General features: G+C 40.7%; 3 protein-coding genes across 3 annotated transcripts in view; all 3 read left to right on the plus strand.

The window, feature by feature from the left end:
- The first annotated feature begins 5,093 nt into the window (after positions 1–5,093).
- Positions 5,094–40,153, plus strand: ipo9 (importin 9). Its single transcript, XM_061939414.2, has 25 exons — positions 5,094–5,227; positions 5,732–6,078; positions 14,537–14,598; positions 14,678–14,764; positions 14,839–15,040; positions 16,929–17,017; positions 17,125–17,211; positions 17,397–17,516; positions 19,828–19,928; positions 20,214–20,272; positions 20,344–20,495; positions 20,567–20,665; positions 20,740–20,846; positions 27,527–27,666; positions 27,737–27,899; positions 27,975–28,201; positions 28,337–28,485; positions 28,863–28,991; positions 29,099–29,374; positions 30,111–30,277; positions 30,365–30,498; positions 33,034–33,153; positions 33,226–33,336; positions 35,098–35,174; positions 39,223–40,153. The coding sequence occupies exons 2-25, from the start codon at positions 5,928–5,930 to the stop codon at positions 39,331–39,333; spliced, it is 3,120 nt and encodes a 1,039-aa protein (XP_061795398.1). The 5' UTR covers positions 5,094–5,227; positions 5,732–5,927; the 3' UTR covers positions 39,334–40,153.
- A 10,306-nt stretch (positions 40,154–50,459) lies between these two features.
- The window catches only part of shisa4 (shisa family member 4), a 23,354-nt gene continuing 1,724 nt past the window's right edge, over positions 50,460–72,089 (plus strand). The window contains exons 1-5 of the mRNA XM_061939435.2: positions 50,460–50,715; positions 57,675–57,852; positions 69,769–69,905; positions 69,981–70,172; positions 70,896–72,089. The exon at positions 70,896–72,089 is cut by the window's right edge and continues 1,724 nt beyond it. Of these exons, the coding sequence (XP_061795419.2) occupies positions 50,622–50,715; positions 57,675–57,852; positions 69,769–69,905; positions 69,981–70,172; positions 70,896–70,936 (642 nt within the window). The 5' untranslated portion in view covers positions 50,460–50,621 and the 3' untranslated portion in view covers positions 70,937–72,089. The remainder of the gene's footprint in view (positions 50,716–57,674; positions 57,853–69,768; positions 69,906–69,980; positions 70,173–70,895) is intronic.
- lmod1b (leiomodin 1b (smooth muscle)) overlaps positions 71,386–72,089 on the plus strand; it is a 19,215-nt gene continuing 18,511 nt past the window's right edge. The window contains exon 1 of the mRNA XM_061939424.2: positions 71,386–71,533. The gene's annotated coding sequence lies outside the window, so the exon portion shown is untranslated. The remainder of the gene's footprint in view (positions 71,534–72,089) is intronic.

A 72,089-nucleotide genomic window follows, 5' to 3' on the forward strand; every position in this document is an offset into this window, starting at 1 on the left:
TACTTGATTAGTACTGATTTTTAATTTTTGTAATCAGCTATATACATAATATTTGTGATTAACACATACTTTCATATCATTCGACAAGGTTGTAAACTGTAAGTAGGTTAGATAAATAATTGTTAAAAAATAAGACGACTAATTCAGTGTTAATATTTGATTGGGCCCCGGGCACATTTATAGTTGTGAAGTTGGGCCCCGAGGTCAAAAAGGGTAAGAACCCCCGTTCCATAGCATCTATTACAGGGTTGTCAAACGTACGACCCGTGAATAGGTTGTATCCGGCCCGCGGGATGAGTTTACTAAGTATAATAATGAGCCCAAACAAATTTAATGTAAAACAATTGCTGTTCTAAATGTGTCCACTAGATGTCGCAATAGCAATTATTTGTATCTTTGTAGATTATGCTACATATGTTATAAAAAAATAAACCACATGTTACTGCACCAGTCGAGGAAAACGAGCAGACTACATGACTCAGTGACCATGTGGTTAGAGTGTCCGCCATGAGATCGGTAGGTTGTGAGTTCAAATCCCGGCCGAGTCATACCAAAGACTATAAAAATGGGACCCATTACCTCCCTGCTTGGCACTCAGCATCAAGGGTTGGAATTGGGGGTTAAATCACCAAAAATTATTCCCGGGCGTGGCACTGCTCCTGCTCACTGCTCCCCTCACCTCCCAGGGGGTGATCAAGGGTGATGGGTCAAATGCAGAGAATAATTTTGCCACACCTAGTGTGTGTGTGTGACAATCAGTGGTACTTTAACTTTAACTTTAAATACCATCCTGTAATTTGATTTTGATATTATTTTTTTTATCTTGATAGATTGAACATTAACACCAATTAGCTGACTGATGAACATTACCACATCATTTATTCAGAAAGTATAAATAACGACAAATAAAGATAACTATAAGTGTAAAAAAAACAACATTATTAACTTTTAAACAAGGAAAACAATCTGAAGTTGTCTTTATTTTCAAGTTATTGTGCCGTGATTTTACCAGTCCGGCGGGATGAGTTTGCTAAGTATAATAATGAGCAAGCCGAAATTTTTGGAATGAAAAAAACTGCTGTTCTAAATGTGTCCACTAGATTTCGCAATAGCAATTATTGATGGCTGCTGGTTAGTGCCTTGCATGGCAGCTCCCACCATCAGTGTGTGAACGTGTGCGTGAATGGGTGAATGTGGTAATACTGTCAAAGCGCTTTGAGTACCTTGAAGGTAGAAAAGTGCTATACAAGTATAACCCATTTATCATTTATCATCATTATTTGTATCTTTGGAGATGATGCTACATATGTACAAAAAAATAAACCAATTGATGTTAGTGCACCAGTCGAGGAAAATGAGCAAACTACATAAATAACATCCTGTAATTTGATTTTGATATAATTGTTTTATCTTGATAGATTGAAAATTAACACCAATGAGTTGACTGATGAACATTATCACATAATTTATTCAGAAAGTATAAATAACGACAAATAAAGATAACCGTAACATGTAAGTGTAAAAAAAAAAACATTAATTTTTAAACAAGGAAAACAATCTGAAGTTGTCTTTATTTTTATGTTATCATGCCGTGATTTTACCAGTCCGGCGGGATGAGTTTGCTAAGTATAATAATGAGCGAGCCAAAATTTTTGGAATGAAAAAAAAATGCTGTTCTAAATGTGTCCACTGGATGTCACAATAGCAATTATTTGTGTCTTTGTAGCTGATGCTACATATGTACAAAAAATAAACCACTTAGTGTTAGTGCACCAGTCGAGGAAAATGAGCAAACTACATAAACAACATCCTGTAATTTGATTTTGATATTGTTTTATCTTGATAGATTGAAAATTAACACCAATGAGTTGACTGATGAACATTATCACATAATTTTTTCAGAAAGTATAAATAACGACAAATAAAGATAACCGTAACATGTAAGTGTAAAAAAAAAACATTAATTTTGAAACAAGGAAAACAATCTGAAGTTGTCTTTATTTTTAAGTTATCATGCCGTGATTTTACCAGTCCGGCGGGATGAGTTTGCTAAGTATAATAATGAGCGAGTCGAAATTTTTGGAATGAAAAAAACTTCTGTTCTAAATGTGTCCACTAGATGTCGCAATAGCAATTATTTGTATCTTTGTAGATGATGCTACATATGTACAAAAAATAAACCACTTGATGTTAGTGCACCAGTCAAGGAAAATGAGCAAACTACAAAAATAACATCCCATAATTTGATTTTGATATTTTTCTATCTTGATGGATTAAAAATTAACAGCAATGAGTTGACTAATGAACATTATCACATAATTTATTCAGAAAGTATAAATAACGACAAATAAAGATAACTGTAACCTGTAAGTGTGAAAACAACAACAACTTTAATTTTCAAACAAAGAAAACAATCTGAAGTTTTCTTCATTTTTAAGTAATCGTGCCGTGATTTTACCAGTCCGGCCCACTTGGGAGTGGATTTTTCTCCATGTGGCCCCTGATCTAAAATGAGTTTGACACCCCTGATCTATTACATTGGACAAGTATACAAATATAATAGTGGACAAAGTGCACAATAGTGCTTCCTGTCACACACATTAGCAATAAAGATAGTGTTTCCAAATTCTAGCATTCACAATGTAATTTTTTTTTCATTTTCAATTCACTACTGTGATACATTTGGGACTTATTTAAAATGGTCTATGTATATTATAATATGGAACCCTTCACTTTGCATATCTGTAATCTTAAAGAAGTGTTTGTAAAGAAAACATTTTGGAGTTGTTTAAAACAGTGGTCCCCAACCACCGGTCCGTGGACCGTTACCGGTCCGTGGACCGTTACCGGTCCGTGAAGCATTTGCTACCGGGCCGGAGAGAAACATTAAATAATTTATAAAAAGGACTGCATTTTCTCCGACTTAACTTTGGCCTGTCCCACTAGACCAGGGGTGTCAAACTTGTTTTCATTGAGGGCCACACCGCAGTCATGGCTGCCAATAGAGGGCCGCTTGTAACAGTAAATAATGAATGAATTTAAACATTTTCCTTTTTTTTTTTTTTAACGTAAAGAGTAAAAAAAAATCTGTGGATTTGACCACTGTTTTTACAGAAAAAAAGTGGCAGCTTAGTTGCCTGACTTTTACTGTAAAATATATGGTGTTATTTTATTATTATTATTTTCACAACATATTACTGTAAATAGAAATACAGTACCACTGTTTGATTTTATTTTGGCAACTCAGCTGCCGGTTTTTTACCATAATAAAAGGTGGTACCATAAAATCATCAACCGTGGATTTAAAAAAAAAATAAAAATCTTACAGCTCAGTCGACAGAATTTTTACTGTAAAAAAAACAATTACAATAAAATGCTGTAAAAAAAAAAAACTCCCTAATTTTTACAGTAAAATCTATTGGGCATTTTTATAGTGTACAATTTGATGGATAACTTACTTCGAAACCATAAGTTAAGCAGATATTTAAGTATTTATTTGGATTTTCACCAACAAAGTTAGATAACATAATATTTGTTGCAATATTGGACACTATTTTTTTTCCCCTGTCAAACTAGAAAAAGAACCTAATACCTTTAGTAAGAAAGTAAAGAAAGAAAATATAAGGTATTTTATCGACACATATTATTTCCAGGCTTTTGCAGGCCATATAAAACGACATGGAGGGCCAGATCTTTGACACCTGTGCGCTAGACCACTGTTTTTCAACCTTTTTTGAGCCGAGGCACATTTTTTTCCACTGAAAAAATTCTGAGGCACGCCACCAGTAGAAAAAAACATTAAAAAAATTAAACTCAGCAGCCGATATTGACAATAAAAAGTCGTTCTCGCAATTGTTTGATATGAATTCAAACCATAACCAAGCATGCATCACTATAGCTCGTCTCAAAGTAGGTGTACTGTCACATCACGTCGTGACTTATTGAGTTTTTTGGTGTTTTCCTGTGTGTAGTGTTTTAGTTCGTGTCTTGCGCTCCTATTTTATTGTTGATTGTCATGTCATGTACGTGTGTACTTTGTGGACGCCATCTGCTCCACACGCTGTAAGTCTTTGCTGTCGTCCAGCATTCTGTTTTTGTTTACTTTGCAGCCAGTTCAGTTTTAGTTTTGCATGGCCTTCCCTAAGCTTCAATGCCTTTTCTTAGCGGCACTCGCCTTTAGTTTATTTTTGGTTCAAGCATTTTTACCTGCAAACCATTGTCGTCGTTCCGACATCTACAAAGCAATTAGCTACCTGCTGCCACCTACTGATATGGAAGAATATTACATGGTTACTCTGTCGAGCTCTAGAACAGCACAGACACTCAACAACGGCACATTTACGGATTAATAATTACTGGTTTGCAAAAAACATTTTTAACCCAATTAGGTGAAATGACATAATCTCCCACGGCACACCAGACAATATCTCACGGTACACTAGTGTGCCGCGGCACAGTGGTTGAAAAACACACCAATGAGCTTGTTTATAGATGTACAATAAAACTCCTCATAGGAAGTTGCCATGTGTTATAACTTTGTGACATGACACAATGCACATTAATGAACATATCAAATATAAACGTGACAAGATTGTAGCCAAAGGGTGATTTCCATCAGCATTTCGTTGCAAAGAAACAAGCCCAGGGTTCCCACTAATTCAGCGTTATAGTGAGTTGTATTTTTTCACAAGTGGGAAGCCGGTCCCTGAAAATAACGCATACATTAAACCGGCCCGTGGTGCAAAAAAGGTTGGGGATCACTGGTTTTAAAATTTCATTTTGCATTATGACACAATTTAATAGGAGGTCTGTAGTTCAATGAAGAATTGTTTAGGACAGGGGTCGGCAACCCGCGGCTCTAGAGCCGCATGTGGCTCTTTAGCGCTGCCCTAGTGGCTCTCTGGAACTTTTTAAAAAATGTATGAAAAATAGAAAAAGATGAGGGGAAATTTTTTTTGTTTGTTTTAATATGGTTTCTGTAGGAGGACAACCATAACACAAACCTCCCTACTTGTTATAAAGCACACTGTTTATATTAAACATGCTTCACTGATTCGAGTATTTGGCAAGCACCGTTTTGTCCTACTAATTTTGGCGGTCCTTGAACTCACCCTAGTTTGTTTACATGTATAACTTTCTCCGACATTCTAGGACGTGTTTTATGCCACTTCTTTTTCTGTCTCATTTTGTCCACCAAACCTTAAACGTTGTGCATGAATGCACAAAGGTGAGTTTTGTTGATGTTATTGACTTGTGTGGAGTGCTAATCAGACATATTTGGTCACTGCATGACTACAAGCTAATCGATGCTAACATGCTATTTAGGCTAGCTATATGTACATATTGCATCATTATGCCTCATTTGTAGGTATATTTGAGCTCATTTGGTTTCCTTTAAGTCCTCTTAATTCAATTTATATCGCATGACACACTGTCTGTATGAAATATGGCTTTTAATTTTTTGCGGCTCCAGACAGATTTGTTTTTGTATTTTTGGTCCAATATGGCTCTTTCAATATTTTAGGTTGCCGACCCCTGGTTTAGGATGTTACTTGTTGTCACATTAAACAATAAAAGCAGCATTAATCGTCATGGATTTAAGTCAAAAAATATCAAAAACTGTTTAGTAACGTCATAATAAAAGCCGAACTATTACGTAAAAAAGATCAAAAGTTAAATTTGCTAAGCAATTACTAATAGCGTGTGATCTACCCGGCTGTTCGCTTTGCAGTCTACAGGTGGCAGTGTTGCACTGCAACATCCAAAGAAACCATAGAAGAAGACAAAGTCCCCACCTCCGGCGTTTCCATGCATTGGCGGGCTTAGCATTCTTCCGTGGCCGTGTCCTCGCTGCCTCTCCTCGGCTGCCGCGGGTGGACTGACTTCCGAGGAAGACGACAGCAACAACAACAACAACAAGGGCAGGCATGAGCGCGGTTCGGTCGGGTCCGGTGGCCGGCCCGGTCCAGCAGGGACTTAAAGAGGCTCTGATGGAGACTCTGACGGCCATCCTGTCCCCGGTTCAAGAAGTACGCGCCGCCGCCGAGGAGCAGATTAAAGTGCTGGAAGTGACAGAAGGTGAGCGGCGGCCGGTTGGGACTTGAGGGCTTGATAACGGCGGCTGGCTAACACCGGGGTGGTGTGGGGGGGACGCTGGCTAACTTGGGAGTTAGCTCGCTGTCTTCAGTAGCTAACATGGCTGCCATAAGTTAACCACGACTAGGCTAGGCTAGCCCCTCTTCAACCCTGTCTGTCGCCCAACTGGGCATTATCTGTTGGCTTTAGTAGCTAACATGGCTGCCACAAGTTAACCATGACGAGGCTGAGCTAGCCCCTCCCCAACCCTGTGGCTCCACTAAACACTATCTCTTCTTTTCTTCATTCAACTCATCAATGTCTACCAATTAGCAGCAGGTCCCGGCAACTAACTTAAGGAACTAATTCCTTTGGAAATTAATGATAATAGCACCGTCGCCATGGGAACCAGTCCTTGTAAGGATGACAGATGATTTTCCCGCGAAAGTGTCTTCCCTCACTTTCGCGGGAAAGTCATTAGTCAAAACACTAGTGTGCCGCGAGATATTGTCTGGTGTGCCGTGGGAAATTATACAACTTCACCTAATTGGTCCCAAAAAATATTTTTTGCAAATCAATAATTATAATCTGCAGATAGACTTAGACAAACTTTAATGATCCACAAGGGAAATTGTTCAACACAGTAGCTCAGTTACAATGATGGAAAGTGTAAGGATGGAAAGGACAATGCAGGTATAAATAGACTAACATAGCGATAACAAATCTAACATATATACGAATATATACATAATATGTGTACAGAATAATATATATACAGATATATTATATTATGTCTATAACATATATACAACACATGTACAATATTACAGTATATGTGACAGCAGCAGCATAAAATAGAGAGTAGATCCAGCAGGAAATAGAGAATAGACATTATAAACATTATAAACAAAGAGAAGTAGCTAACGTGTCAGGTAATAGGCAGATGTCATCTATTGCTGTATGGCGAGTGATTATACAGCTGGATGGAGTGGATGTCCGATAATGGCTTTTTGCCGATATCCGATATTGTCCAACTCTTTAATTACCGATACCGATATATACAGTCGTGGAATTAACACATTATTATGCATAATTTGGACAACCAGGTATGATGAAGATAAGGTCCTTTTTTTTTTTAATTAATAAAATAAGATAAATAAATTAAAAACATTTTCTTGAATAAATAAGAAAGTAAAACAATACAAAAACAGTTACATAGAAACTAGTAATTAATGAAAATGAGTAAAATTAACTGTTAAAGCTTAGTACTATTAGTGGACCAGCAGCATGCACAATCATGTGTGCTTACGGACTGTATCCCTTGCAGACTGTATTGATATATATTGATATATAATGTAGGAACCAGAATATTAATAACAGAAAGAAACAACCCTTTTGTGTGAATGAGTGTAAATGGGGGAGGGAGTTTTTTGGGGTTGGTGCATTAATTGTAAGTGTATCTTGTGTTTTTTATGTTGATTTAATAAAAAAAACGATACCGATAATAAAAAACCGATACCGATAATTTCCGATATTACATTTTAAAGCATTTGCCGTTGCTTAGTGTCTGTGATACTTGCCAACCTTGAGACCGCCGAATTCGGGAGATTGGGGGGGGGGTATATTTATAGCTAGAATTTACTGAAATTCAACTATTTCTTATATATATATATATATATATATATATATATATATATATATATAGGGCTGGGCGATATATCGATATGCACGATATATCGCGGGTTTGTCTCTGTGCGATATAGAAAATTACTATATCGTGATATTCGAGTATGCGTTCTCACGCAGTTGCTTTTAGCTGCGGGCATTACACTACAGGCTCCCCTCGCTCTTTCCTCCTTCTCACAGACAGCAAGCGCAGCTTCTACATACGTCACATACTGTCACGACATACGTCACATTCGTATACGCCCTCGCGCAGCAAAGAGGCTAACGTTAGCTGTGATGCTAGCGGTAATACGAGCGAAAGAAAGTGCGAATCTGGTAACAAATGAAGGAAGAATTAATTCCCCCAAAAAACAGCAGGGGGTTCATCGTCTGGCGGTGATTTGGCTTCAAGTGGGAATATGTCGAACAGACAACCGTCATTTGTCAAGTGTGGGGCGAAAGCGTTGCTATAAAAAGTAGCATTACTGCTAATATGTAGCATCATTTGAAAAGTCACCTGCTAGAGAATGAACAGTGCTTACTCCGCATGTCAACATCTCCGTTCGGTGCCACACGCCCACACCATCAAAATGCCGAGGCAGACATTTCCAGATCAACACCGTATGAAAAAAAATAGTGATTTTTTTTTTAGTTGTGATTTCCTTCTCTGCATGAAAGTTTTAAAGTAGCATATATTAATGCAGTATGAACAAGAATGTTTTAATGTAGACACATAGAATCATCATACTGCTGTGACTATATGCATCAAGTGTTCATTCAGGGCTAAGGCAAAATATCGAGATATATATCGCGATATGGCCTTAAAATATTGCGATATTAAAAAAGGCCATATCGCCCAGCCCTATATATATATATATATATATATATATATATATATATATATATATATATATATATATATATATACCGTATTTTCCATACTATAAGGCGCACCTAAAAACCTCCAATTTCCTCAAAAGCTGACAGTGCGCCTTATAATCCGGTGCGCCTTATATATGGACCAATATTGAGCCACAACAGGTCTCACAACTACGGTAAGCAGCCCCTGACTTCATTTTCCCCCGTAGAAGAAGAAGCGCTTCTTCTTCTACGGGGGAAAATGAAGTCGGCGGCTGCTTACCGTAGTCGCGAGACCTAAAGTTTATGTACAGACCCAAAAATGGCTCCTATTAAGAGACACGCTTACGACGCAGAGTTTAAACTCAAGGCGATCAGTCACACAGTAGAACACGGGAATAGAGCAGCAGCGAGAGAATTTAACATTAACGAATCAATGGTGCGGAAGTGGAGGAAGCAACATGATGACCTGCGCCAAGTAAAGAAGACGAAACAGAGTTTCCGAGGGAACAAAGCGAGATGGCTACAGTTGGAGGACAAACTGGAACAGTGGGTTGTTGAACAGAGAGCAGCAAGTAGAAGTGTCAGTACAATCACTATTTGTTTTGTTGACATTCCCTTTAGCGCAGCTCCATCTAATGGATGCATAACGTAACCCCAGCCTCTACTTTAGCGTCTATTCTATGCGCCTTATAATGCAGTGCGCCTTATATATGAACACAGTTTTAAAATAGGCCATTCATTGAAGGTGCGCCTTACAATCCGGTGTGCCTTATAGTGTGGAAAATACGGTGTATATATACCGTATTTGTCGGAGTATCAGTCGCACCGGAGTATAAGTCACACCCGCCGAAAATGCATAATAAAGAAGGAAAAAAACATATATAAATCGCACTGGAGCCCGGCCAAACTATGAAAAAAACTGCGACTTATAGTCCGAAAAATACGGTATATATATATATATATATATATATATATATATATATAGTACAGTACACAGTAATGAAAACACAGTTGTTCTACTAACTATACTGTATTTGCTGCTTACTTAAAAAAAAAAAACACTTGCTTTTCACTATTTGAGTAGCCTTTGTTCTGCCATTTGAGTACTGGCAAGTGATCTCTGAATCCGGGTATATATCCTTCACGGATTTGTTGAAAACATCCGCAAATGAGAACGGGATGTTTCTTGCAGCTATCAGCATAGCCATCTTTGTCTCGGCATATGTTACACCCTCGGGTCTCCATTTAGCAAGGTGGCCCATAATACTGTGTTGCCGCCGCCTTGTGCTTCTCTGACCGTTCATGAGTGACTATATCCATTCGGCCACCGTGTTATGGGTTATAGATAAACCTATGGATAACGGAGACATATATAATAGTCTCCTTTTCAGGTGAGAGAGGACGCTAAAGGCAGTGCTTTTAAGGCACGCCCCCAAAATTGTTGTCCGGCTGGAAATCATGAGAAATTCGGGAGAATGTTTGCCCCGGGAAATTTTCGGGAGAGGCACTGAAATTCGTGATTCTCCCGGAAAATTCGGGAGGGTTGGCAAGTATGGTGTCTGTGCTGTGTAGAATTCGGCAGGGTAACCACCTAATGCTCCATGTCAGTAGGTGGCAGCAGGTTGTCAATTGCTTTGTAAAAGTTGGAATGTGTCGGGCATACTTGCCAACCCTCCCGATTTTCCCGGGAGACTCACGAATTTCAGTGCCCCTCCCGAAAATCTCCCGGGGCAACCATTCTCCCGAATTTCTCCCGATTTCCACCCGGACAACAATATTGGGGGCGTGCCTTAAAGGCACTGCCTTTAGCGTCCTCTCTCACCTGAAAAGGAGACTACCGTATTTTTCGGAGTATAAGTCGCTCAGGAGTATAAGTCGCACCGGACGAAAATGCATAATAAAGAAGGAAAAAAACATATATATGTCGCACTTTTGGGGGAAATTTATTTGATAAAACCCAACACCAAGAATAGACATTTGAAAGGCAATTTAAAATAAATAAAGAATAGTGAAAAACGGGCTGAATAAGTGTACGTTATATGAGGCATAAATAACCAACTGAGAACGTGCCTGGTATGTTAACGTAACATATTATGGTAAGAGTCATTCAAATAACTATAACATATAGACCATGCTATACGTTTACCAAATAATCTGTCACTCCTAATCGCTAAATCCCATGAAATCTTATACGTCTAGTCTCTTACGTGAATGAGCTAAATAATATTATTTGATATTTTACGGTAATGTGTTAATAATTTCACACATAAGTCGCTCCTGAGTATAAGTCGCACCCCTGGCCAAACTATGAAAAAAACTGCGACTTATAGTCCGAAAAATACGGTATTATTTATATGTCTCCGTTATCCATAGGTTTATCTATAACCCAAAAAGTAGGCAGGCACGGAGCTATTTCTCAGCGTATGTTTATTCCAGCCGGCACGTTAATACACTGACACACAACATCCGGATTCCCATCATGCATCGCTTCAAAACTACGGCAAGTAGTAATGTCCAAAAACATAACAGAGACGAAGCAGAAGAACGAAGAAGAGACATGGCGACGACGAGTAAGAAGAAGTACGCTTGCAAGTTCCAAAATGATTGGAAAAAATAATTTCAGTTCATCCAGGACTGCTCGAAGAGGAAGGGGTATGCTGCCTGCAAATTTTGTAGATCAGACTAAAGAAATACTTGAATATATATACACCCCCGCTGATTTAAGGCAGCATGTGTCCATTGTCTTGACTGTCATGTAGGTACAGCAGATCCCCATTGGCTGGGCCCCCTCCTGTCAGCACAATCATTGTCTTCTACAGCGTGAAAGAGTTGCATTTTCATCCTGTCACTCTCATACTGTAGTGGTGGGAGTATCAATTCCATGGTATCCATACTCACACAAATTCAGAATTGATTACTACCATAAAGCAGTGTTTTTCAACCTTTTTTGAGACAAGGCACAATTTGTTATTCTTGAAAAAATCCGAAGGCAGACCACCAGCAGAAAACATAAAAAAATGAAACTCAGCAGTCGATATTGACAGTAAAAAGTCGTTCTCGCAATTGTTGGATATGAATTCAAACCATAACCAACCATGCATCACAATAGCTTTTGTCTCAATGTACTGTCACGACCTGTCAAATCACGCTGTGACTTATTTTGAGTTTTTTGGTGTTTTCCTGTGTGTAGTGTTTTAGTTTGTGTCTTGCGCTACTATTTTAGTGGCTTTTTCCTGTTTTGTTGGTATTTTCCTGTTGCAGTTTTATGTCTTCCTTTGAGCGCTATTTCCGGCACCTGCTTTGTTTTAGCAATCAAGAACATTTAAGTTGTTGCTATCTTTTTTTGTGTGGACATTGTTGACTGTCATGTCATGTACGGATGTACTTTGTGGATGCCGTCTGCTCCACACAGTGTAAGTCTTTGCTGTCGTCCAGCATTCTGTTTTTGTTTACTTTGCAGCCAGTTCAGTTTTAGTTTCGTTTTGCATAACCATCCTTAAGCTTCAATGCCTTTTCTTAGTGGTCCTCGCCTTTTGTTTATTTTTAGTTTAAGCGTAAAATACCTTTTTACCTGCACGCTGCCTCCTGCATATTGTGATCAAGACAAACCATGTTACCGACATCTACAAAGCAATTAGCTACCTGCTGCCACCTACTGATATGGAAGAGTATTACACGGTTACTCTGCCGAGCTCTAGACAACACAGACACTCAACAACGGCATGTTATTTGCGGATTATAATTGCTGGTTTGCAAAAAATATTTTTAACCCAAATAGGTGAAACTACATAATCTCCCACGACACACCAGACTGTATCTCACGGCACAGTGATTGAAAAACACTGATCTAACCCGTTGGGTTATTAGCTTGCCAAGCATGGTTTTGCCCTAAAAGATTCTGATTTAAAGGGGAACATTATCACAATTTCAGAATGGTTAAAACCATTAAAAATCAGTTCCCAGTGGCTTATTATATTTTTCGAAGTTTTTTTTCAAAATTTTACCCATCACGCAATATCCCTAAAAAAGCTTCAAAGTGCCTGATTTTAACCACTCGTCCATTTTCCTGTGACGTCACATAGTGAAGCCAACACAAACAAACATGGCGGAAAGAACAGCAAGCTATAGCAACATTAGCTGGGATTCAGACTCTGATTTCAGCGGCTTCAGCGATTCAACAGATTACGAATGTATTGAAACGGATGGTTGTAGTGTGGAGGCAGGTAGCGAAAACGAAATTGAAGAAGAAACTGAAGCTATTGAGCCATATCGGTTTAAACCGTATGCAAGCGAAAACGACGAAAACGACACGACAGCCAGCGACACGGGAGAAAGCGAGGACGAATTTGGCGATCGCCTTCCAACCAACGATTGGTATGTGTTTGTTTGGCATTAAAGGAAACTAACAACTATGAACTAGGTTTACAGCATATGAAATACATTTGGCAACAACATGCACTTTGAGAGTGCAGACAGCCCAATTTTCATCAATTAATATATTCTGTAGACATACCCTCATGTCAGCAGGCCAGGGAAGCTAGGGTCGATATTCTTCTATTGATCATCTTCGGGACAGTGTGAGCCAAGACATCCAGGGAGTTTAGCTCGCTCGTCTGCGGGAACAAACTGCCGCCATTGCTTGCCTTGCTAGCGAGGTCCTTTGTCCCTGAATTGCTCACACACTCTGGCAGATTCAATGGGGGTCTGGCGGCAGATTTCTTTGACTTTATCGTTGGAAATGCATCTGCTTTGAGTGTCGCAGGATATCCACACATTCTTGCCATCTCTGTCGTAGCATAGCTTTTGTCGGTAAAGTTTGCGGAACAAACGTCCAATTTCTTGTCACTTTCGCATCTTTGGGCCACTGGTGCAACTTGAATCCGTCCCTGTTCGTGTTGTTACACCCTCCGAGGCATGATGTCTCCAAGGTACGGAAAACAGTCGAAAAAACGGAAAATAACAGAGCTGATTTGACTCGGTGTTTGAGAAAATGGCGGATTGCTTCCCGATGTGACGTCACAACGCTCCGAGAGCGAATATTAGAAAGGCGTTTAATTCGCCAAAATTCACCCATTTAGAGTTCGGAAATCGGTTAAAAAAAATATATGGTCTTTTTCTGCAACATCAAGGTATATATTGACGCTTACATAGGTCTGGTGATAATGTTCCCCTTTAAGGCAGCATGTGTCCATTGTCTTGACTGTCATGTAGGTACAGCAGACCCCCATGGGCTGGGCCCCCTCCTGTCAGCACAATCATTGTCTTCCACAGCCTGAAAGAGTTGCATTTTCATCCTGTCACTCTCATACTGTAGTGATGGGAGTATCAATTCCATGGTATCCATACTAACACAAATTTTGTATTGATTACTACCATAAAGTACAGTGAAATCTCGATTTACAAACGTAACTGGTTCTTGAACATTGTATTTCATTTATTTAATTGGGACAGTGCACATTAATCAACACTTGAATAAACAGCGTAAATGTGCCGGGCTTAGCATAAATGCTCATTTTCAGCCGTAGTCCCAAGGCAGATTTCTAAAATAACAGTGAGACACATCATCATAGGCCTGTTTGCAGGCATCGATGATCAGGGCTGTCCAGTCTTCTCTGTCGTCCGCTCTATGTATGAGTTCTGTATCATTGATATTTCCGTAGGTAGGTGAAAAGCCGTCGATGTTATGTGATTGGGCCGGCACGCAAAGGCAGTGCCTTTAAGGTTTATTGCCGCTCTGTACTTCTCCCTACGTCCGTGTACACAGCGGCGTTTTAAAAAGTCATAAATTTTACTTTTTGAAACCGATACCGATAATTTCCGATATTACATTTTAAAGCATTTATCGGCCGATAATATCGGCAGTCCGATATCATCGAACATCCCTACTTACTAATCATTATTTGTTTAATCAATTTTTGTTTTTGTCCCTTCCTAGAATTTGGTGTCCACCTGGCGGAACTCACAGTGGACCCTCAAGGGGCACTTGCAATTCGTCAGGTTAGCTTGAATGACAAATGGCAGGTGTTAAGCACACGTTTACTTCCTACTAAACACAACTTGTCACACTTGTCTGCAGTTGGCATCGGTCATCCTCAAGCAATACGTTGAAACTCACTGGTGCTCCCAATCAGAGAAGTTCCGACCTCCCGAAACCTCCGAGCAGGTGATGATCGTCACTCAAAGTCATGGAAATCAATTAGAAGCCATAAGAAAAGGGCAAACTCGTGTCTCCTCTAGGCCAAAGCTGCTATCAGGGCGCTACTGCCTAACGGCCTGCGTGAGTCAATTAGCAAGGTGCGTTCCAGCGTGGCGTACGCCGTGTCCGCCATCGCCCACTGGGACTGGCCCGAAGCCTGGCCCCAGCTCTTCACCTTGCTCATGGAGATGCTGGTCAGCGGCGACGTCAGTGCCGTGCACGGGGCCATGAGGGTCCTCACGGGTATGGAATCAAACATTCTTTCTGTTACCACCTAGCCACTGTGCTGTCAACACTGTTTTGTTATCAACAGAGGTCATGATTAGTGTCCCTGGAAAGTAGGGTTAAGCCAACGATCAGTTTCGGACGATTTTAAAGTACTGTATGTGGTCGCATTGCCGATTAAAGCCTTTCGATAACAATCGCAAACGCAGATTGGGGACGGCGTGGCGTGGTTGAGAGAGTGGCCGTGCCAGCAACCTGAGGGTTCCTGGTTCAATCCCCACTTTCGACCAACTTCTCACGTCCGTTGTGTCCTTGAGCAAGACACTTCACCCTTGCTCCTGATGGGTCGTGGTTAGGGCCTTGCATGGCAGCTCCCGCCATCAGTGTGTGAATGCGTGAATGTGGAAATAGTGTCAAAGCGCTTTGAGTACCTTGAAGGTAGAAAAGCGCTATACAAGTATAACCCATTTACCATTAGATGTCCTCTGGCTGATATTGTTTATTTTTAGTCCCCCCGACTGACAAGCTAGCAGCTAATTGTGTGTCTCCATATACAGTGTGGAGACACTCCCTTAAGTTAATAATAATCACGTTCAGTACAGCATATAAACTGCATTTCTTAATATTTTAGGATTCATTATTAATAACATTATCACTGGAGGACATGCTAAACATGTTGCACACCGAGGGCAAGCATGAGCAAGCATGCTAATAGCTAAGCTAGCTAGAAACAACAGAAGTAATAAGTGCTTAGTAAAGTTTAAGAAGTGTAGCTGGAACCACATTACAGTAGAAATTATGCAGTTATTAACAGAAAATGTACAAGTAGATTAAAAAGAAAAACAGGATAATAGAACAACAAATGTTGGTGTGTCAGCATTGTCACAGTCACTACACGACACGTAAGAGGAGGGCAAATTGTCTATAATTTGGTGGTGTCGACACAAAGTATAATATTAGTGATCAATAATTAAATCGATGTTTTTATTTTCGCAAACATTTTTTATATTTTTTGTTCATGTTTAAACATTCAGAGAATTCCCTGGACACAGGAGGACTTTGAGGGTAAAAATTACTTCAGTGTATAGTAGTAGATACTGTAGTGTTTTTGATTTTGTTTACCGGTAGTTATTGTATATTATTGACTTTGTTTGGTTTAAACAGTTGTATGTAATAAAAGAGAATAAGGAACTAGTTTAAATTGTGTGCTGATATTGTGATAACTGTATTTAGCACCATAATACATTGAAAAATGCATTCCTAAAACAAGCGATCGGTATTGGTATCGGCTGATCTCACTCATTGATGTTTGGAATCTGCAGCATAAAACACTATTAGAAACCTTTAATGGATGAATGTGTTTTTCTCTGCCAATCAGCGTAAAACATATTAGTACATTTCAAAAATATATAAATCAAAAAGTTGAACTGATCATATTGTTAATATAATAATAAAATGCCAATATTTTTATAACTACTAAATTATAGCTGTAATGTAATAAAATATATCAGAATAACAAAATCATTTTCTAAGGCTGAAATTTGAAATGTTTCTGTATTCTTTGTTTAAGTTTTAAATGCCCTATACATTCTTAGATTAGCACTGTTTTTTTGTCTTCTGGCATTATGGACACATGAAAGATCTCCACATATATGATTGCAGAAACAAATATTTTGCGTATCTTATGTACCGGTATACAGTTATTTTTTTTTATAACAATTTAAACTTTGGGTAAAATAACTCAGTAGTATCACATAATAATGTTCCCCAGTTGTAAGGTCATAGACAATCAAAAGGTTGAAATATCTTTGGGTGTACTGCATACAAAGGAAGTAGAAATAATTACTTAAAACAAAGATGTGAGGACACACATGCTTGTAAATAATGTATTGTTGCTGCTCTTCAGAGTTCACACGAGAAGTGACCGACACACAAATGCCACTGGTGGCTCCCGTCATCTTACCTGAGATGTACAAGATTTTCACCATGGCCGAGGTAATCACTCTTTTATTCTCTGCCTTCACACTGGTTTCAATTAAAAAAAAAAAAAAACTGTTCAAATTTGACCGTTATTGTGTTTTGTGTTTTAATTTCTGTGTCAGGTGTATAGTATTCGTACCCGCTCTAGAGCCGTGGAGATATTCACCACTTGTGCCAACCTAATCTGTGCTATTGAGGAACTTGAAAAGGTGAGTTGCAATTACTGAACAAAAATGTGGCGCTTATTGTTAGAACGCCGTACAGTAGATGGAACAGTAATCGGAATAGCTCTGCTAAAATTGCTCCTTCTCGGTGGTCTACCAGTTATAAATGTGCAGGTACAGTATGAACATTCTACATTTAAATCCTCCACTTTTGTGTACTTCATGTTTAGGGTGCAGCCAAGGCCTTGATCTTCCCCGTGGTGCAACAGTTTACCGAAGCGTTCGTGCAGGCCCTGCAGATGCCGGATGGACCCTCATCTGACAGCGGTCTGAAAATGGAAGTTCTCAAGGTAAAAAAAAAAAATTACAAAAAATAAGAAATACAGTAGATCTCCCTGTGCATGATGGTTATCCTCCAAGACTGATGAATGGTGAAAAACATAATATGCCTATGACAGTTATTAAACGCATTTTTTATTATTTAAAAAAACAAAAAAACAGTTACAGTGGGACTTCAGTTTTTGTACGCCACACTTTTTGTAGAATTTTCTCCAAATTTTTTTAATTTTTTTTTTTAGTACAACTGCAAAATAAGCAAACCATGGGGCCAAACAAAGTTGCAAGTGCAAGCACTTTTATTACCTAGGTGAGAAACACTTGAATTAAATGAAGAACTAGCGGCAACGTACAAATGTGGTGTTTGCTTGGCTCTTCCTTCACCTCCTCGCTCTCCGCTCCTCGTTGTCTTTGCCAACAAGAGTCTTTAATAAAGATAACAGTGCTATTAAATGTAAATTTATCCATTTCATTGGTCAATTATATGTATTTCAAGTTGGTTTCTGCATGTAAAACAATCATTGTTCTCTATAAAATGTTTTATGTTAATATTTTTGGGTGTCTTAAATGGATTAATTGGCTTTACATTATTTTTTATGGGAAAAATGGATTCTGTTTTCGTCTGATTCGGTCTGAGGCAGACCTTTTGGAATGGATTACTAACAAAAACCTCACGTCTTGTCAAAGCATTTTTATGCAGAACTCTTTGCCCTGTAGATCTATTTTATTTACCATAAAACACTTAATTATTTAGCATTTAAATAATTTTGCCTCTTATTCAGAATCCTTATGTAAGACAAGAACGGACGTTTTTCTTTTTTATGCATTGTAATTTGCAATATACGGCAAGTATGAGGTGGCTAACAATGCAGCTAGTAGGAGTACTCTATTCCACCCATAAAGCACTCTAAAAAAAAATCAACAATACTTCATTTACATTTCATAACCTGCATATTAACCAAGTATTAGCGATATTGTTATTATATGCACTAACACAGACACTATTTTAGCGGCGCAGTGATCACAAAGTGCTAACTAGCTTACATAGCTATTGACATACTGAATGTGTTGCATCACCTCTGAGTTGGTAAAAGTTAATTCTATGACATTCAACTTTGACGCGGAGATCGCGAGAAAGACACGAAAAGATGCTCATTTGCACCTTTTTTTTCCCCCAGCATGACGATTGTTTGTAATTCTTAATCTAAACGGGAAGATATAAATATCCCATCAGTTGGTATCCCAGTGAGAGCAAACATTGTACAGTAAGTGATTGTGTTATTATAGTCGTAGTTTGTATTTCTTGTTTCGTGCTGAGCATTAGCAATACTCTTACTTGCTGGATCTGTTTAGCACACAGCTTCTAAAACTTTTAGCTCATCTTTCTTTTATTCAGGCTCAAAAATATAAGGATCCTGATTATCATTTGTCCCAGAGCAGTCTTTGATGCCTCTCCTCAAGTCTGCCAAGAGTAGTGGTGGTAGTTGTTGAAAGAAATAGTGAACTTTGTGATGCGTCTGTGAAATTAATGGGCCGCCGGCCGCCCTTTGCTTAAAATAAGAACAATACGTAAATTACACATGTTTTAATGAATGTGCCTGTTGCTACATTACATGTATACTTACAGTGTGTATATAAAACATTGTTGGAGGTTTTGGGATGTTTTTTAGAGCGCTTTATAGGTGGAATAGAGCGAATCCCACGGTGGCACAGGAGTTAGTGCATGTGCCTCACAATACGAAAGTCTTGAGTTCAATCCCGAGCTCGGGATCTTTCTGTGTGGAGTTTGCATGTTCTCCCCGTGACTGCGTGGGTTCCCTCCAGGTACTCCGGCTTCCTCCCACCTCCAAAGACATGCACCTGGGGATAGGTTGATTGGCAACACTAAATTGGTCCTAGTGTGTGAACGTGAGTGTGAATGTTGTCTGTCTATCTGTGTTGGCCCTGCGACGAGGTGGCAACTTGTCCAGGATGTACCCCGCCTTCCGCCCGAATGCAGCTGAGATAGGCACCGACACCCCCCGCGACCCCGAAAGGGACAAAGTGGTAGAAAATGGATGGATGGATGGCCCTTACATCCATTGTGAGCTGACTTTTGCTAGCATTTATTTACAAGTCGGAATGCATTAAAAATGTACTCCAATTAACCAAGGATTGTGAATTATAAACAAAAAAAATCCCAAAAAAGTGCCTTTTCCCTTTAGAGAAGAGAAAAAAAAAATTGTGAATGCGAGCGAGCGATTAATTGGTGGGGATCTACTGTAACAACAAAATGCTGTGTTGAAATCAAGATGACGTTGATATTACAATGTCTTCTCATTTCAGGCAATAACGGCGCTGGTACAGAACTTCCCCAAGCCTATGGTGTCTTCAATGCAGCAGATTTTGCCTATTGTTTGGAACACGCTGACGGAAAGTGCAGCATTATATCCTTAGCAGTAACTGCTCAGGACACCTCTTTTACATTTAAAATGGAGCTGCTGTAAAATGTTGCACAGGAAAAGGAAAAAGGTGACCATAGATTTCGGAAAGGGTCCATGAACTTAGTGTGTTTTCTTCAGGTTTTGCTCTTAATATGCCAATATGGGACATAGTTGCAGGTTTAGATTGCTGGACAAATATAAAGCACTATAATGACTTTGGAAATGTGTATGACTACAATCTGATGAAAGCATCAGTCAGTTGAAAAGTCCCTTAACCAGCATGTCCACTTATGTAAGAACAGAGGTCAACTACACAGAGGAAGTGGACGACCCAGTCGACTCAGACGGTAAGAGTCTGATCCACAACCTAGATAGTGTACAATGCACTGTCTTATGGGACGTTGTGTAACTGATACAGGGGAAGTTCTCGGTTTCGAGAATCTGGTCTTCAGCATCTTTGACTTTGTGCACACGTTGATGGAGAAGAACAAGTTCAAAAGCACGGTGAAGAAGGCGCTGCCTGAGCTCATCTACTACATCATCCTCTACATGCAGATGACAGAGGACCAGGTGAGACGTATACACGGATTCAGGTTGCCACCGTTGCCGCGCGTTTAACCCACTGACGTGTCTCCCCTCAGATCAAAGTGTGGTCGTCTAACCCTCAGCAGTTTGTGGAAGACGAGGACGACGACACTCTCTCCTATACTGTCAGGATCTCTGCTCAAGACCTACTGCTGGTCAGACTGTGCCTGCATGCTCCCATTCACGGTATTAAGGGGCATTTTGGCTGTACTAGGAACTCTGTCTGCAGGTGGTTGCTGCCGAGTTCCAGAACGAGAGTGCTGCAGCACTGGCAGCGGCGGCTACAAGACACCTCCAGGAGGCGGAACAGGCCAAGAACAGCGGCAATGAACACTGGTAAGCATTGCACTATACGTTCTTATATCTTCTCAAGGGACAATACTATAAAAATAGATGGTGGTATACTTCAGCGTAGTCAGTCAGTGTACAGCTTGTATAGCAGCAGGGTATCCCTTAGATTTGCCAAGATACTTGGGGCCTGGGGACATGGTTAGGGGCGTGATGGGGCATGTTTACTGTGACATCATTGTGTGTTTGCATAATTTGCTTTAAAAAGGTTTTAAAAAAAATTAAGACATACATTTAAAAACACATCTGTGTTATTAAGAAGTATGAATATATATTTTTTATATTATATCATTGTGCTCTATTTTCAGTTGTTGCTGCCTATTGTACAATGTACTTTGTTGAAAATTTGTCAAGTGTCAAGAGACTTTTAGTGACTTTTCTATATTTAAAATTGACTAGAAACAAATCTAGCATCTTTTTCTGGTGTTATTATAGAATATACTTGTGTTAAGAGACTCTACTTCTGTCACTCGATGTCCGTGACGAAAAGTGAGCTGCAGCAAACACCTCAGTGGGACTTTTAGTCTCCTTAAAGGGGAACTGCGCTTTAGGGGAATTTTGCCTATCGTTTACAATTAGAGATGTCCGATAATGGCTTTTTTGCCGATATTCCGATATTGTCCAACTCTTAATTACCGATTCCGATATCAACCGATACCGATATATACAGTCATTATGCCTAATTTTGTTGTGATGCATTAAACAATGTAACAAGGTTTTCCAAAATAAATAAACTGAAGTTATGGAAAAAAATGCCAACATGGCACTGCCATATTTATTATTGAAGTCACAAAGTGCATTATTTTTTTTTAACATGCCTCAAAACAGCAGCTTGGAATTTGGGACATGATCTCCCTGAGAGAGCTTGAGGAGGTTGAGGTGGGGGGGAGGGGGGTGTATATTGTAGCGTCCCGAAAGAGTTAGTGCTGCAAGGGGTTCTGGTTAATTGTTCTGTTGTCATTATGTTGTGTTACGGTGCGGATGTTCACCCGAAATGTGTTTGTCATTCTTGTTTGGTGTGGGTTCACAGTGTGGGGCATATTTGTAACAGTATTAAATTGGTTTATACGGCCACCCTCAGTGTGACCTGTATGGCAAACGCATTTCGGGAGAACATCCGCACCGTAACACAACATAAACACAACAGAACAAATACCCAGAACTCCTTGCAACACTAACTCTTCCGGGACGCTACAATATACACCCCCAGCCCCCGCCCACCTCAAGCTCCTCATGCTCTCTCAGGGAGAGCATGTCCCAAATTCCAAGCTGCTGTTTTAAAGCATGTTAAAACAAATAATGCACTTTGTGACTTCAATAATAAATATGGCAGCGCCATGTTGGCATTTTTTTCCATAACTTGAGTTTATTTATTTTGGAAAACCGTGTTACATTGTTTAATGCATCCAGCGGGGCATCACAACAAAATTAAGCATTATAATGTGTTAATTCCACGACTGTATATATCGGTATCGGTTGATATCGGAATCGGTAATTAAGAGTTGGACACTATCAGATATCGGCAAAAAAGCCATTATCGGACATCTCTCGTAATGACGTCACCGATCAACCCTCCTCTTCCGTGTTTACTTCTGGCCTCAACAAAGCTGACAAGCCAACAGTTGTTGTTATATTGTCCTCTAGACTCTTATTAATCAACTTATAAGTTTTCTGTTTGCTGCTTACTTTCTCCTGCGGCACAGTTCCATCTACACTTCTTAAAGTTTACTATGCACCTATTTCTTGAGTTGTTTCAAGGTAGTTTCTTGGCTAGCTTAGCTGTAGCATGCCTTCTGGCTTTCTCTCTGTGTGTAGCATGTTAAGCCTTGTTCTCTAGTGATAATTATAATTAGATACTGAGAAATGTAATTTACTTCCCGCAATAAAAGTGATTATCATCTTAGGGAGCGGCTCTACACTGCTTACGGAGATACATAATTAGCTGCTAGCTAGTCAGCCGGGGGACTAAAAAATAAATAAAATGTCAGCCAGAAGGGATCTGCGTTTGTGATTGGCTTTGAAAGGCATTAACACGCAATGGCGATCATTTTTACATGAGAATCTTCCCTTGTTGCCAGCTATTTAGACGATAATGGCCGTGTGTTGCTAGTAAGTCTATACCAGGGGTTCAGAACATTTTTGACCCCCCCTCTGTTGTGAAAAAGTTGGGCCTGGAGCCCACTCAAATATTAACACTGAATTAGTAATCTTACTCTTGGTTTTATTGGTATTAAATAATTAGGGCCCGCATGGCCCATTGTATAAGGACTCCCAAAGGGAGCCCTTATGCAATGGGACATAAGGACCTATTGAATTTGTAAGGTTTTATTCTTTATTCTTTATTCTTCCGCCGCCACATTAAACTGTAATTTGACCCACTTAACATGCTTCAAAACTCACCATATTTGACCCACACATCAGGACCTGCGAAAATTGCCTTTTTTTTTAAAAAACCGAACCACAAAACTCAAAATTGCGCTCTAGCGCCCCCTAGAAAGAAAAAAAACTAGACTGCCTGTAACTCCCACTAGGAAGGTCGGAGAGACATGAAACAAAAACCTCTATGTAGGTCTGACTTAGACCTACATTTCATAATGGTACATTGTCGGGCTAAAATCAACAGGAAGTTGGCAATTCCCCCTTCAAGACAAAAAAGTACTAAAAACAGTAACTTTTGCCTCTTTGAGCTGTAATTTGACCCCCTTAACACGCTTCAAAACTCACCAAACTGAACGCACACATCAGGACTGTCAAAAATTGCGATCTTATAAAAAAACCTAACCCCAAATCTCAAAATTGCGCTCTAGCGCAATTTTTGAATAAAACGCAGAAAAAATTGCACCTCGGAAGAAAAAAATGACAAAACTGCCTGTAACTCCCACTGGGAAGGTTGGAGAGACATGAAACAAAAACCTCTATGTAGGTCTAACTTAGACCTACATTTTATAAATTGACAACCCCCAGCAAAAATCAACAGGAAGTTTGCTATTCCCCCTTTCAAAACAAAATTTTTGTAAAAACCGGTCACCTTTCTTCAAACATTATCTCCTCTGAGCGCGTTTGTTGTTTCGGCTTCAAACTAACACAGGAGAGAGATTGAACCCTTCTGATTAAAAGTTGGCGAAAGAGTTTTGATACCTGCTCCGGTTTTGATTTTATGACCCTTCAAAGAACCTCTGCGCTGATGCTGCTGTTTTTTCAAGATGGCTGCTTAAAAGCAGGCAGCACCAGCGTGCCCACACAATGCAGACAAGGTAGGTACACTAGACAAAAGTATTGGGACAATTCGGACTAAAAGTAGACAAAAGTATTGGGACACTTATGACTACCACTGGACAAAAGTATTGGGACACTTATGACCAAAACTGGACAAAAGTATTGGGACATTTACACTGCACAAAAGTATTGGGACACTTAGGAATAATAATAACTGGGATTTATATAGCGCTTTTCTAAGTACCCAAAGTCGCTTTACATGTAGAATACCACTGGACAAAAGTATTGGGACACTTAGGACGAAAACTGGACAAAAGTATTGGGACACTTACACTGGACAAAAGTATTGGGACACTTAGGACTACAACTTGACAAAAGTATTGGGACACTTAGGACTAATACTGGACAAAAGTTTTGGGATACTTAGGACTATAACTGGACAAAAGTATTGGGACACTTGGAACGTAAACTGGACAAAAATATTGGGACACTTGGGACGAAAACTGGACAAAAGTATTGGGACACGTGAGACTAAAACTTGACAAAAGTATTGGGACACTTAGGACGAAAACTGGACAAAAGTATTGGGACACTTAGGACTACAAATGGATAAAGGTATTGGGACACTTACACTGGACAAAAGTATTGGGACACTTACACTGGACAAAAGTATTGGGACCTTAGGACTACAACTTGACAAAAGTATTGGGACACCTACACTGGACAAAAGTATTGGGACACTTAAGACTACAACTTGACAAAAGTATTGGGACACTTGGAACGTAAACTGGACAAAAATATTGGGACACTTGGGACTAACACTTGACAAAAGTATTGGGACACTTATGACGAAAACTGGACAAAAGTTTTGGGACACTTAGTACTAAAACTGCACAAAAGTTTTGGGACACTTCGGACTAACACTAGACAAAAGTATTGGGACACTTGGGACTAAAATTGGACAAAAGTATTGGGACACTTAGGACTACCACTGGACAAAAGTATTGGGACACCTACACTGGACACAAGTATTGGGAAACTTAGGACTAAAACTTGACAAAAGTATTGGGCCACTTGGGACTAAAACTTGACAAAAGTATTGGTAGTCTGGACAAAAGTATTGGGACACTTAGGACTACAACTTGACAAAAGTATTGGGACACCTAGGACTAAAATTGGACAAAAGTTTTGGGACACTTAGGACTACAACTGGACAAAAGTATTGGGACACTTCGGGCAGAACTTGACAAAAGTATAGGGCCACTTGTGACTAAAACTTGACAAAAGTTTTGGGACACTTAGTACTAAAACTGCACAAAAGTTTTGGGACACTTCGGACTAACACTAGACAAAAGTATTGGGACACTTGGGACTAAAATTGGACAAAAGTATTGGGACACTTAGGACTACCACTGGACAAAAGTATTGGGACACCTACACTGGACACAAGTATTGGGAAACTTAGGACTAAAACTTGACAAAAGTATTGGGCCACTTGGGACTAAAACTTGACAAAAGTATTGGTAGTCTGGACAAAAGTATTGGGACACTTAGGACTACAACTTGACAAAAGAATTGGGACACTTAGGACTAAAATTGGACAAAAGTTTTGGGACACTTAGGACTACAACTGGACAAAAGTATTGGGACACTTCGGGCAGAACTTGACAAAAGTATAGGGCCACTTGTGACTAAAACTTGACAAAAGTTTTGGGACACTTAGGACTACCACTGGACAAAAGTATTGGGACGCTTAGGACGAAAACTGGACAAAAGTATTGGGACACGTGAGACTAAAACTTGACAAAAGTATTGGGACACTTAGGACGAAAACTGGACAAAAGTATTGGGACACTTAGGACTACAAATGGATAAAGGTATTGGGACACTTACACTGGACAAAAGTATTGGGACACTTACACTGGACAAAAGTATTGGGACCTTAGGACTACAACTTGACAAAAGTATTGGGACACCTACACTGGACAAAAGTATTGGGACACTTAAGACTACAACTTGACAAAAGTATTGGGACACTTCGGACTACCACTAGACATAAGTATTGGGACACTCATGACTACCACTGGACAAAAATATTGGGACTTTTAGGACGACAACTGGACAAAAGTATTGGGACACTTGGGACTACAACTTGACAAAAGTATTGGGACACTTAGGACTACCACTGAACAAAAGTATTGGGACACTTACATTGGACAAAATTATTGGGACACTTAGGATTACAACTGGAAAAAAGTATTGGGACACTTAGGACCAGAACTTGACAAAAGTATTGGGACACTTAGGACTAAAACTTGACAAAAGTATTGGGACACTTAGGACTACAACTTGACATAAGTATTGGGACACTTCGAACTACCACTGGACCAAAGTATTGGGACACTTACGACTAAAACAGGACAAAAGTATTGGGACACTTACGACGAAAACTGGACAAAAGTATTGGGACACTTGGGACTAAATCTGGACAAAAGTATTGGGACTTTTAGGACGAAAACTAGACAAAAGTATTGGGACACTTGAGACTAAAACTTGACAAAAGTATTGGGACACTTAGGCCTAAAACTTGACAAACGTATTGGGACACTTAGGACTACCATTGGACAAAAGTATTGGGACACTTAGGACTAAAACTAGACAAAAGTATTAGGACACTTAGGACGCAAACTGGACAAAGGTATTGGGACACGTGAGACTAAAACTTGACAAAAGTATTGGGACACTTAGGACTTGCACCTGCCAAATATGCGGGCCCGACCAACGCTGCTTGCAGCTTTAATTATAGCTACCGGTAATCTTTTTACAGTTTACAACTTTTTCAAATGACATAAAACCATGTGTTAATCACAAAGATTATTTATTTAACACTTAAATCTTATACTTAAATCAGGCTGATTAGAAAAATAAGTACTAACCAATTATGCTGTACAAGAGCTCATAAATAACTGATGGGGGAAAAAAACCATACAATTATGTTGTGCTGAAATAAATTAATGAATATGTGTCTTAATTAAACTGTCAATAAAATAAAGTGCACATGAAAATACAGCTTCACCGCTTTAGTCATAATTCTTGTGCTTAAGAAAATGTGCTATGACTTTAGCTCCAGACTTCTTCTGTTTGTTTGATATTGTCTCATTACATAAATGCTGGAAAATGTTATTACAACGGAGTACCTTTACGGCCCATACAGACCAAAGCCGAAGAACAGATATTTTTTGGCGGCCCTCTAAGGGGTGCTCACAGCCCAACAATGTTTAAGAAACACTTATTTACACTAATATACAATCTGTACACTGACTACTCTGAAGTATATCCGGGTTTACTTTCTATAGTACTGTGTTTCTTCAGAGGATATAGTCAAATGCTTGCTGAAATGTATTACATTTTTTTCAGATACTGTACTTTAGGCCCGAATGTCTTTGTTTTAGGTGGAAGATCCACGAGGCCTGCATGCTAGCCCTCGGCTCTGTCAAAAACATCATCACTGAGAACGTGAAGAACGGTCGCATCCAGTTTGACATGCACGGCTTCCTGGCCGGCGTAGTCTTGGCTGATCTCAACTTGGCAGGTGAGTCTGAAACTGACCCACAAAGCTCTCTTAACGTGTTCTTTACCGTCTCTGGGTTTGTCCTAATCAGCGGTGTCTCCGTTCCTCCTTGGTCGGGCACTGTGGGCGGCCAGTCGCTTCACCGCAGCCATGTCCCCCGAGCTGATCCAGCAGTTCCTGCAGGCCACCGTGAGCGGCCTCCATGACAGCCAGCCACCATCCGTGCGTGTGTCTGCTGTCCGGGCCATCTGGGGGTGAGGACGCTGTGCAGCCTTTCTACTAATAGAACCAGTGAAGGGTAGATTTATCATTCATACTCCTGTCTCCAGGTACTGTGACCAGCTGAAGTTGTCAGAGAACACGCTTATCCTGCAGCCTTTCCTGCCCAGCATCCTGGACGGGCTGGTTCAGCTCGCGGCTCAGTTTGCTTCCGAGGTGCTGGCGCTCGTCATGGAGACGCTGTGCATCGTGTGCACCTTCGACCCGGCATTTACCACTAGTGCTGAGAATAAGATCTGCCCCCTCACCATTGCGGTTTTCCTCAAGTACAGCAACGGTACAACTCCCCGGTTTAAAACGGCCTAATGTCATTTTAGTTTGCCACAGCTGATTGTGAAGGCTTTTTGACTGCTTGCTGGTATGAGCTAAAGTTTGGCTACGCCTGCGAATCAAACATTTGCTATCTTTTCAGACCCTGTGGTGGCGTCCCTGGCCCAGGGCATCTTTAAGGAACTGTCCCAGATTGAAGGCTGCCAGGGCCCCATGCAGATACGCCTTATCCCCACGCTGGTCAGCATCATGCAGGCTCCTGCTGACAAGATCCCAACTGGACTCTGTGCTGTAAGTCAGCAGGAAAAATGTGGCAGTAAAATACATCTGTGGTGGTTTTGTTGCGACTGGTTGATGCCCACTAGTGAAAGCCTTCCTTGTCTAAAAGTTGTGACTACACAACATATTTTTGTCAATACGAAAGTTAGTTTGACCAGTTATTTGCATACATGATCATTTCAGGAGCAAAACTCCAGTACAAAACGCAATAAAATCTAATCACCCACCCACCATGGACGTGGGTGGACCCCGACTTAAACAAGTTGAAAAACTTATTCAGGTGTTACCATTTAGTGGTAAATTGTACGGAATATGTACTGTACTGTGCAATCTACTAATAAAAGTTTCAATCAATCAATCGCTCTTTATTCTTGTCGTTTCGCCCGCAGACCGCCATCGACACCTTGACTACGGTTGTACGCAACACCAAGCCGCCTCTGTCAGACATGCTGGTGTGCCAGGCGTTCCCTGTGGTTGCACAGTGCACCTTACGCACAGATGACAACGCTGTCATGCAGGTAACCAGTTGCTTCCTTCAGCTAGCTGAAATTCATGAAGAAAACCCACCCAAGCAAAGGGAATACATGCAAACTACATTCACTCGTATTTTGTTTTCCTCTTGTAGAATGGCGGCGAGTGTTTACGGGCGTACGTCTCCGTCGCCCTGGAGCAGATTGCCCAGTGGCGGGATGACCAGGGCAACAGCGGCCTCTGGTACGTCATGCAGGTGGTCAACCTCCTGCTGGACCCCAGGACCTCGGAGTTCACCGCCATCTTCGTGGGCAGGCTGGTGTCCACTCTCATCTCCCGGGCCGGCACACAGCTCGGAGAGCAGCTAGACCAGATCCTGCGGGGCATCCTGAGCAAAATGCAGCAAGCCGAGACGCTGAGTGTCATGCAGGTATGCAGAATCACGGGTTAGTGTTAGTGACATACGGCGCCATACTGAAATATCGATACCACCAATACCAGATATCTATGCTGTAATATTGATCCTCAAATCAAAATATCAATACTTTTGATATTTTAGTTATTTAAGATGATGTAAATCATTAACAGGAAAAAGTTACTGAACTTGTGAACTGTTGGATGCTTTTATTGAGTGTTATTTACATGTTCAGTATCTTCACATTAACATGTTCATGTAACGGAACTGAATTAGTTTGTATGCTGATGGTACAGTCATTCTTAATGCATTTATTTAAATGCTTTTATTATTTAACTCATTTATTTTTGCATGCTTTGAAACACCATTTTTGTGCACTCTGTATGAATTTGTCCTGTTTTTTTATGTTGTATTAGCTTGACTATGTTGTTATTCTTGCCACTACCTTAATATACTTCAGAATTTGAAATAAGTAATTAATTCTGCCTTGTTTTATTTATGCTATGAGACATGTTATTATTTGAAATACACAACTTTTTAAATTTTAGCAGACATATTAGGTATGTTTGCACACAGTATCGGGATCGGTATTCTGATACAGCCTGATATTTCGGATTGGGGAGGAAATCAGTGGTATTGCACATCACTAGTTAGTATGGTTTGACTTCAGGCTGAATCAGGAAAGTTCAAGATAGATCTTTGATCTTAAAGCCAAGTTTCAACTCATTGGTCTTTCACTCCTTCTCTGCAGTCTTTGATTATGGTGTTTGCCCACCTGGTTCACTCCCAGCTGGATCCACTTTTGGACTTCCTTTGCAGCCTACCTGGCCCGACAGGCAAACCTGCATTGGAGTTTGTAATGACTGAGTGGATGAGCAGGCAACACCTCTTCTACGGACAATACGAGGGTAAAGTCAGGTCAGGACAGATTTTACACCACTGATTTAAACCATGAATATATATATATATTACATGGTTACATCATGTTGCTGGTTTTCCCTTTAGCACCGTGGCTTTATGTAAATTGCTGCAGTACAGCCTCAATACGGACGACAAACGTCTCCAGGACATAATGGTGAAGGGGGAAGAGATCTTCAGCTCGGGGGAGGGCATCCGCACGCGCTCCAAGTCTGCCAAAAGTAAGGCACTAATCACACACTGATGTCCTACTATGGCTGGGTATATAATCTACAAAAGCAAACGGTTGCCTGGGCCTCGAATCTGTGATCTATGGCTGCCGACAACCTCCTACTAGTGTTTTTTTATTATCAACTTAATGACTCCCATTCAAAATATTCTGAGTAATTAGGTTAGATTTTATGAAAATTGTTGGTTTCATGACTCAGCTGTTGGTGTGAATGTCATAGGTGTGACACTGGCTGTACTGTTGTTGACAATGGACTCATTAGCGGTTGAACAATTTACTCCTTTTCGCATTACAACATTGGTCAGACCCTCCAGGATTTTATGATGTTGCGATTGCACAAATTAAACCAATACTTGCAAATTATATGCAGCCTCACAACTTTTTTCAATCCCCACATTATCCTTTTGGCCAGTCGTCATTTTCACCAGTCAAATTTGTCCCTAAGCAGCGCTCAAACGAGCATGCCAATTGTCTGAATCAAATGCATCCCAACTTTGCCCACCCATGTCCTCACTTCCTTGTTTACATTGAAAGAGATGTCAAATCAAAATCAAATCAACTTTATGTCGGATTGTGAGAATCTCTCATCGTCTCTCATTTACCATCGTTTTACCTCTATGTCACACTCGAGTTTCCCAATATCCTCAAAGAAAATAGACGTGCAATGTGTTATATAATAAACAAAATCGACGAGCACTAAACACCTGCAAAACATCAAAGAGAATGTCTGCAATCGAATGGCTCCAAGCCGTACAGTCGTGTACATTATTTTACAAACATCAACATGGACACTTTTTATTAGTTGACACCTTTCAAAACACCCACGGTCACCTTACATGCAATAATCATAATCACAATTAAGAATTTACAATAAAATAAGACATTAATATAGATATAAAACAGTCAAAAAATTCAAAACTAGGAAAATATATATAGTGAAGATAAATATGCATTTTTGAAAAAGTATGTCAGTCTGGGTCCAGTAAAAAAAAAAGGCAAAGGACAGACTAAAAAATAACATTTAAAACAGAGGTAAAATACAAATTTAAAAAGCTAATACAAATTATCTTAAAAACAATTTGTTATATAAAAAGCAGTGAAAAAGTTGAAAACAGTTAAAGTTAAACAGTTTAAAGTCTCATGCTGGGTTAAAAGCCAGTGAATAAAAATGGGTTTTAAGAAAGGTCTTAAAAGTAACCAAAGAAGGGGCCTGTCTCACATGGAGAGGGAGATCATTCCAGAGTTTGGTACCCGCAACAGAAAAGGCTCTGACCCCTCTAAGCTTGCGCTTTGATTTGGGTACCTCCAGGAGCAGCTGATCAGCTGACCTGAGGGACCGGATGGGGGCATAGAGGTGGAGCAGCTAGATACTAGGGCTGCGAATCTTTGGGTGTCCCACGATTCGATTCAATATCGATTCTTGGGGATCACGATTCGATTCAAAATCGATTTTTTTCTATTCAACGCGATTCTCGATTCGAAAACGATATTTTCCCGATTTCAAAACGATTCTCTATTCATTCAATACATAGGATTTCAGCAGGATCTACCCCAGTCTGCTGACATGCAAGCAGAGTAGTAGATTTTTGTAAAAAGCTTTTATAATGGTAAAGGACAATGTTTTGTCAACAGATTGCAATAATGTAAATTTGTTTTAACTATTAAATGAACCAAAAATATGACTTATTTTATCTTTGTGAAAATATTGGACACAGTGTGTTGTCAAGCTTATGAGATGCGATGCAAGTGTAAGCCACTGTGACACTATTGTTCTTTTTTTTTATTTTTACAAATGTCTAATGATAATGTCAATGAGGGATTTTTTATCACTGCTATGTTGAAATTGTAACTAATATTGATACTGTTGTTGATAATATTAATTTTTGTTTCACTACTTTTGATTTGTTCTGTGTCGTGTTTGTGTCTCCTCTCAATTGCTCTGTTTATTGCTGGGTCGGGTTTGGTTTTGGAATTGGATTGCATTGTTATGGTATTGCTGTGTATTGTTTTGTTGGATTGATTAATTAAAACAAAATGGAAAAAAATAATGGAAAAATAAATAAATAAAATTGAAAAAAAACGATTTTTTAAAAATGAGAATCGATTCTGAATAGCACAACGTGAGAATCGCGATTCGAATTCGAATCGATTTTTTGCCACACCCCTACTAGATACAGATATATACATGCTACAATAGATAGAAATACAAAGTTAGGACATCAATTATATATTTGTCAGTGCGGCGTTTCGGTTTATCAACAAAAAATTCTGTATTTATTCATTATACAATGTCTGTCAGTTGTGCTCCTGTTGTACCTTTTTACTGATGTATTCTTCATTATTTAAGTTAATTATATTACTACGTCTATCATATATCCTTCCCTTATTTATACCTGCTCAATATTTTGTCATTGTCAAACTACACAGTATACAGTACATACTGTGTAGTTGCCTTTGGAGGAAAATATTTAGATACCCCTGGTATATTGTTTCTTTTCAAGCATCTTGCATCATGTCTCCTCTGCAGATCCTGAGCGCTGGACCAACATTCCCTTGCTGGTGAAAATCTTTAAGCTGATCATCAACGAGCTGTCTACTGTTGTGGAGGCAAACGCCAGCCGAGCGAACCCAGCCGACTGGAGCCAAGGTTTAATATCTTGAGACTTGACGTGCCTCAATGGTGGCATTTTATACACCCTTTTTGTCTGTTTTTTTGCAGATTCCAGCAGCATGTGGGAGGAGGATGACGACGATGGCGAAGAGGATGATGACGAGGAGGAAGGGCTAGCAGGGCAGCTGTTGTCTGATCTCATTGCATCCAACAAATATGGTACACACTCCTAATCCATAGAGGAGAGGTTGGCAACCTTTACTATCAAGAGCCATTTTCAGGGTTTCTGCCGGTCACTAATGGATTTTGCGAAAATTAGGCCTTACATGGCATTAAAGTAGTATTAAATAACTTTTTAACCTTTATAAAATAATTTAGTAACTTTTGGGATGATACAATAACTTACAACTAGTTGAAAGACACCTCTATAATGGCCTGTGGGGGTCTGTATCGCTTTTACTGGAACTTAGCAACTTTGAGGAGGGTGGCAGAAACCCTGCCACACAAAAAACTACAAATGTACTGACTTGCTTTCTGACATACGTCACTCCTCCTTTCCCCATTATTTAAAAAGACGGCAGTCGATGCGAAAACAAGAACGCCTACGTGCAATTACTGCTATCATTGCAGAATCTCCAAAACAACCAAAGAAACGAAAAGTTTTGTCTGAGGAGACAAAGAAAGACGATAAAAGGACAATCAAGGATTAACATTGTCCCGGCTTTCACTCGCTGTCGTGAGCTCAAAAATGAGGAGGGATTTTCTGTTTCTGCTAAACTCGTAACTTTCAATGCTAAAATCAAAATGCTAATGCTAATGTTAGCTATCGGAAATGTGCATGGTAGCAATAAATAGCCACTAGCTTGATAGTTTGCAGTTCCATACTACTTCCTTTGGAAAAAACTCTCCCGCCGGTCTTTCTCTGCTTCGGACATGCATCCGCCCCGGTACATTCTTGGTAGTAGAGTCATATTTGTAGCGCAATCCAAGATCATTTCTTGATGGTGTCTGCTATTCAACATCCTCATAGCCATTAGAGACGTGATATTTGTAATCTGTGCCAATATTAAAGCGGACATAATGTCAGTTTGACACTATATGCTCTATTCCTCATGGGAAATGTGGTCTTCTTCTAACAAAACACTACCGCTTTGGTCCACTGGCGCCGCCAAAATCAACCAAAAATTTAAATTATTAAGTGGGGCTTTAAATATGATGTCATACAATTTTAGACCTGAGCCGATAAACTTGATAACTTGATCAATAAATTGCAATGTCCGTGTGTGTTTCTTTTCTTCGTCTCTGGCTTTCGAACTGGACACAAGAGGTCTTACTTTATGCATCGCTCTCAGCACCTGAGCGCGTTTATTTGACCGTAGAATTAAATAAACAGAGTGAAGCCTCTTTTCAGTCATCCGCAATCTTTGTTTCGGTATAAGCAGGCGGGACAGTTATAACTCAGAAAGTTAGGGCGTGAGCAAAAATTTTTACAATTACTTTCCAACTATTCAAGATTATCATTGTCACATGCCTACAATGTTGTCTATAGAGGCAATTGTATGATTTTGACTATATATTCTAATGATCTGCAATAGCACATGGGCATTACATTTGTTCTACGTTGCTTTAAAAAGGCATTACCGGTACAACAAATTAATTTAGATTTGCTGATACCTGCAGAAACCCTGATTTTGCCCCCCCTCCCCCCTCACAAAACACAACACAGCTAATAAAATTGTATACTTTTAATCTTTTCTTTTTTAAATGCATTTTTGAATGTAGTACTGTATTCAATGTTTGCTTACTGTAGGCATCAATTCAATGCAATGCACTCAACCAATCACCTTTCAGAACTAAGCCTGTACACAGATGTTTTTCTCTAGCTCTGCTGCTCAAGTTGACCACCCATAAACCAGAACTTACAGCCATTGTTCAACAAAGGATCCTAAACTTCCACCATTGTTTTTTTTTTTTTACTAGATGAAGACTATTACGATGATGATGACGATGATGATCCCGATGCCTTAAATGACCCCTTGGATCAAATTGACCTGCAGGTACGCAGCTGCACATTAAAATTGAAAACAGGGATTGGAAGGTGGAAGTGCTATGAAACGGTTTTGTTAGTCAATATTTGAGTACGTAGAATGTGATCAAACAAACTGTGTGCATATAATTTAGGTGAAACTAGTTTATAGTCTAATCAGCTTCGAAGAATTAGAACGTAAAGCAGAGTTTAGTTTAGGACCATTTAAAAAATCACGTAGTCCTTTAGTTGAAAGTATTACTGCATATGTATATATGTGTGCATACATACATATACCGGTATATGTATATACATGTACAGTCATGGCCAAAAATATTGGCACCCCTGCATTTCTGTCAGATAATGCACCACTTCTCCCAGAAAATTGTTGAAATTACAAATGCTTCTTTTGTTTGCATTAGAACAACACAAAAAAAAAAAAAAAGCCAAATGTGATATTATTTTACACAGAACTCCAAAAATGGCACCCTCAACTCAATATGGGGTAGCACACCCTTTGGAAGAAATAACTGAAATCACTTGCTTCCTGTAACCATCAATGAGTTTTTTACACCTTGCTACTGGAATTTTAGACCATTCTTGATTTGCAAACTGCTTCAGGTCTCTCAGATTTGAAGTGTGCCTTCTCCCAATTCCTGTTTATTTTAATGTATCTATAGTATTGTTTTGTTTCTGCCATATTACTTTGTTTATAATGCTTGTGTTGCTTTCATATGCACATTCAACTTTCTACTTGAGGTACATATACCGTATTTTTCGGAGTATAAGTCGCACCGGAGTATAAGTCGCACCGGCCGAAAATGCATAATAAAGAAGGAAAAAACATATATAAGTCGCACTGGAGTATAAGTCGCATTTTTTGGGGAAATTTATTTGATAAAACCCAACACCAAGAATAGACATTTGAAAGGCAATTTAAAATAAATAAAGAATAGTGAACAACAGGCTGAATAAGTGTACGTTATATGAGGCATAAATAACCAACTGAGAACGTGCCTGGTATGTTAACGTAACATATTATGGTAAGAGTCATTCAAATAACTATAACATATAGAACATGCTATACGTTTACCAAACAATCTGTCACTCCTAATCGCTAAATCCCATGAAATCTTATACGTCTAGTCTCTTACGTGAATGAGCTAAATAATATTATTTTATATTTTACGCTAATGTGTTAATAATTTCACACATAAGTCGCTCCTGAGTATAAGTCGCACCCCCAAACTATGAAAAAAACTGCGACTTATAGTCCGAAAAATACGGTATTAATTTCTGGATGTGTTGTCTGTGTTTTGATTTTTTTAAATAAAACTTGGTTAAAGGATTTCAGTATAAGTAGTCTTTGAAAATTTTGAGCACATTTAAAATTACCGCGATAATAATAGACGTGATCATTTTGGTCACAATAACCGTGATAAGAAATGTTCATACCGTGACATCCCTAGTATGTATGTATATATATGTATGTGTATTTGTGGGTGTGTATATATATATAGATATATATGTATGTATATATACATACATATGTTGTCATGTGACTTTTCAGCACCAAACTAAATCATGTGATCTACAGGTGAAACTCCAAAAATTATAATACTCTGCTTAAGTTCATTCAAGTCAGCAATTCAACTTCAAATGTGAAACTAATATGTGAACAAACTGTTCAGATGCATGAACTATCTTGAGTTGCACGTTATATTAGTTTCACGCATACTTGCCAACCCTCCCGAATTTTCCGGGAGACTCACGAATTTCAGTGCCTCTCCCGAAAATCTCCCGGGACAACCATTCTCCCGAATTTCTCCTGATTTCCAGTCGGACCTGAGTGAGGACAGCCTGTCGTCACGTCCACTTTTCCTCCATATAAACGGCCCAGTCAGGTTATAACATCTACGGCTTTTGGAGCTCAGTGCGCAACTGCACACACAACAAGAAGGAGAAGGAGTGTCTCCGTTATCCATAGGTTTATCTATAACCCATAAAGTAGGCAGGCACGGAGCTATTTCTCAGAGTGTTTATTCCAGCCGGCACGTTAATACACTGACACACAACATCAGGATTCCCATCATGCATTGCTTCAAAACTACGGCAAGTGGTAATGTCCAAACAAAGATAGTGACAGAATAGAACGAGGATAGACAATTCAACCCTAAACTCGCTCCTTTCCTGCAAATTAAATTTCACCTATGCTCCTTCAAAGGCTGTGCTACTGGCTGCAAAGCATTGCATTTTCAAATACAACAATGAGTGGAGGAGTGTTATGTGTTGTGTATATGTGTAAATAAATGAACACTGAAATGCAAGTATTTCTTATATATATATATATGTATATATATGTCTTAATAAGGTTATCCAAAAAATAGTGCTCGATACCGTAGTAGAGCGCAATATATGTATGTGTGGGAAAAAAAATCACAAGACTACTTCATCTCTACAGGCCTGTTTCATGAGGGGTTCCCTCAATCATCAGGAAATCTCCTGATGATTGAGGGAACCCCTCATGAAACAGGCCTGTAGAGATGAAGTAGTCTTGTGATTTTTTTTCCCCACACATACATATATATGTATATATATATATATATATATATACTGTGTACCGTATTTTCCGCACTATAAGGCGCACCTAAAAACCACAAATTTTCTCAAAAGCTGACAGTGCGCCTTATAATCCGGTGCGCCTTATATATGGGTTAATATTAATATTAATTTTCATAAAGTTTCGGTCTCGCAACTACGGTAAACAGCCGCCATCTTTTTTCCCCGTAGAAGAAGAAGAAGCGCGCGGTGCATGCTGGGATATGTGACGTTTCATTTCCATTTGTGTGTTTATGTAAAGACCCCAAAATGGCTCCTATTAAGTGTGTTGTCTGTCTAATTATAAATAATGCAGACGAGGCGTGTTAACTGAGTTCTCAACGTTTACTCACAGCGTGCTCATAACCACATTCTAACTGCCAGCATACAACAACGCTTCTCAGGGCTACCGCGCATGCTCGTCACTATCGTTGCATGCTGGGTAGTGTAGTTGTTATATTTGCTAGCTCATAACATCACATTAAGAGACACGCTTACGCGCTTAATTCAATACTTGCCGTCATTCCGGGTGGATTGACAAAAGACCTCCAGCCGCTAGATATTGGTGTCAACAGGGCATTCGAAGCTAGACTGCTAACTGCGTGGGAACAGTGGATGACAGAAGGCGAACACACGTGACGTTCACCAAGACAGGGAGACAGCGCCAGACGACATACGCCACTATCTGCCAGTGGATCGTAAATGCCTGGGCTGATTCAGTCTCATCTGTGGTCCGAGCTTTCAGGAAGGCAGGAATTGTCACTGAACTAATAAACGGCAACGACACTGACTCCATTAATGACGACTTCGACGAGACATGTTGGATGCCGTATTCGCTCAACTGTTTAATTCGGACACTGAAGAGGAAGAATTCGAGGGATTTGTGAATGAGCTATAACTTCATAAAGTGAGCTTTACATTTTTATTTAGTGTGTTGTGTTGTGTGACATTAACGTTTGAGCAACGTTGAGTTATTGATATATTGTTATTGCTCTGCACTATTTCACGTGTTACTATATTGTGATTGCACGTTTGATTTACGTAACACGAGTAAATCAGCTGTTTATTCATTTTGGGAGTGAACGGAGTTGTCAGAACGCTGGTTTGTTATCTATTAATAAAGTTTGACTGACCTATCTGACTGTTTTGTTGACATAGGTGCGCCTTATATATGAACAAAGTTTTGAAATATTACATTCATTGAAGGTGCGCCTTATAATCCGATGCGCCTTATAGTGCGGAAAATACGGTATATATAAGAAAAACTTGCATTTCAGTGAATTCTAGCTATAAATATACTCTTAACCCCGCCCACCCCGACCCCGCCCACCTCAAACCCCCCCCCCAAATCTCCCGAATTCGGAGGTCTCAAGGTTGGCAAGTATGGTTTCACGTTGTAAATCTAATTGCTTGAATAAACAAACCTTTGCACCATATTAAACATTTCTGATTTTCACCTGTATTGTTTGGTCTACTCTCAGGCGTACCTGACAGACTTCCTGACTCAGTTCGCCCAGCAGCCGTGCTACAGCATGTTCTCAGGCCACCTCAACAACAACGAGAGACAAACGCTGCAGTCCATCGGCCTCTAGCCCCCCTCTCTTGTACTGCTGCTGCTACGACGACGTCGCCGTCGCCTCATCAGGATCAATTTAGCGCAAAGGAAGGAGAAACCTGAGCAGAGGAAGGGGGTGGCGCGCACTTTCCCATAATGCCCTGCTTCTCCATGCTCGTAAAAGGAGATGATGGACTCGTCTGAAGAGGCCACAGCTTGTGGTCCTGTCTTTTTAAACCAATCTCGGACTGAACAGGACGATCAAACGGAGGCCTAGGCTTCACGGTGGGCCAGGTGATCCGTGACATATGGACTGTTTTGCCATGTCTTCTTTAAAAACATGAGTTATTGTGTTTGTGTGTGAACGCCATTGTTGGAAGTCACTTCCAACTGACACGGAGGAACAAAACTTCCTCTTTGGAGACGGTGGCCTTAAGCTCCACAAACTTTCTTATCAACATGCAACAAAATGCTCTTAGAGTCCACTTGTGTACGTTTTCAGGAGGGGCGGGGGGGGAATTGTCACTGTCGCCATAGTGATTTCTTGACCTTGTCTGTTTCCCATACCAGCTGAGAAGTGGGAATTACAACATTTCTAAATAAAAGTCAACAGGAAAGATTGCAGTTATCACTAATAACTGGTAGGAGTAATCACATTGATTGCAAGACCATTCTACCATTGTCATTGTGCTCATGTGGAACCAAGCGTTTGTCAAGTCCCCACTATTACCTGGGTGGGTTGTTGACCTCCATGCATATGGTGCGTTTACTGACACATAGTTGGAACTGTTGCTCAATGTAAGAACGTGTTTGTTTGTTTTTTTTAGTCACTATAAAAGTTTTTTAATGTGTGTATAGAGCTGTGTATTAAATCTCCGGAAGCCATGACTTTTCGGCTCGGCTTCAAAGCAGCAACACAGCAACAGTATACCACCACTGCCAACCAAGTTGCATGTCAGCTGCTGCTCAATGGAAAATACAAAACCAAACAGCCAAGACCAAAGGTAGACCGACTTCAGTACTCCCAAACCACCGGACTGACTGAGCCGTTCTCCCCTGAAGAGCTCAATACCAGCATCAATGCCTATAAGACCGGTAAAGCCATCGGCTTGGACAACATTTTCACTGAAGAGATCAAACACTTTGGACCTCTGACACGGAAATGGATCCTCGACTTGATGAACAACTGCATGCTGACAAGAACCATCCCAAAGATCTGGTGAAAAAAACAGAATCATAGCTCTTCTCAAACCGGGTAAAGATCCATCCCATGCAAAAAGTTTCCGCCCAATCTCCCTGCTGTGTCACCCATATAAACTCTTTGAGCGCCTGATGCTCAACAGGCTGGCCCCAGTTGCTGAACCTGCCATCATTCCCCAACAAGCTGGATTCCGACCTGGCAAATCCACAACAAGCCAACTTCTGAATCTCACCCAACATATTGAGGATGGGTTTCAGAATGGACTGGTAACAGGTGCCGTCTTCGTCGATCTGTCTGCCCCGTAAGACACTGTGAACCACCACTTCCTCCTAAAAAAGATCCTGGAGATGACAAAATATCTGGCACTCAGACCTCGTTGGAACCGTCTTGAAAGACCGGCGCTTCTATGTTACTTTAAACAACAAGCAAAGTCGCTGGCGACGACAAAAGAACAGCCTACCTCAAGGTAGTGTGCTGGCTCCACTACTGTATAAGATCTATACTAACGACGAGCCAATGGACCAGAACACTGAACGATTCATCTATGCTGACGACCTCTGTGTAACATCTCGAGAGAGTACGTTTGAAGCGGTAGAAGCAAACCTCACCTCAGCCCTAGATAAGCTACTACTCCTACTACGAGCGAAACCATCTACACGCAGACCCTGCGAAGACCCAAGTCTGCTCGTTCCATCTCAGGAACGGGGATGCGAACTGACCTCTTAACATCAAATGGTCTGGTACACCACTTGAGAACTGTACCAACCTTGTCTACCTTGGCGTAACCCTTGACCGCACCCTCTCCTTCAAGGAACACATCAAAAACACCAAACTGAAAGTCAGCTCCCGAAACATCTTACAGAAACTGACAAATTCCAAATGGTAGCACACACACTAAGATGTACTGCTTTGGCTCTGTGATATTCCTCGGCGGAGTATGCATGTCCTGTCTGGGAGAGATCAACCCATGCCAAGAAACTAGACCCAGCGCTGAACAACACCTGCCGCTTGATCACTGGTTGCTTGAAGCCTACCAACCTGAACAACCTACATCTCGCTGGCATTGCCCCTGCAGCTGTGAGACGGGAAGTTGCCCAGCCGATTAGAGTTCATAAAAGCTACCAGTGATGAACGCCACCTCCTACATGGGCGTGAACCCTCAGCCCAACGTCTGAAGTCAAGGAGATTCCTCAGCAATGTCCAGCCCCTAACAACATCTCGGAAAACAAACCAGACTCCAGCTATGGACACAGACTAGAGAAAGACCCCCCTCCTATTGACATGGGAATCCCTCCTTCTGAAGACTTTCCCCCCGGGTCGGAAACACCATGGGTCCAGTGGAAGACACTAAACCGCCTGAGAACAGGAACAGGGCGATCGAAAGCTGCTATGGCCAGATGGGGCTACAAAACCGGCCCAACCACCTGCGAATGCGGAGAAGAGGACTATACGATGCAGCTGTCTGTCCTCTGCTGCCCAACCAGTGCAGCTTAAAAGATCTCGCAGAGTTCAGCGACAATGCAAAAGACTGTGTAAAGAAATGGGAAACTGTCATATAACCACATGCTTCAAAGACACGAAAAGAAGAAGAAGCCATGACCTTGTATCCATGGTCCGAGAAGGCGCAGAATAATGACGCAGCCACACGGACAGTTTTTAACCTGCGTGAAAAGTGCAGACTTCACACTACATAACAGTCTTTAAATGGTGTAAATCCGGCATGTAAAACAGACTAAGATCAATAATATTTGCCATGTTTGTGTTTAAGTTGTCACATGATTTCTCATTTGTGTGTGTGTGTGTATATATATATATATATATATATATATATATATATATATATATATATATATATATATATACATACACACACACACACACACGATATTGTCAAAAGTATTTGGCCACCTGCCTTGACTCAAATATGAACTTGAAGTGCCATCCCATTCCTAACCCATAGGGTTCAATATGATGTAGGTCCACCTTTTGCAGCTATTACAGCTTCAACTCTTCTGGGAAGGCTGTCCACAAGGTTGCGAAGTGTGTTTTATAGGAATTTTCCAACATCCTCCTAAAAGCGCATTGGTGAGGTCACACACTGATGTTGGTCGAGAAGGCCTGGCTCTCAGTCTCTGTTCTAATTCATCCCAAAGGTGTTCTATCGGGTTCAGGTCAGGACTCTGTGCAGGCCAGTCAAGTTCATCCACACCAGACTCTGTCATCCATGTCTTTATAGACCTTGCTTTGTGCACTGGCGCACAGTCATGTTGGCAGAGGAAGGGGCCTGCTCCAAACTGTTCCCACAAGTTTGGGAGCATGGACTTGTCCAAAATGTTTTGATATCCTGTAGCATTCACAGTTCCTTTTACTGGAACTAAGGGGCCAAGTCCAACTCCTGAAAAACAACCCCACACCATAATTCCTCCACCAAATTTCACACTCAGCACAATGCAGTCCGAAATGTACCGTTCTCCTGGCAACCTCCAAACCCAGACTCATCCATCAGATTGCCAGATGGAAAAGTGTGATTCATCACTCCAGAGAACGCATCTTCACTGCTCTGGAGTTCAGTGGCGATGTGTTTTACACCACTGAATCCGACGCTCTGCGTTGGACTTGGTAATGTATGGCTTAGATACAGCTGCACGGCCATGGAAACCCTGCGTACTGTACGTGGGCTAAGTGGAAGGTCACATGAAGTTTGGAGCTCTGTAGCAACTGTTGAATGTTCAAAACCGGTTTGAAATCCCTTTTTGAGAACCGGTTCCCGTTATCGAGGCCACTATAGTAAAGAAAAAGAGTTGGTTCTTTATTCGAATCCCTGAGAACGAATCCCTTCCCACAGGAAATGCTCTGTGGGTCGGCAATGCACATTTGATTGTAGACTCTTACTGACACCTTGTGGCGATATGAAAATACTACGCGTCATTAGTTTGGGCACTTCTGGGTTGGCGACGTCAGTTCAGTTCATGAGACAATTGAGAAGTAGACAAGTTGTGTTAGCTCTTACAAGCCTTGGAAAAGATACGTCTGTAAGTAAACTGTTTAACTTCTTTATATAACTCAATATTTAGGTGGAAAGTGGTTAAATTTGATACTAAGATGTTTATTGAAAAACGATTTTTGTGCACTGTCTCAATGGATGTTTTGAGGACTTAAAATGGCTGCCAGTCGTGTATTTCCACCATCGAAATAGTTTCAACACTCAGAAGTATTTGTTTGATGATAGTACTGAATATTTGTGTGAAGCTAATATTTACATATTGTGTATTACATTTCAGTATGTTAATAGAACCACATAGCTTATACATTTGTCATTGTGTGTATTTCAGTTTAAAAAAAATAACAGTCCAGTGCAAGACAAAAGTAAAGATAGGAAAAGACAAAGCAAGATCAACAACAATAAATAGCCTAAATGGATTAATCTGCTTTGGAACTTTATTAGACGTCTTGGATTGTTTGTTAGCTGTCTGCCAAGCTGTATAACCTCAACACGTACAGTGAGGGCAGAACAGGCAATATGCAATTATTGCCAGGCTTTGCTCTCATGTAAGGGGGGGAAAATTGTTGATTGATGACTGTGGTGTTCTTAGTGTCATAGTGTGTGTAGTTAGTATGTTCCAATAGCAGCAGAAGTGCACTTTTTGGAGAGCTGTATTATTTTCAATTTGGTGCCCAAGGGACTGATTTTATTTAACACTATATTATTATTTATACACCTATAGTGATCACAAAGACAGGTTGTTTTTGTGTTACTGTATATATGTTTTTCCTGAAAAATCCCACTTAATATACTTTGGGTAACAACAGTCAATATTTATTTATTTTATCTTTTTAGGGGGGTAACAGTCAGTATTTATTTATTTTATTTTTTTCTTATAAAATAAGTGAGCTTTTGTTAAACCAAGTATTTTTTTTTTCCATATACAGCAACCTATCTGGAATCGATAAGAGAATCGATAAGGAATCTGTTCGATAAGAGGATTCGATAATGGGCTTGAATTTGATAATTTATTATCAAACATCATCCCTAAGCAACTGACTGTGCAGAAAGTCTGCGACCTCTTTGCACTATGCGCTTCAGCATCCACTGACCCCTCTCTGTCAGTTTACGTGGTCTACCACTTTGTGGCTGAGTTGTTGTTGTTCCCAAACTCTTCCATTTTCTTCCATTGACTTTGGAATATTTAGGAGCGAGGAAATTTCACGACTGGATTTGTTGCACAGGTGGCATCCTATGACAGTTCCACGCTGGAAATCACTGAGCTCCTGAGAGCAGCCCATTCTTTCACAAATGTTTGTAGAAACAGTCTCCATGCCTAAGTGCTTCATTTTATACAAGCCAAGTGATTAGGACACCTGATTTTGATCATTTGGATGGGTGGCCAAATACTTTTGGCAGTATAGTGTATGGGTATGTGCATGCATCTATTACTCTATGTATGTGTGTGTATGGCCATGGATCTGTGGAAGGTAAGCCAACACTGCCATCAAGGGGACAACTATGGCGGTTAATTTGTGTCTGTAATACGAAAGCGTTTGCTGTACACTGAGTTTATGTAACTAAATTTTTTACATCAAATTATGCTGACAATTGCATTGAATAAAAATACGTGCTTAAAAATTCAGTGCGGAAATCGTTAGCACGTCATTGGCTGGTTCTTAGACAGGATCGGTTGTTTCAGTCTTAATTTACCGGAAGTGGGTCTTGAGTTTTAAAGCAAGGAATATTTCTGCAATGTTTTGTGGCTTGACAGATTTGTTTCACTTTTTACGTACATGTTTTTTTAAATATTTAAATTCATAGGCAAATTCATTCATTATTTACTGTTACAAGCGGCCCTCTAGTGGCAGCCATGACTGCGGTGTGGCCCTCAATGAAAACAAGTTTGACACCCCTGGTCTAGGGGGACAGGCCAAAGTTAAGTCAGAGAAAATGTAGTCCTTTTATAAATTATTTAATGTTTCTCTCCGGCCCGGTAGCAAATGCTTCACGGACCGGTACCGGTCCCCGGACCGGTGGTTGGGGATCACTGTTTTAAACAACTCCAAAATGTTTTCTTTACAAACACTTCTTTAAGAATACAGATATGTTTGCCTTTTAGCAATAACCGTGCAAAGTGAAGGGTTCCATATTATAATATATAGACCGAAACAACAACAAAAACAAAGCAATATCTACGAATACATCGATTAAATAAACGGGGGGGAATATGGATGGGATATAAACAAAAATATTTTGACATTTAGGGCAGGCAATAGATATATGATTTATGTGAATATGATGTAATGGATAGGAATGTCTGATGCTGGATGTCAATAAAAATATAATGAAAAAAACAAACAAAAAACAGTAATACAAACAGAACCAATACTATTAACTACTGTATAATTATATGTGAATAATATTTAATGAAATGTTAAATATACGCATCAACAGTAGTTATGTTGATCTAAATATAAAACAACCATCATTGTTTATTTTGTATTAATTTGCTCATTGTATAAACTTACTGTACAGTAGTTTACATTAAACCACCAAAACAAGTAAAATTAATATATATATATATATATATATATATATATATATATCATACTTGCCAACCCTCCCGGATTTTCCGGGAGACTCACGAAATTCAGCGCCTCTCCCGAAAACCTCCCGGGACACATTTTCTCCCGAAAATCTCCCGAAATTCAGGCGGACCTGGAGGCCACGCCCCCTCCAGCTCCATGCGGACCTGAGTGACGTGTTGACAGCCTGTTCACACGTCCGCTTTCCCACAATAAACAGCTAATGATCGAGGGCGAGTTCTTGGTTTCTTATGTGGGTTTTAGAGATGCGCGGTTTGCGGGCACAACCGCGGAGTTCGCGGATTATCCGCGGATCGGGCGGATGAAATAAAAAAAAAAAAGATTTTATCCGCGGGTCGGGTCGGGCGGTTGAAATAAAAAAAAATTAGATTTTAAATAGATTCAGGCGGGTGGCAGTTAAACCAATTCGGAAATATATATACATAGTTAAATGTTGTTACCCACATACGAAAAACGAGCAGGCACCTGCTGCATATGCCACAACAGAAGAAAAAAAAAAGAAAGAGATGGACACTTTTACGGAGCGGAGAAGGGACGCCTCGCCGGGATCCGGGACCGAGGCCCCTTCCCCCGAGAGGGCCCCACCGGGAGCCGTAGCTGAGGCGATCCGCGAGAAGGGCCCGACGCACGTCCAGGGTCACCACCGCGCCCACTGCACCGACACCCCGCCTCGTCCGCCTTCGCCGCGGCCGGCGTCACGCGCAGCAGGTAAGCAGCTTACCTGCCCGCCACCCCCGTGGCCGGGGGCTCGTAACAGGGGTCACTCCGCGCGCTCCGCCCGCGCAGCTTACCTGCCCGCCACCCCTGTTGCCGGGGGGGCGTAACAGGGGTCACTCCGCGCGCAGTGCGCTCACGAAAGGGGTGGGGCTCACCCTGGTTGATAGCAGGACGGTGGCCATGGAAGTCGGAACCCGCTAAGGAGTGTGTAACAACCCACCTGCCGAATCAACTAGCCCTGAAAATGGATGGCGCTGGAGCGTCGGGCACATACCCGGCCGTCGCCGGCAGCGAGACGCGCTTGGAGGTGCGCTCAGCACGGCTCCCATATGATTGCGCACTGGTGTGCGTCTGGGTCGTGACAGCGTGGCAAGCGAATGTCTGTGCTGCATTGGATCAGTCTCCTTTCTTTAACAGGCAAAAGCTTTATAACCTCACTAATGCCTTGCATCGTCTATATTAGATATATAACAACGGGCGGGTGCGGGCGGATGCGGTTCTGATCAAATGTTACATCGGGTGGATGGCGGATGGTTGACGACTTTCTGATGCGGTTGCGGATGAAATAATTGCCTATCCGCGCATCTCTAGTGGGTTTATTGTTAGGCAGTTTCATTAACGTCCTCCCAGCGCGGTAACAACACACAACGACAGCAGTCACGTTTTTGTCTCCCATAAAGCAGTTCGTCTGCCGTAAACAGCAATGTTGTGACACTTTTAAACAGGACAATGCTGCCATCTACTGTACATGCATATGTGACCCACCTATAATCCATCCATTTTTGTGTTGATTTATTTATTTTATTTTGTGGTTTGAATTCGTTTTTGGAGCTGTCATTACACATTTATCAGTATTCAAATTGGTCAGTAGGGGGCAGTAGGGCGTTTCTTCCCAATTGAATGCTATCACCTGCAGACCGGAAGTGTCTTGTCATTCTGATGAGCGCGACCAGTCTGTTGACAATTGAAACGTCCTGTGTGCTTTTTCCTCCTGTATAACAGGTTAGTTTTGGTGAATCAACTCACTGAATAATATCCATGTGATCTTTATAAGTTTAAGTACACATTCTGATGGTGGAGCCTAATTCTAAAGTGTTTGTGAGTTGTAGTTTGTATTTGTGAATGAATCCAGTGCACAGCTGCAGTAATCAATACAAAAAGGCGACGTGAGTGCGCAATGTTTATATAGGAACTTCTGATCCTAATTCAGATTCCCAAATTAGAGCTCCCGTTTTCTTATTGATTTTATAATGTATATTTGTATAATGTGTGTGTTCTGAAATAGTGACAGAGAATAGAACAAGGATGGACAATTCAACCCTTAACTCAACAATGAGTAGATGAGTGTTATGTGTGTGTGTATATATGTAAATAAATGAACACTGAAATTCAAGTATTTATTTTATTTATATATATATATATATATATATATATATATATATATATATATATATATATATATATATATATATATATATATATATATACATACACATATATATATATGTGTAATAAGAAAAAAAAATATATATATATATACAGCAAGAATTCACTGAAAGTCAAGTATTTCTTATACAGGTAAAAGCCAGTAAATTAGAATATTTTGAAAAACTTGATTTATTTCAGTAATTGCATTCAAAAGGTGTAACTTGTACATTATATTTATTCATTGCACACAGACTGATGCATTCAAATGTTTATTTTATTTAATTTTGATGATTTGAAGTGGCAACAAATGAAAATCCAAAATTCCGTGTGTCACAAAATTAGAATATTACTTAAGGCTAATACAAAAAAGGGATTTTTAGAAATGTTGGCCAACTGAAAAGTATGAAAATGAAAAATATGAGCATGTACAATACTCAATACTTGGTTGGAGCTCTTTTTGCCTCAATTACTGCGTTAATGCGGCGTGGCATGGAGTCGATGAGTTTCTGGCACTGCTCAGGTGTTCTGAGAGCCCAGGTTGCTCTGATAGTGGCCTTCAACTCTTCTGCGTTTTTGGGTCTGGCATTCTGCATCTTCCTTTTCACAATACCCCACAGATTTTCTATGGGGCTAAGGTCAGGGGAGTTGGCGGGCCAATTTAGAACAGAAATACCATGGTCCGTAAACCAGGCACGGGTAGATTTTGCGCTGTGTGCAGGCGCCAAGTCCTGTTGGAACTTGAAATCTCCATCTCCATAGAGCAGGTCAGCAGCAGGAAGCATGAAGTGCTCTAAAACTTGCTGGTAGACGGCTGCGTTAACCCTGGATCTCAGGAAACAGAGTGGACCGACACCAGCAGATGACATGGCACCCCAAACCATCACTGATGGTGGAAACTTTACACTAGACTTCAGGCAACGTGGATCCTGTGCCTCTCCTGTCTTCCTCCAGACTCAGGGACCTCGATTTCCAAAGGAAATGCAAAATTTGCATGGTTGGGTGATGGTTTGGGGTGCCATGTCATCTGCTGGTGTCGGTCCACTCTGTTTCCTGAGATCCAGGGTCAACGCAGCCGTCTACCAGCAAGTTTTAGAGCACTTCATGCTTCCTGCTGCTGACCTGCTCTATGGAGATGGAGATGTCAAGTTCCAACAGGACTTGGCGCCTGCACACAGCGCAAAATCTACCCGTGCCTGGTTTACGGACCATGGTATTTCTGTTCTAAATTGGCCCGCCAACTCCCCTGACCTTATCCCCATAGAAAATCTGTGGGGTATTGTGAAAAGGAAGATGCAGAATGCCAGACCCAAAAACGCAGAAGAGTTGAAGGCCACTATCAGCGCAACCTGGGCTCTCATAACACCTGAGCAGTGCCAGAAACTCATCGACTCCATGCCACGCCGCATTAACGCAGTAATTGAGGCAAAAGGAGCTCCAACCAAGTATTGAGTATTGTACATGCTCATATTTTTCATTTTCATACTTTTCAGTTGGCCAACATTTCTAAAAATCCCTTTTTTGTATTAGCCTTAAGTAATATTCTAATTTTGTGACACACGGAATTTTGGATTTTCATTTGTTGCCACTTCAAATCATCAAAATTAAATGAAATAAACATTTGAATGCATCAGTCTGTGTGCAATGAATAAATATAATGTACAAGTTACACCTTTTGAATGCAATTACTGAAATAAATCACGTTTTTCAAAATATTCTAATTTACTGGCTTTTACCTGTATATATATATCTTAACCACGCCCCCAACCACGCCCCCCGCCCCACCCCCGACCACGCCCCCCACCCCCACCTCCCGAAATCGGAGGTCTCAAGGTTGGCAAGTATGATATATATATATATATATATATATATATATATATATATATATATATATATATATATATATATATATATATATTAGACCATCTTAAATAAGTCCCAAATGTATCACAGTAGTGAACGGTGGTTGGGGACCACTGTTTAGGTAGCCTTTTTTGTCTTTTTATTTTATTTTATTTTTTCATATTTTTTAGTATTATTACTCTTATCTGTATTTTCTTTTGTTTTCTTTCCTTGATGTTGAAAATGCCTTGACTTTTGTGTAAATTATAAATGTTTGTTGTTCAATTTAAAAAAAAAAAAATCCGACATTTGTGGAGAGCACGTGAAGGCATCACCATCCTCGCCCGGGGTTGAACGGCGTCACGTCACATGACGTCACAGGCTGGTAAAGAGAAATAAACCAGCCAGTGCCCGTTAGCCGACCGTCTCCACCTCGTCCATGACCTGGATCATGTGTGACGACGACCACCGTTAAAGTCGCGAGTATTTCCGTCGGGATTCAGCATTTGCATCGCTTTTGTTGTCCTTTTAGCATCGGCGCAACGGGAATGGCGTTGTACGCGGGCACCACCACCACCACTATGGCTACTTCTGTAGCGGCTGTTGTGGCCATGCTAGCCGTCGTCCTGTGCTCTTCTCCAGGTAACATTTTTGCTTTTAATCCGGTTTAAATTGTTATATTGTATGTGGAGGGGTTTTAGGCCTCGTTTTTTTTTGTGTTTTTTTAATACTGCTATTAAGTTATCATTGTGTCTTGCCTGAAGTGTTTTAAATACATAATATTTTATTTACGATTTTTTTGACACTGATACACGTTAATGCAAGGTAATAATTAAATAATTCCGTCGTGTAGTTAGCTAGCTAATTAAAGACGATAGTTACCTAAAGTCTCGTCAGCAGCTAAGTCAGGGGTGTCAAAGTCATTTTAGAAGGGGGGCCACATGGAAAAAAATCCACTGCCGAGTGGGCCGGACTGGTAAAATCACGGCACGATAACTTCAAAATAAAGACAACTTCGGATTGTTTTCTTTGTTTAAAAATAGAACAAGCACATTCTGAAATTGTACAAATTTTATAATGTTTTTTTTTTTTTACAATTACCTGTTGCGGTTATTAGTATACATACTTTATTTGTCATTATTTATATTTTCTGAATACATGTTCATCAGTCAACTCATTGGTGTTAATTTTCAATCTAACAAGATAAAAAAATATCAAAATCAAATTACACTGTTATTTATGTAGTTTGATCATTTTCCTCTACTAGGGTACTAAAATCATGTGGTTCATTTTGTACATATGTAGCATCAGCTACAAAGATACAAAGAATTGCTATGACGACATCCAGTGGACACATTTAGAACAGCTGTTTATTTAATTGAAAAATTTCAGATTAATTTTTATACTTGGCAAACTCATCCCGCGGGCCGGATAAAACTTATTCGCGGGCCTGATCCGGCCTTCGGGCCGTATGTTTGACACCCCTGAGCTAAGGGCTTTAGTGTTTTGATTGCTTTATCTTCAGCTGACGATAATGTGTAATAATCAATTTAGTGTTAGCATATTTACGTTGGAATAACACATTATTGTAAATAACAAAAGTAATAATCGTGATTCAGCAGCAGCCAGGCATGACTAATCGCACATTTTCGATGGTATGTTAAATATCAGAGTGCTGACTGATGGATGGAGGTAATCGACACACACTATATTGCCAAAAGAATTTGGCCACCTGCCTTGACTCACATATGGACTTGAAGTGCCATCCCATTCCTAACCCATAGGTTTCAATATGATGTCGGTCCACCTTTTGCAGCTATTACAGCTTCAACTATTCTGGGAAGGCTGTCCACAAGGTTGCGGAGTGTGTTTATAGGAATTTTTGACCATTCTTCCAAAAGCGCATCTGTGAGGTCACACACTGATGTTGGTCGAGAAGGCCTGGCTCTGTCTCCGTTCTAATTCATCCCAAAGGTGTTCTACCGGGTTCAGGTCAGGACTCTGTGCAGGCCAGTCAAGTTCATCCACAGCGGACTCTGTCATCCATGTCTTTATGTACCTTGCTTTGTGCACTGGTGCAGAGGCATGTTGGAAGAGGAAAGGGCTCGCTCCAAACTGTTCCCACAAGGTTGGGAGCATGGAATTGTCCAAAATGTTTTGATGTCATGAAGCATTCAAGGTTCCTCTCACTGGAACTAAGGGGCTAAACCCATCTCCTGAAAAACAACCCCGCACCATAATTCCTCCTCCACCAAATTTCACCAACAGCACAATGCAGTCCGAAATGTAGCGTTCTCCTGTCAACCTCCAAACCCAGACTTGTCCATCAGATTGCCAGATGGAAAAGCGTGATTCATCACTCCAGAAAAGGCGTCTCCACTGCTCTAGAGTCCAGTGGCGACGTGCTTTAAACCACTGCATCTGACACTTTGCATTGGACTTGGTGATGTATGGCTTAGATGCAGCTGCTCGGCCAGAGAAACCCATTACATGAAGCTCTCTGCGTACTGTACGTGGGCTAATTGGAAGGTCACATGAAGTTTGGAGCTCTGTAGGAACTGACCTCTTTGCACTATGCGCTTCAGCATCCGCTGACCCCTCTCTGTCAGTTTACGTGGTCTACCACTTGGTGGCTGAGTTGCTGTTGTTCCCAAACTCTTTCATTTTCTTATAATAAAGTTGACTTTGGAATATTTAGGAGCGAGGAAATTTCACGACTGGATTTGTTGCACAGGTGGCATCCTGTGACAGTTCCACGCTGGAAATCACTGAGCTCCTGAGAGCGGCCTATTCTTTCATAAATGTTTGTAGAAACAGTCTCCATGCCTAAATGCTTGATTTTATACACGTGTGGCCGGTCCAAGTGATTAGGACACCGTACAGATGAACAGTATAAAACGTTTGGTAGACAAAATGAGACAAAGGAGTGGCATGAAACACGTCTCTCTGTGGCAGCCTCGGAGAAAGTTGTACATGTAAACAAACTACAATGAGTTCAAGGGTCGCTGAAATTAGTAGGACAAAAGGGTGCTTTCCAAATCCTCTCATCAGTGAAGCATGTATAACATAAACAGTGGGATTTCTAACAATTAGGAAGGTTTGTGTCATGTTTGTTCTCCTACAGAAAATATAATAAAACTAAAAATATATTTTTTTCTTAATCTTTTTCCATTTTCACACATCTCTGAAAGAGGTCCAGGGAGCCACTAAAGATCTGCATGCGGCTCTAGAGCCGCGGGTTGCTGACCCCCAGTTTACGTGAAAACAAGACCTTGTCTACTATTAAAAGTTTTGCTTCTTTTTGTTTGACATTATCACTAAACTTAACATAAAAGTAAAGCATTTCCACATTGACGAAACAGCTCAACGGGTCAATAAAAACAGAATCCGCTGTTAAACGCAGAATATCACGGAAATTGACATACATGTGAGCAAAACGCTGTCATGGTGAGGAGGAACATTTGTTTGGGAAAATAATGTCTTCGGGACCGTCCATCCATCCATCCATCTTCTTCCGCTTATCCGAGGTCGGGTCGCAGGGGCAGCAGCTTAAGCAGGGAAGCCCAGACTTCCCTCTCCCCAGCCACTTCGTCCAGCTCCTCCCGGGGGATCCCGAGGCGTTCCCAGGCCAGCCGGGAGAGATAGTCTTCCCAGCGTGTCCTGGGTCTTCCCCGTGGCCTCCTACCGGTCGGACGTGCCCGAAACACCTTCCTAGGGAGGCGTTCGGGTGGCATCCTGACCAGATGCCCGAACCACCTCATCTGGCTCCTCTCGATGTGGAGGAGCAGCGGCTTTACTTTGAGCTCCCCCCGAATGAAAGAGCTTCTCACCCTATCTCTAAGGGAGAGCCCCGCCACTCGGCGGAGGAAACTCATTTCGGCCGCTTGTACCCGTGATCTTGTCCTTCCGGTCATGACCCAAAGCTCATGACCATAGGTGAGGATGGGAACGTAGATCGACCGGTAAATCGAGAGCTTTGCCTTCCGGCTCAGCTCCTTCTTCACCACAACGGATCGATACAGCGTCCGCATTACTGAAGACGCCGCACCGATCCGCCTGTCGATCTCACGATCCACTCTTCCCCCACTCGTGAACAAGACTCCGAGGTACTTGAACTCCTCCACTTGGGGCAAGATCTCCTCCCCAACCCGGAGATGGCACTCCACCCTTTTCCGGGAGAGAACCATGGACTCGGACTTGGAGGTGCTGATTCCCATCCCAGTCGCTTCACACTCGGCTGCGAACCGATCCAGTGAGAGCTGAAGATCTTGGCCGGAGGAAGCCATCAGGACCACATCATCTGCAAATAGCAGTGACCTAATCCTGCAGCCACCAAACCAGATCCCCTCAACGCCCTGACTGCGCCTAGAAATTCTGTCCATAAAGGTTATGAACAGAATCGGTGACAAAGGGCAGCCTTGGCGGAGTCCAACCCTCACTGGAAACGTGTCCGACTTACTGCCGGCAATGCGGACCAAGCTCTGACACTGATTATACAGGGAGCGAACTGCCACAATAAGACAGTCCGTTACCCCATACTCTCTGAGCACTCCCCACAGGACTTCCCGGGGTACACGGTCGAATGCCTTCTCCAAGTCCACAAAGCACATGTAGACTGGTTGGGCAAACTCCCATGCACCCTCAAGGACCCTGCCGAGAGTATAGAGCTGGTCCACAGTTCCACGACCAGGACGAAAACCACACTGTTCCTCCTGAATCCGAGGTTCGACTATCCGGCGTAGCCTCCTCTCCAGTACACCTGAATAGACCTTACCGGGAAGGCTGAGGAGTGTGATCACACGATAGTTGGAACACACCCTCCGGTTCCCCTTCTTAAAGAGAGGAACCACCACCCCGGTCTGCCAATCCAGAGGTACCGCCCCCGATGTCCACGCGATGTTGCAGAGTCTTGTCAACCAAGACAGCCCCACAACATCCAGAGCCTTAAGGAACTCCGGGCGGATCTCATCCACCCCCGGGGCCTTGCCACCGAGGAGCTTTTTAACTACCTCGGCAACCTCAGCCCCAGAAATAGGAGAGCCCACCACAGATTCCCCAGGCCCTGCTTCCTTATAGGAAGACGTGCTGGTAGGATTGAGGAGGTCTTCGAAGTATTCCCTCCACCGATCCACAACATCCGCAGTCGAGGTCAGCAGAGCACCATCCCCACCATACACGGTGTTGACACTGCACTGCTTCCCCTTCCTGAGGCGGCGGATGGTGGTCCAGAATTGCTTCGAAGCCGTCCGGAAGTCTTTTTCCATGGCCTCCCCGAACTCCTCCCATGTCCGAGTTTTTGCCTCCGCGACCGCTGAAGCCGCACACCGCTTGGCCTGTCGGTACCTGTCTGCTGCCTCAGGAGTCCCATGAGCCAAAAGAACCCGATAGGACTCCTTCTTCAGCCTGACGGCATCCCTCACCGCCGGCATCCACCAACGGGTTCTAGGATTACCGCCATGACAGGCACCAACCACCTTGCGGCCACAGCTCCAATCGGCCGCCTCGACAATAGAGGTACGGAACATTGTCCACTCGGACTCTATGTCCAGCACCTCCCTCGTGACATGTTCAAAGTTCTTCCGGAGGTGGGAATTGAAACTCTGCCAGGCGTTCCCAGCAAACCCTCACAATGCGTTTGGGCCTGCCAGGTCTGTTCTTGCATCCTCCCCCACCATCGCAGCCAACTCACCACCAGGTGGTGATCGGTAGAAAGCTCCGCCCCTCTCTTCACCCGAGTGTCCAAAACATGAGGCCGCAAATCCGATGACACAACTACAAAGTCGATCATGGAACTGCGGCCTAGGGTGTCCTGGTGCCAAGTGCACATATGGACACCCTTATGTTTGAACATGGTGTTGGTTATCGACAATCTGTGACGAGCACAAAAGTCCAATAACAGAACACCACTCGGGTTCAGATCCGGGCGGCCATTCTTCCCAATCACACCTCTCCAGGTTTCACTGTCGCTGCCAACATGAGCGTTGAAGTCCCCCAGTAGAACGAGGGAATCACCCGGGGGAGCACTCTCCAGTACTCCCTCGAGTGAATCCAAAAAGGGTGGGTACTCTGAGCTGCTGTTTGGCGCGTAAACGCAAACAACAGTCAGGACCCGTCCCCCCACCCGAAGGCGGAGGGAAGCTACCCTCTCGTCCACCGGGTTGAACTCCAACGTGCAGGCTTTGAGCCGAGGGGCAACAAGAATTGCCACCCCAGCCCGTCGCCTCTCACTGCCGGCAACGCCAGAGTGGAAGAGAGTCCAGCCCCTCTCAAGAGAAGTGGTTCCAGAGCCCTTGCTGTGCGTCGAAGTGAGTCCGACTATATCTAGCCGGAACTTCTCCACCTCACGCACTAGCTCAGGCTCCTCCCCCCCCCAGCGAAGTGACGTTCCACGTCCCAAGAGCCAGCTTATGTAGCCGAGGATCGGACCGCCAAGTGCCCTGCCCTCGGCTGCCGCCCAGCTCACACTGCACCCGACCTCTATGGCCCCTGCTATGGGTGGTGAGCCCATTGGAGGGGGGACCCACGTTGCCTCTTCGGGCTGTGCCCTGCCGGGCCCCATGGGGACAGGCCCGGCCACCAGGCGCTCGCCATCGTGCCCCACCTCCGGGCCTGGCTCCAGAGGGGGGCCCCGGTGACCCGCGTCCGGGCGAGGGAAATCTGGGTCCTTGGTTTGTGTTCTTCATCGAGGTCTTCGAGCTGCTCTTTGTCTGATCCCTCACCTAGGACCAGTTTGCCTTGGGAGACCCTACCAGGGGGCATAGAAACCCCCGGACAACATAGCTCCTAGGATCATTGGGACACGCAAACTCCTCTACCACGGTAAGGTGGCAGCTCAGAGAGGAGACCGCTCATAGCTAAATAATGTTGACACAGCCAATTGAAACAGCGACTATACTACTAAGCTAAAGCTAGCGAGAACAATCTATACACCCACATCCACGTCTCATCTTCTTGTGTTGTTGTGAACGACATCATGCATGTAAGATCAGTGGACAAACAGGACAGCGGACGCAACTTTATGGCCTGGCCGCGCTCACAAAATAAAGTATTGGTCAAAATTATCCAAAAGATGTATCGCACCAATAAATGTAATTATTAAAAAAAAAATAATTATTATTATATTTATGACACAAAAAGCCCACACTATATGGTGGTTAAAAGAAATGTAAAAGGTAAAAAAAAAAACCTGTATTAAAAAAATAAACAATTTTATTGTATTGTTACTATTATATTGATTGATTTTTTCTGTTTTGATAGTACAATAAATACTCATGTTTTCAAATTGATGAATAATCTTGTTATCTGTAATTTTATTATAATCATGATTATTATTTTTTGACATAACCGACCAGCCCTAGTATCAACTTAATTTGAGACTGTAAGGATTGCTTGATTGCGATGAGGTGGCGACTTGTCCAGGGTGTACACCGCCTTCCGCCCGATTGTAGCTGAGATAGGCTCCAGCACCCCCCGCGACCCCGAAGGGAATAAGCGGTAGAAAATGGATGGATGGAGGATTGCTTGATCTAATTTGGTGTATTCAATCACACGCTAAAACAGCACAATAATAATAAACATATCACATGTATGTCCTATTGCAGTGAGCGCCAATGAGGACTGCCTGTGGTACGTGGACAAGAACGGCACGTGGCACAATGGCTTCGACTGCCCGCTCGTCACTTTCTGCTGTGGAAACTGCCAGCGGCGTTACTGCTGCCTGGACGCCTTCAAGATGATCACTGAACGCGAGCAGAAGCGCTGCATGCTCTTCCAATTCAGGTTGGTGTAAGAGCACGAGTGTATCTTGGGCTTGGGCTTCTCTGTGCGCCTGCATGAATGGGTGTAACACAGGCGTGGACTTCGTGGAATATTTTGAGTCTTTACATTTCTATTATGAAAAACGTCCGTCAGAAGGAACAGTCACTGTATTTATACGACATGTCTACATTGCGCATGTGCTCATACACACGAGAGCATACCACATTATGTGGACGCAATGGATTACTTTGAGTTTTAAAGTACCAGTAGAGTGGAAAAACAAGTTGGCTTTATTTTTTGGCTCAATTTTTGTTTCATCTGACCTCACATGGACAAAGATAAGACCTTCTGGAGGAAAGTTCTGTGGTCAGATGAAACAAAAATGGAGCTGTTTGGCCACAATACCCAGCAATATGTTTGGAGGAGAAAAGGTGAGACCTTTAATCCCAGGAACACCATCCTACCGTCAAGCATGGTGGTGGTAGTATTATGCTCTGGGCCTGTTTTGCTGCCAATGGAACTGGTGCTTTAAATGGGACAATGAAAAAGGAGGATTACCTCTAAATTCTTCAGGACAACCTAAAATCATCAGCCCGGAGGTTGGGTCTTGGGCACAGTTGGGTGTTCCAACAGGACAATGACCCCAAACACACGTCAAAAGTGGTAAATGAATGGCTAAATCAGGCTAGAATTAAGGTTTTAGAATGGCCTTCCCAAAGTCCTGACTTAAACGTGTGGACAATGCTGAAAAAACAAGTCCATGTCAGAAAACCAACAAATTTAGCTAAACTGCACCAATATTGTCAAGAGGAGTGGTCCAAAATTCAACCAGAAGCTTGCCAGAAGCTTGTGGATGGCTACCAAAAGCGCCTTATTGCAGTGAAACTTGCCAAGGGACATGTAAGCAAATATTAACATCCATCCATCCATCCATCTTCTTCCGCTTATCCAAGGTCGGGTCGCGGGGGCAGCAGCTTAAGCAGGGAAGCCCAGACTTCCCTCTCCCCAGCCACTTCGTCCAGCTCCTCCCGATATTAACATTGCTGTATGTATACTTTTGACCCAGCAGATTTGGTCACATTTTCAGTAGACCCATAATAAATTCATAAAAGAACCAAACTTCATGAATGTTTTTTGTGACCAACAATTATGTGCTCCAATCACTCTATCACAAAAAAATAAGAGTTGTAGAAATTATTGGAAACTCCAAGACAGCCTTGACATCATGTTCTTTACAAGTGTATGTAAACTTTTGATCGCGACTGTAAGTGCCCTATAACAAAGGAGCTGATCGGATCGCTCGCTGAGGTGGATCCCTGCAGTCAGCCACATTTTAGAACTGTTTGCATTACTTTATTTACAATAAATACATCGATTATAGATTATTGACGCTTACTGATCGATTTTTTACAGTTGTCCATGTCCGAAATTGCGATGCATATAATCTATTTTTTTCCCCCACCTAATTTAAAACTGGTTACAAAAGCTTCTGATTTGGCTGCTGACACATGCGGTAACATATTGTTTCATTTCAGGTTGTATCAATTTCTCATAACTATTATGAATCTACTTGCTAATTTACTGGTAATATCTGGTTATATCTACACTTCTGTTAAAATGTAATAAACACCTCTTAATCTGGTGTTTGCGTGCTACAAATTTGAGTATCGACCCAATACCAAGCAGTTAGAGGGGCAGCGTTGGTCATACCAATGCTGATACTGATACTTCACATTTTTAAAGATCATTGAATGATTACATTTTTGATCGCAATTGTAATCAGACAAAAACACAGGATGGGGGTGTATATCAATTAAATATTTCATTTATTTCCTACTATCTACTGTGATTTAAATTATTTGTTTTTTGCGCTTAATGCCCTCCTGTGTCCAGGGACTTATTTATTGAGTATGTAAACAACAGTGACGTGCGGTGAGGTTGATGGCTGGTGAGGCACTGACTTCATCACAGTCAGATTTACAAACATATGAACCCTAAAGAGTATCTTATTCACCATTTGATTGGCAGCAGTTAACGGGTTATGTTTAAAAGCTCATACCAGCATTCTTCCCTGCTTGGCACTCAGCATCAAGGGTTGGAATTGGGGGTTAAATCACCAAAAATTATTCCCGGGCGCGGCGCCGCTGCTCCCCACTGCTCCCCTCACCTCCCAGGGGGTGAACAAGGGGATGGGTCAAATGCAGAGGACAAATTTCACCACACCTAGTGTGTGTGTGACAATCATTGGTACTTTAACTTAACTTTAACTTTACACATACAAACTGTAGCACACAAAAAAGCACATTTAATAAAAAAACGTTATTATGGTCTTACCTTTACTTATAAATGCGCCGCTGTTGTGCTGGATTAATGCAATCCCCTGATGGGAGTGTTATATCAACTAAAGCCCTCACTTCAACTTTTCACGTGCAAGATTGAATCTATTTAAAAAAGTGTAACCAAGGGTTTATAAATGTCGCCTATACTGTATGAAACTACAAAATAACAAACATGGAGGCTCCAGTTTACACGAGGACCACTTTATTTACCTTCTTTCAAAAACTTCCGCTCCACTCCGTGTCAAAATTCCGCTCTTAGCGCCTTCAAAATAAGAGCTCAAGGCATATACTGTATAACAGCGCATAACAGGAACTTAACATCACAAAGAGGAAAGCCCATAAAAATAGGTTACAAAAGTTATTTAATAAGAAGCCAAAAAGTGCAAAAACAATAATGTTCGTGTTGGAGGAGTTGTGAATTAGATACACCTGCAGTCTGCAGGTGTACCTAATGTTGTGGCCCAGCAGTCATTCGCAACTCCTCCAACACGAACATTATTGTTTTTGCACTTTTTGGCTTCTTATGAAATAACTTTTTTAAATAGATTCAATCTTGCACGTGGAAAGTTTAAGTGTGGGCTTTAGTTGATATAACACTCCCATCAGGGGTTGCCGTGCATTCTACGGCGGGGGTGCAGGAGGCGAGCCTCAGCCAGTGCGTCTTTTGCAGCCGTTTTATGATCGCTCAGCACAAGAAATACTTTACACACATACAGTTGTTGACAAAATACACTGTACATTATATACCTCAGCTAACTAAACTATGGAAATGTATAATATAGTTCATATAGCAATACGGTCTCACTGCACAGCAGACCAGCAGTTAGCCGAGTCCGTCCATGTTGAGGCACTGAGTGACGTGCCTCGACTGGCTGCTGTTCACCGCACTTCTCAGTATTTGAACGGCAAATGTGAAAATTCAGCGATTTTGAATAAAAATAATCTAAAACTGGTGAAGTTAAATGGAAAATAACTTTATAGTATAATCACTGGATACATTTAACAATTTAATATATATTTTTTTCTTTTTAAATTTTTTTTCTTTCCATGATGGCAGGTGAGGCCCCGCCTCACCTGCCTCTAGTGACTGCACGTCACTGGTAAACAATAACAAAAGCATCAAAATATTTTTTTGGTAATAAAAAAAATATCGATCTAACCACTGTAGTATTGACTATAAACTGATATTATACTTGTTATCGAGACTGTCCATATTTGTATTAATGCGCCTACCTTTGTTTACATTCAAGAGCTCTCTCTAACTTAGTGGTTAGAATATCATTCCTCGGTGAGTTGTAGAGGTGGGAATCTTTGGGCACCTTACGATTCAGGAGCTACGATTCAATTAAAAATTGATTATTTTATTTTAAATTGTGTAAATTGACACAGTTTTACAATTTTTTTAATTTCACTAAATAAACAATTATCACTTGCAACTTTTAAAAACAGTGCATTTGTGATAAGAAACAATAAATTAATTCCCATTGCTTTTATTAGATTAATAGAAATGTGTGCAAAACTGGAACATAATGTCCCTATGATAAAGGAGCTGATCAGCTCCTGTGAGGTGGCTCGCTGCAGTCAGACAAATTTGAGAACTCTCTGCATAACTTTATGTACAGTAAATAAATCGATTATTGGCGTTTACTAATCGATTTTATAATCGTCCTTGTCCGAATTGCGATGCATCTAAAAACCGATTATTCCCCCCACCTCTAGTGTGTAGTGTAGCATCTTAAGCCAGTCCTCGTCCTTCAGTGATGATATTTGTAAGAAGCATAGTTTATATGCCGCCATGGAGGCGAGGATTCTGGAGGAATATTATCCGCTGGCAAGGATGCTACAATGTGTTGAGAACGTGTACGTTTGTTTGTCTCATGTCAAATTAGATGGACACAGCTTGAAATGTGTTAACATGCATTATTACCATATAACGACCGTATCAAAAGCTTTATCGTCAGCCAAATGTATATAATTTATATCGTATATATGATTGTAAACGATAGGCAAAATTCACCATATAACGATAGTATCAAAAGCTCTATCGTCAGCCAAATGTATATAATTTATATCGTATATTGCGCAACCCTAGGCTGAACTAACTTTTAGATTTTGGCACATCCTGACTGAAGCAAAGCTTGTCTGCATGCTGTCTATCCAATGTGAGGATTTGCTGGCTTTTTCATCAATATTATATAATTGTCAATTTAATCTCTTTGGGATTTGCACTGCTGGAATGAAACAAGCAGTCACTCTGAGCCGGAGAGACTCACTTCACCATCTCATTTTTGCAAAGGAAATTCAAATCAACAACAGTAAATAGTTTTTCTTCTGTGTATCTTTCAGTGTGCTTCCGTGGTTACAGTACAGTGGATTTATGTGTTTACATGTCCTGTGAGGAACAACGGGATATTAGAAGGTAAAGGTGGGGTTTGCAACTTCCTCACGGTAACATTTGTCAAAGCAAAAACTATAACACCACCATTGGCTAGTTTAAGTTACCATTAATGGTTAACAGAACACATTTGTTTGACAATCGTCTGTATTCTTTACTATTACAAAGGTTATGTAATAAAAATGTTTACTAGCCGAATAAAATGATGGTGTTTACGGCGGTTACTCACCCGGTCTTGTCACCACATACGCAGAGGGAGCGTCTGCACACATACAAAAGCAGTCCAAGAGAAGCAACAAACAATTTGCAGTCATGTTATTTTTTATGATAGAATAAACATTCAATGACAGTTAACACTAAACTTAGACTTAGACAAACTTTAATGAGCCACAAGGGAAATTGTTCCACACAATAGCTCAGTTACAATGATGGAAAGTGTAAGGATGGAAAGGACAATGCAGGTATAAATAGATAAATATAGCGATATAAAATATAACATATATATGTAATATTTACATAATATATGTACAGTATATTATATATACTGATATATTATGTCTATATCATATATACAATATATAACAATATTATCGGCCGAGAAATGCGTTAAAATGTAATATCGGAAATTATCGGTATCGGTTTTTTATTATCGGTATTGTTGTTGTTTTTTTTGGTTTTTTTTTTAATTAAATCAACATAAAAAACACAATATACACTTACAATTAGCGCACCAACCCAAAAAAAACTTTCTCCCCTATTTACACTCATTCACACAAAAGGGTTGTTTCTTTCTGTTATTAATATTCTGGTTCCTACATTATATATCAATACAGTCTGCAAGGGATACAGTCCGTAAGCACACATGATTGTGCGTGCTGCTGGTCCACTAATAGTACCAACCTTTAACAGTTAGTTTTACTCATTTTCATTAATTACTAGTTTCTATGTAACTGTTTTTATATTGTTTTACTTTCTTTTTTATTCAAGAAAATGTTTTTAATTTATTTATCTTATTTTATTTTATAAATTTTTTTTAAAAGTACCTTATCTTCACCATACCTGGTTGTCCAAATTAGGCATAATAATGTGTTAATTTCACGACTGTATATATCGGTTAATATCGGTATCGGTAATTAAAGAGTTGGACAATATCGGAATATCGGATATCGGCAAAAAGCCATTATCGGACATCCCTACTAACAATTACCATGTTCAATATTGCAGTATATGTGACAGCTGCAGCATAAAATAGAGAGTAAATTCAGCAGAAAGTAGACATTAAAAACAAAGAGAAGTAGCTAACATGTCAGGTAATAGACAGATATAATCTATTGCTGTATGGCGAGTGATTATACAGCTGGATGGAGTGCGGAATGAAGGAGTTCTTGAATCGAACACTGTGGGAACCAAGCTGAAGGAGCCTGTTGGAGTATGAACTCCTCTGTCCCTAAATTTTCTGGTGGAGTGGGTGGGCAGGATTGTCCATGATGGCCAGCAGTTTGTCCAGTGTCCTCCTATCCCTCACTGACACAAACGCCTCCAACTGTGTGCCAATAGTTTGGCCAGCTTTCCGGATCAGTTTGTCAATCCGGTTTGAGTCCCTTTTGCTGGTGCTGCTCCTCCAACAAACCACTGCAAAGTACAGGGCACTGGCCACAACAGATTGATAACAGATCTCCAACAGCTTGCTGCACACATTAAAGGACCTAAGCTTCCTCAGGAAAAAGAGTCTGCTCATGCCCTTCTTGTAAACAGCTTTGCAGTTGTCCAGTTAGCTATCCAAATTGCTATTACTAGTAAATGACACCTAAATCTAGTGTACAGTCGTGGTCAAAAGTTTACATACACTTGTAAAGAACATAATGTCATGGCTGTCTTGAGTTTCCAATAATTTCTACAACTCTTATTTTTTTGTGATAGTGATTGGAGCACATACTTGTTGGTCACAAAAAACATTCATGAAGTTTGGTTCTTTTATGAATTTATTAAGGGTCTACTGAAAATGTGACCAAATCTGCTGGGTCAAAAGTATACATACAGCAATGTTTATATTTGGTTACATGTCCCTTGGCAAGTTTCACTGCAATAAGGCGCTTTTGATTAACCTGACTCTCACCAGATCCTTGTAGTTTGCTGAGCTCCACACAAGACTCTGGGAGTTCTCAGTAGGAGAACTATTACTATTACCGTATTTTTCGGATGTAAGTCGCTCCGGAGTATAAGTCGCACCGGCCGAAAATGCACAATAAAGAAGAAAAAAAACATAAGTCGCACTGGAGTTAGGTCGCATTTTTGGGGGAAATTTATTTGATAAAGCGTAACACCAAGAATAGACATTTGAAAGGCAATTTAAAATAAAGAATAGTGAACAACAGGCTGAATAAGTGTACGTTATATGAGGCATAAATAACCAACTGAGAACGTGCCTGGTATGTTAACGTAACATATTATGGTAAGAGTCATTCAAATAACTATAACATATAGAACATGCTATACGTTTACCAAACAATCTGTCACTCCTAATCGCTAAATCCCATGAAATCTTATACGTCTAGTCTCTTACGTGAATGAGCTAAATAATATTATTTGATATTTTACGGTAATGTGTTAATAATTTCACACATAAGTCGCTCCTGAGTATAAGTCACACCCTCGGCCAAACTATGAAAAAAACTGCGACTTATAGTCTTAAAAATACGGTACTATGAATTGATTTACATGTACCCCCGAATTAAACAAGTTGAAAAACTTATTCAGGTGTTACCATTTAGTGGTCAATTGTACGGAATATGTACTGTCCTGTGCAATCTACTAATAAAAGTTTCAACCAATCAATCAATCAATCAATCAAAAGAGATGTATTTCAGAAGGTGGGCCTTGTAAAACAATCATTGTATGTGATTGGATAAACCACTTGTCCGTTATCTTGAATGACGTGCGACTTCAACCGCTCACATCGAAATCAACCCGTGACGCTGATGAGAGCGACGTTGGGAAATCTGGTCGGAAGAAGAGCCAGAACATCCTTGCTACCAATAAATGACCTTCAAAACCGTTCTCTGTTCATCTTTTAAATAATTAATATTCGATAGATTCGACAAAACAGTTGCAATAGCAGAATCAATGTCAGCACACGACGCAGGGAGGGCTGCGTGCCGCCATTGTTGTTTGAATCAAACAGTCGCTTCGGCGCTATGTCACATCTATGCAATCCCGCCTGGCGATCCTAATTGGTTCATTATTTTTTGCTATCTGGAAGGAGTTTGCAATGCCTTTGAGCCCAGACTCTTGTGTGGAGCTCAGCGAACTACAAGGGTCTGGCGAGAGTCAGGTTAGCTTTTGGTAGCCATCCACAAGCTTCTGGTTGAATTTTTGACCACTCCTCTTGACAAAATTGGTGCAGTTCAGCTAAAAGTGTTGGTTTTCTTACATTGACTTGTTTCTTCAGCATTCTCCACACGTTATAGTCAGGACTTTGGGAAGGCCATTCTAAAACCTTAATTCTAGCCTGATTTAGCCATTCCTTTACCACTTTTGACATGTGTGGTCATTGTCCTGTTGGAACACCCAACTGCGCCCAAGACCCAACCTCCGGGGTGATGATTTTAGGTTGTCCTGAAGAATTTGGAGGTAATCCTCCTTTTTCATTGTCCCATTTAAAGTACTAGTTTCATTGGCAGCAAAACAGGCCCAGAGCATAATACTACCACCACCATGCTTGACGGTTGGAATGGTGTTCCTGGGAATAAAGGCCTCACATTTTCTCCTCCAAACATATTGCTGGGTATTGTGGCCAAACAGCTCAATATGTGTTTCATCTGACATCACATGGACTAAGATAAGACCTTCTGGAGGAAAGTTATATGCATTCTGGGCATTTTTCTTTTTTTGAAGAAAAATGCCCTATGCTTGCATTGTTTTAGGCTGTTGGAACTGTTTAAAACGCGAAAATGATAACAATTTCCCTCAGAGTTCCTTGAGAGGTAATCAAGAAGGGCGAAAGAGTGCAAGATTTTACAAAAAACGACGAGGAAAAGCAAGGGAGCAGATCGAGTCGAAGAATGTACGAGTTTGCGCTTATCACTTTGTTAAAGGTTTGTTTGATATATTTTTTACATTTAGTATTTCTCATTTTAAAGTGGCTGTTTGGACCATTTACACAGATCCCTAGAGGGTGTTAACTTTCCAATGTTTTTTCAGCATTATATTCCGCTCTCTTTCGGCTTCTATGACCTAATGACCTGCTCAGTAGCCTTGTGGTTAGAGTGGCCGCCCTAACATTGGTAGGTCGTGAGTTCAAACCCCGGCCGAGTCATACCATTACCTCCCTGCTTGGCACTCAGCATCATGGGTTGGAATTGGGAGTTAAATCACCAAAATGATTCCCAAGCGCGGCCTCAGCTCCCAGGGGTCAAATGCAGAGGTTAATTTCACCACATCTAGTGTGTGTGTGAAAATCATTTGTACTTTAACTTTAATGATGTAACTACAAACGTACGTAGCTCATTCACGCCCATTAGCTTTGGGTGTTGTAAGCTAGTGATACCCATTTGGATAGTTAACATTAGCTATCATTGAAAGTATATTCTCTCATAACAACAACAAGGCTGCAAATTGTTTGTTGCTTCTCTTGGACTGTTTTGTATTGTGTACGCGCTCCCTGTACGTATGTGTTTACGAAACAGGGCGAGTGACCCCCGTAAACATCATTTTTTTCGGGTTGGTAAAAAAATTGTTACACAAACTTAGTAATTGTGAAAAATTTAGACAGTTTTTTAACATATGTTTTGTAAACCACTAATGGTAACATAAGCTAGCCAATTGCCAATTGGGGCGGTATAGCTCGGTTGGTAGAGTGGACGTGCCAGCAACTTGAGGGTTCCAGGTTCGATCCCTGCTTCTGCCAACCTAGTCACTGCCGTTGTGTCCTTGGGCAAGACACTTTACCCACCTGCTCCCAGTGCCACCCACACTGGTTTGAAAATGTAACTTAGATATTGGGTTTCACTACGTAAAGCGCTTTGAGTCACTAGAGAAAAGCGCTATATAAATATAATTCACTTCACTTCACAATTGTGTTCTTTGTATATTTTTTGCTTGAAAAAATGTAACTGTGAGCAAGTTGCAAACCGCCCCCTTTAAGTATTGTCTTGATACTATTTGTATTTGATCTTGTTTCGGATTTTTTAAAGCGCATTTTTGAGACAAGTTTTCCGTAAAGCACCAACTCGGCTAGTCTAAATAAAATAAAGCAAAGGTGAGCAAAACCTAAAAGTTTAACCATAGGCAGCACTCATAGATTATTAATCTCTCTGCACATACACAATGTTGAGATCTAATGTTATATTTTGATAAAGACAGTGAAAAACGTGTGTATTTGTAAACGGTGCGCGCAACAACGATAAGGCAACAAATCAAATCAAATCAACTTTAATTATAAAGCACATTTAAAATTTACCACAGGGGTAGCCAAAGTGCTGTACAATGGGCAGGTTAAAAGATAACACAAGAGAAACGAGCAGCAAGCACACCACAACACAAACAGAGCACGATTAAAAAAAAAAAAAAAAAAAAATTTAAATTAATAAATAAAACATAAAAACAGGTTCACAGCAGGTGCATTGTGGGACGCCATAGCAGGATGGAGATCACTCAGTGTTAAAAGCCATGGAATAAAAGTATGTTTTAAGAGCGATTTAAAAACAGTCTGCAGCCAAACATGGCTGCAGACGTTAAATCATGAAATGCAACCCTTACCTAAGCATGATTTATCCTGGAGAATCTGGATATCAATTTCCTTGACCCAGCCACACACAAAGAAATTGTAGATCTCCATGTTTTCCCAAGTTTTCATCTATAATGTCGAGTAAAGCACCAGATAGTTTTACATGTCTGGGAACGCGACCGACGGATAATCTTTTGGATCACTCAACAAATCTTTTTTTTTTTCATTAAATAGATTCCATTGCATTGTTTGATTTTTTTGCTCGTATCTGCTTTTAGTGGTAAGATCTAGGCCACTTGCTTACTCAGATAGTTAGCACTCTGTTTGCAGCACATGAGTAGCCATTAGTGTTGTTCCAATACCAATATTTTGGTACTGGTACCAACATACTTTTCGATACTTTTTTATAAATAATGGGGACCACAAAAAATTGCATTATTGGCTTTATATTTACAAAAAATCTTACAGTACATTAAACATATGTTTCTTATTGCAAGTTTGTCCTTAAATAGAATAGTGAACATACAAGACAACTTGTCTTTTAGTCGTAAGTAAGCAAAAAAAGGCTCCTAATTTAGCTGCTGACATATGCAGTAACATATTGTGTCATGTATCATTCTATTATTTTGTCAATATTTTTAAGGACTTCCTTTAGAAAATGAATTATTAATTCCCTTGTTTGTTTAGACATCAGATTAGACATTAGACAAACTTTAATGATCCACAAGGGAAATTGATCCACACAGTAGCTCAGTTACAATGATGGAAAGTGTAAGGTTGGAAAGGACAATGCAGGTATGAATAGACTAAATATAGCGATATAAATTATAACATATATACGTAATATTTACATAATATATGTACAGTATATTATATATACTGATATATTATGTCTTTATCATATTATTGTATATTATGTATATATACTGTTAATATCTGCTTACATTCTCTTTTTACATGTTCTATCTACACTTCTGTTAAAATGTAATAATCACTTATTCTTCTGTTGTTTGGATGCTTTACATTAGTTTTGGATGATACCACACATTTGGGTATCAATCCGATACCAAGTCGTTACAGGATCATACATTGGTCATATTCAAAGTCCTCATGTGTCCAGAGACATATTTCCTGAGTTTATAAACATAATATACATTTTTTTTTTTAAACTAAAGATTTTGTGATGCTAAAAATTTTTAGAGGCTGTATAGTACCGAATATGATTCATTAGTATCGCGGTACTATACTAATACCGGTATACAGTACAACCCTAGTAGCCATATTGGTTTGCTGGCCCACTACTTCATATACTTCCGTTCAAAAGTCACATGACGGAATACAACCTATGGCAGTGATGCGGAAACATTGCAGCACAAGTCATCTGTCATCATGGACCAAATGCAGCTTATTATGTCCAGCGTGAGATCACATCAAGCTAAGGACTTGCTTGTTTTGTACTAGTAATTGTCTCTTTGCAGCCCGACTACGTTGGCTGGCATTGCCTCGTCCATCCTGCTCTTCGTGGCCATCATTGCCACCATGGTGTGCTGCTTCATGTGCTCCTGCTGTTACCTCTACCAGAGACGGCTGCAGAGGGGAAGGACTCCTTATGACCGTAAGACCTTTTTAGTTATCCTCAACCACATGAAAGCTCTCAATGTCCTTCACGATTCAATCTGAACCTCCACAGCCCAGCAGATCCCAATGGCTAGCTACCCTGTGGAGCCAATGTATGACGCTTATGGAAAACCACTGGGACCATCTGACTATGCACACGCAGGCTATCCTATGGCACCCCAGTACCCAGGCATGGCTTCCCAGTACCCCATGATGCAGCCTGGACCTTATCCACCTCCTTCTATGGATCCTGCATACAACCAGCGTAATGATACTGTATTTATTCATAGAGTCATTCGCTGCAGAGAGTACTAGGCATCTTTATTCTTTTATATTGGTACTAATTTAAATAAAGCCGTAATCTATATGGAAATCAAGTCATAAATATAAAAAAAAATATTTTATTAAGAACAATGTTAAAGTTTTACTGCAATAAAGTCTTAAAGTTGACACATTTTTGCCAAATAATACAACGGTTTTCTGAATCATTTGTACAATAATAAATTTTTAATATAATTTTTTTTTAATTCCCCAGTCTACATTGAAAATTTTATCAGAAAAAGATCGAAATCAGGAGTGAAGTTGAAACATTACGTGAAAGTTTAAAAATGTTTGCCAAAAAACACAACGGTTTTATGAATCTAATACATTTGTAATAAAATAGATGAAATTTTCCTTCTTTTTTTTTTTGCCAGAACATATTTGGAAATGTACTAAATAAGATGGAAATCAAGAGTAAAGTTGGAAAATTACATGAAAATAATCATATTTTATGAGACTAAAATAGGAATTATGTTATGTGACTAGAAAATGTAGTTGGGTGGTGGTGGTTTTTTTTGTCCAATTTTTCAATATACATAATAAATTGGAAGCATTGCAAATGAAAGACTGGCACTCTCTGCAGTTGAATGAATAAACACCATAGTCCCAATATGAGGAAATACTTCATGGCGACGACCTGACATTCTATTTTTCTATTGTTTTTCAGCCCCTCCTCCGTACTCCCCGCCCCAGTATCCTGGTCACTGATTGGCTCATCTGAACTCACACACACTTACGTTCATATATACAAAGTGGTAACAGCAGAGACAAAGGACTGTTTTTAAAACGCACCTCATCAAATAATGCTTCAGAGTGTTTAACCAGCAAACAAAAGAAAAAATAATAATATTTAGCAGGTTATTTATTTTTTGTTACTGTCTTAACAACATTGAACTTTTTCATGTATGTCCTTCATTCGCCAAGCGAAATAGTCTTTGGGCAGGTTTTGCACAAGACGCGGTACCACCCCCAAACTGTAGGGGGAGACTGAAAAGAATGTGAATAGAAGGGAAGACTTCACACTGCATGATCAAGGTTTTCATGTCAGCCCAAAAAAAAGGGAAGTCTTGCCTCTGAGCGTCACATGTTCCAAATACTTTGCAGGCTAAATATTTGGAAGTACTACTGAGAACAGGGTATGTGTATTTTCACATGCCGTCTTATCGTGTATTATTTATCATTTCACAGGAAATGTCTGTTTTGAGAAAGTGCTGACTCAGGGTGAACCTTCCTGGTGGATGATGATGTAACAATAGGGAAAATTATGTGATTGCAGCACAGATTCTGGAAGTCTACAAAAATAAGGTAAAACACACGAAAACAAGAGAGAAAAACATAAAAGGAATTAAAAGAGCACAAAGCTGATGCAACCAGCTGCCACTTCAGTGGTGCCATTTCTACAGCTACAAAAGTAACCAAAGCATGAGCAGTCAATATAATCAATAATCAGTGATGGGCAAGCTACCTGAAAATGTAGTACCGGTAAACTAAAATACAAATTACTCTAGATTAAATGTAGCTAAGCTACAGAAGAAGCTACCACCAGAGAATTATAACAAGCTGCACGGCAAAAGTAGCTGTCTACATCAAAGCTACATTTAACTGCATTTCTATGTATGAGCCCACATGTACAATATCAATGTTAATGTAACGGAGAGTGTACAAATGGACCCAGTAAGGGTCCATTACTATTAACTATCTGTCATTTCGCTGGGGGTCCCCGCATCCCAATCTATGTATTTATTTTAGTTTGCCTTTTCTTTGGCCCACCCCTATAATGTTATCATTTTCTCTATCAAACAGCATCTATTTATATCTTGATTAAAAAAAACAAGTTGTTAATTGTTTTGTGCAGTAGAAC

The sequence above is a fragment of the Nerophis lumbriciformis genome, linkage group LG03 (genome assembly GCF_033978685.3).
Source record: "Nerophis lumbriciformis linkage group LG03, RoL_Nlum_v2.1, whole genome shotgun sequence".
Taxonomy (NCBI): Eukaryota; Metazoa; Chordata; class Actinopteri; order Syngnathiformes; family Syngnathidae; genus Nerophis; species Nerophis lumbriciformis.

Bases quoted from the DNA above. Each gene is read 5' to 3' on its own strand.
- ipo9 (XM_061939414.2), top strand. From the start codon at position 5,928: ATGAGCGCGGTTCGGTCGGGTCCGGTGGCCGGCCCGGTCCAGCAGGGA. The intron at 19,929-20,213 runs ATATCCTTAGCA...CAGCATGTCCAC, and splicing joins CTGACGGAAAGTGCAGCATT to TTATGTAAGAACAGAGGTCA. The intron at 30,499-33,033 runs GTAAGGCACTAA...TCTCCTCTGCAG, and splicing joins GCGCTCCAAGTCTGCCAAAA to ATCCTGAGCGCTGGACCAAC.